The 60,200-nt window shown below is 41.0% G+C and overlaps 6 protein-coding genes across 10 annotated transcripts; 5 read left to right on the top strand and 1 right to left on the bottom strand.

The window, feature by feature from the left end:
• Positions 1–755: 755 nt before the first annotated feature.
• On the bottom strand, positions 756–7,250 carry LOC306780770 (monocarboxylate transporter 2-like). Of its 2 annotated transcripts, none has more exons than XM_079273250.1 (5): positions 7,137–7,250; positions 4,224–4,454; positions 3,918–4,061; positions 1,819–2,676; positions 756–1,709 (listed from the first exon to the last, which is right to left on the bottom strand). In XM_079273250.1, exons 2-5 carry the CDS (start codon positions 4,438–4,440, stop codon positions 1,483–1,485), a joined length of 1,446 nt encoding a protein of 481 aa, XP_079129376.1. In that variant the 5' UTR covers positions 4,441–4,454; positions 7,137–7,250; the 3' UTR covers positions 756–1,482. The 2 variants fall into 2 exon arrangements, with proteins under 2 accessions (XP_079129376.1, XP_079129377.1); XM_079273251.1 differs by having other exon boundaries at positions 7,159–7,216.
• A 1,875-nt stretch (positions 7,251–9,125) lies between these two features.
• LOC306780911 (calcium-independent phospholipase A2-gamma-like) lies at positions 9,126–19,176 on the top strand. 4 transcript variants are annotated; one of them, XM_079273444.1, is made up of 9 exons: positions 9,126–9,245; positions 14,069–15,597; positions 15,908–16,060; positions 16,141–16,298; positions 16,617–16,711; positions 16,833–17,004; positions 17,122–17,179; positions 17,418–17,612; positions 18,190–19,176. In XM_079273444.1, the coding sequence occupies exons 2-9, from the start codon at positions 14,161–14,163 to the stop codon at positions 18,646–18,648; spliced, it is 2,727 nt and encodes a 908-aa protein (XP_079129570.1). In that variant the 5' UTR covers positions 9,126–9,245; positions 14,069–14,160; the 3' UTR covers positions 18,649–19,176. The 4 variants fall into 4 exon arrangements, with proteins under 4 accessions (XP_079129570.1, XP_079129572.1, XP_079129571.1 ...); XM_079273446.1 differs by lacking the exon at positions 9,126–9,245 and adding an exon at positions 13,111–13,245 and having other exon boundaries at positions 15,971–16,060; XM_079273445.1 differs by lacking the exon at positions 9,126–9,245 and adding an exon at positions 13,111–13,245 and having other exon boundaries at positions 16,878–17,004.
• Positions 19,177–22,405: 3,229 nt separating this feature from the next.
• On the top strand, positions 22,406–32,772 carry nfascb (neurofascin homolog (chicken) b). Its single transcript, XM_079272996.1, has 26 exons — positions 22,406–22,532; positions 23,038–23,159; positions 23,257–23,362; positions 23,474–23,664; positions 24,634–24,756; positions 24,903–25,121; positions 26,283–26,394; positions 26,563–26,750; positions 26,832–26,963; positions 27,039–27,182; positions 27,458–27,569; positions 27,660–27,823; positions 27,916–28,063; positions 28,162–28,286; positions 28,371–28,472; positions 28,586–28,783; positions 29,112–29,182; positions 29,288–29,510; positions 29,733–29,848; positions 30,317–30,527; positions 30,613–30,735; positions 31,079–31,252; positions 31,360–31,491; positions 31,579–31,648; positions 32,127–32,162; positions 32,283–32,772. The coding sequence occupies exons 2-26, from the start codon at positions 23,084–23,086 to the stop codon at positions 32,512–32,514; spliced, it is 3,528 nt and encodes a 1,175-aa protein (XP_079129122.1). The 5' UTR covers positions 22,406–22,532; positions 23,038–23,083; the 3' UTR covers positions 32,515–32,772.
• A 2,559-nt stretch (positions 32,773–35,331) lies between these two features.
• LOC306781172 (acidic mammalian chitinase-like) lies at positions 35,332–38,772 on the top strand (the record flags this gene model as incomplete). The annotated part of the gene is made up of 11 exons (XM_079273916.1): positions 35,332–35,356; positions 35,437–35,466; positions 35,574–35,778; positions 35,904–35,960; positions 36,076–36,241; positions 36,408–36,532; positions 36,623–36,746; positions 37,230–37,412; positions 37,578–37,694; positions 38,243–38,375; positions 38,483–38,772. The coding sequence occupies 11 exons, from the start codon at positions 35,332–35,334 to the stop codon at positions 38,770–38,772; spliced, it is 1,455 nt and encodes a 484-aa protein (XP_079130042.1).
• An 840-nt stretch (positions 38,773–39,612) lies between these two features.
• Positions 39,613–43,063, top strand: LOC306781145 (acidic mammalian chitinase-like; the record flags this gene model as incomplete). The annotated part of the gene is made up of 11 exons (XM_079273861.1): positions 39,613–39,667; positions 39,748–39,774; positions 39,891–40,095; positions 40,184–40,240; positions 40,332–40,497; positions 40,584–40,708; positions 40,796–40,919; positions 41,217–41,399; positions 42,314–42,430; positions 42,539–42,671; positions 42,813–43,063. The coding sequence occupies 11 exons, from the start codon at positions 39,613–39,615 to the stop codon at positions 43,061–43,063; spliced, it is 1,443 nt and encodes a 480-aa protein (XP_079129987.1).
• Positions 43,064–51,999: 8,936 nt separating this feature from the next.
• On the top strand, positions 52,000–55,967 carry LOC306780734 (acidic mammalian chitinase-like; the record flags this gene model as incomplete). The annotated part of the gene is made up of 9 exons (XM_079273169.1): positions 52,000–52,024; positions 52,619–52,823; positions 54,214–54,364; positions 54,485–54,609; positions 54,693–54,816; positions 54,903–55,085; positions 55,227–55,358; positions 55,479–55,611; positions 55,915–55,967. The coding sequence occupies 9 exons, from the start codon at positions 52,000–52,002 to the stop codon at positions 55,965–55,967; spliced, it is 1,131 nt and encodes a 376-aa protein (XP_079129295.1).
• Positions 55,968–60,200: the final 4,233 nt, after the last annotated feature.

The raw sequence follows: 60,200 nt of genomic DNA, 5'->3' as shown, positions 1-60,200 counted from the left end.
CTTCACCTACACATGTAAATGAAGGCTTTTTATTAAATGCACATAGGTTTCCAAAGACTTATTTAAAAGTTTGACGCTGAAACATTTCCATAACCTCATACTGAATTTTGATGACTACTAAAGTGAAGCCGCAGTACAGATCCCCATGGCATTGAAAATGCATTTTAATGTAGACTAAAACTTGAAGAGTGAATAAAGATTTTTTTTCGGGAAGAGTTGGAGTTAAACTTATAGACAGCAGGAGGGAATTTCAGGAATGGTATTTTAAGATGTGGTGGAGACAGACATTTAATTCTCTCATATTCTAATTGCTTCGCCCTTGACAACACACTCCTAATATCTGCCAGGCATTGGGAGGGTGACGGTCACAACCCAGACTTTGGAAAGCAGTGACGTAAAGAACCAAACCACCAAATGAAGATGCCTTTAGATTAATTGCAGTTTAATAGGGGAGATGTGTTGCACCTTGAGGTATCACATTGTAGAGTCCAGTGCCATCCAGTGGTGAGACGATGGCAGTAGACAGGAGAAGAAGAAGAAGAAAAGAAGAAGACGAAGACGAAGAAGAAGAAGAAGAATGTGTTGCTGGGATTTCATTCATTTTATTTTATCAGTCCCTCAGGAAAATTACTTTTTATTCAGCCACTAGAGAAACAAAGAGGATCCATATTAAATGATGGTCATTATGATAAATGCATTGGGAACTGCAGCATTTCTGGATGATGTATGAAAGAAGAGTAGAGTAACAGTTGACACATGATGTAATAGTATTTTATTATTTTAAAAATACAGTCAAACAGCCAATAAAATACCAAATGTTGAATAGGTCCAAAGACTCCAACAACTTCATCGAAAGTCGAAAATAACTCACGGCCGACTGTATGTCCCATCTGTATATATTCAAGCCCCATTAATGCACATAACTCTGCTTCTTGCAGGCTCTTTGTGCTTTCTCGCCTCGCAGGTTTCCATGGATTGTTACACATGGACCGAGGCCGTGCCTCCTGGCTTGGCCCTGCCTGACACCTACTGCTACTGATATTATTACTGTTATTATTAGTCACATTTATATTGTTATTGCTACCATTAATGCTTTTATTACTGCTGCTGTTATTATTAGTAGTAATTATCATTATTCTGCTTACTACTCGTATAAATCATTTATGTCGTATGCATTGACTGTGTTGTAGTTCTATTATGTTGTTCATTCTGTACACATGACATCGACTGCACTTCTGGTCGTCCTCCCAGAGAGATCCCTTCTCTGTTGCTCTCCCTGAAGTTTCTTCCTTTTTTTCCCCCGTTTAAGTGTGTGGGGGGGGGGGGGGTACCTGTTCTGATGCGAGGGTCCTGGGACAGAGGATGTTGTAAAGCCCTCTGAGGCAAATGTGTGATTTTGGGCTATACAAATGGATTGAATTGAATTAAAGCTTGTGCAGTGTCATCTGTCTATCCATAAAAATAACATCATACTCAGCATGTTCATCCATCTGTTTCATGTGCTGTATTGCCATCCTGGCGGCCCGTTTTAAGTTTTACTGCCTCTTCACAAGTCCTCAACCCCACAGCCACACTCTGCCTCTGCTCCTCGTCCAGTTTCTTGTAGTTGAAGTAATGCATGATGAAGAAATATATGCCAGGCACCAGCATAAACACTCCGCACGCATAGTACATGGATTTGTATTCCCCGTAAATATCAACCAGAGCTCCTGAAAGAGAAGATGCAAACTTCATTGGTCACCATATGAATTCCCACAGTTTGTTTATGCACTTATAATCTGAAATAAACAAATCACAGTCTCATAAGTACACACAAACCTGAAAGTGGAGGTCCAAGAAGCACCGGTCCACACTCAATAATGGTGACAAGTCCAACTGCACTGGAGAAGCGATGAGCTCCAACAAGGTCCATCAGAACTTCAAAAAGCAGTGCACAAACCATCCCAAATGCCAAACCAAAGATGACAGCATACGCAACCAGACCCGCATATCCAGGTAACAGTGGGCATAAAAGGTGGCACACACCATTGAATGAAACTGCGAAACTGAAAAAGTATTGGATCCGTGGCCGAATCCACTTGCTGTTGCCAATGAAGCCAGTTAATGGTCTTATAAACATGTCCACCAGAGCAAAAATAGAGAGCAAGAAAGCTGCTGAATATTCATCAATCCCTTGATGTTTTGCATACGGAGCCATAAAAACCACAGGCGCGAAAAACCCAAAAAACATGACCACATTACCGATGAGATAAATGAGGAAGCCCCGGTGTTTGAAAAGTGAGAGATCTATGAACGTGCGCAAACAGCCCTGCCTCTTGCTCTCATCTTGGGTTTCTCCAGTCAGGAGGTCAGCAGACTGCTCACTGGTGTCTGAAGCAGCAGCTTCCACAGCGGATGCCTTGTTACGCTCTGGCGGTTCAGCCTTTGGTTGGGTATTTTTATCGACTGGTCTCATCAAAGCGCCAGCTACACAGCAGTTCAAAACGATGGATCCCAGGATGAGGAAGCTGCCTCTCCAGCCAAAAGAATCAAACAGAAACTGATTGAGAGGAGCCAGAGTGAATAGGATAACTGGACTTCCTGCCATGGCGAGCCCGTTCGCCATCGGCCTTTTGACCTTAAAGTAGGTCCCTATGATCGTCAGGGCCGGCTGTAGGTTGAGGGCGAGTCCAAAACCTGTTGAAAGAATAGAATGGTTCATTGATTTACCATTTACCAAACAATAACTTCTTCAAATGTTAATATTCAGTGTCACACGTTGTCCAGGGATTAATTCAGATTTTAAATACAAACTTAGAAAACTACACCATAAAAATGATAATATAATTATACAATAATGAATTGATGAATCGACAAATTAGTTATCTGCAGATGAATCGGTAATGAAAATAATTGTATGTTTTAGCCCCAATTACTATTTTTGACACATTTAATTTTATGGCCATTGGGGTCGAATACCTTTTAATTCCAAGAGAAAATCGGCCACTTCACCTCTGTACAGTAGGTGAAGCGCCTGCACGAGATTTAAGTTTTAAGTATTTGTTTACTTGGTGGTATTACTATGATCGTGTGTTCTGGAGTACATGCAAGCATGTGGGGATTTTCTAAATCGTCGGATTTAGTAAGAATAAGGTCATGAACACAAGTCCTCGTATTGTTCCAACAGCTAAATATTTACACATTACACAGAAGGTGGAAGTTAACCCCCCCACAGTGGCAGAAAACATCACTAGTGGACTGACTTTGATGATCAAGAAACTCCTGCATCCTCCCTTTGTCAGCTGGTCACAACCAGGCAAAAAAAAAAAACATTACAAAGAACAGCAGCAAACTTTGTAGTAAAATTCCTCAAAATCTAAATGAACTCCTGCTCATCGAACATGATTACGACTGAAAAAAACTAAAATTGTAATTTACCACCAATAACTCCAACGCAAAGATACAGATGCATGATAGTCCGGCCAAAAGAAGCAAGCACCATGCATCAGCGCTGACCACGAGCCCACCGACCATCACCACAGGTCTGCTGCCAAAGCAGTTGACCAGTGCGCTGCTCACAGCAGGTGGAGCGTCTAGACGAGATTTAAGTTTAAAGTCTTTGTTTACTTGGTGGTATTAGAATGATCGTGTGTTCTGGCGTACATGCAAGCATGCGGGGGTTTTTTAGAAAAATATTGACACACATTGCACGGAAGGTGGAAGTTAACCCCCCACAGAGGCACAAACGTCACGAGTGGACTGACTCTGATGATCAAAAAACTCCTTCATCCTCCCTTTGTCAGCTGGTCACAACCAGGCAACATAAAGCAAACATTACAAAGAACAGCAGCAAACGTAAACATAAGCTTAAGCAAACTACTAGCAAACACTTGCTTATCTATTGTGATTATTATTTAAAAAACGTAAATATTATTTACCACCAATAACTCCAACGCACAAATACAGATGCATGATAGTCTGGCCAAAAGAAGCAAGCACCATGCCAGCGCTGACCATGAGCCCACCGACCATGACCACAGGTCTGCTGCCAAAGCGGTTGACCAGTATGCTGCTCACAGGTCCTGCACAGAGAAGAGAAATATCTCATTTTCTTGGTACCTTCTTTCACTGAAGGTTTACAGCTGTTTTTGGTTCAATAAAAAGGACAACAAACGTATGATAGAATAACTTTGCTCATCCAAAATGTCGATGGGGAAACATGAAAAGGTATGATTGCCACTGACCTCCAGCATACATAGAAGCGAGCATGACTGAGGACAGCCAGGCAATCTCGCTGTAGGAGACGGAAAAATATTCCTGAATCTCCTTAAAGTAGATGGTGAGGGACTTGGGAAAGGCATAGGAGAATCCTATGGAGATGAAAGAGCCAAAGACAACAGCCCAGCCCCAGCCTCCATCTGGTGGTGTGTGGCCTACTTTGGTTGCTGCTGCAGGGGGCATGTTCGATCCACCGGCTGAAAGTAAGAACAGATAAAAGAAGTAAGCAGAGTAAAAAAAAGAAAGAAAACAAGTGTACATTTTCAAAGCTGTGGTAATTCTTACACGCTGCAGACCTTAATCACAAGAGCTCACCTCTGCACAATCCCTGAAACCGTAACGGTCACGCTATGAACCTTGTTGTTGTAAGAGGCTGTGGCTGCCTCACAACAGGAGGACCCTGCTTTAAGGCCTTTGATCTCATCACGTGTGCTTGCATGCCAAACACAAGTGACCATATAGAGTAACAGCTAGATTAAATAAATAATTAATAATAATAATAATAATAAATAATACACAAATAAATGCTCTTCTCATTTCAAGTACAATAAGGGCTGGATTAAAGAATAACTGACATAACAGAAAGCTTTTGAAGAATGTGCATCTTAAAATAAAGTAATTCATTTTAGAAAAATGTATTTCACTGAATTGTCCTGCAGCTTCAAATTCAGTTCATTCAGGTGTGATGTGATGTCAATCAAAAAGCCACAATATTATATTTTTGTCATCTAAAAAGAGAAATCAGTGAGCATGGACTTTATCTGTGGTTATTAACACTTGTTTCAGCTCTATTCTCTCTGGTAACATCATTGGTCAGTGAATTCATGTGTTAGGATTCTGATCATATTTCTTTTCTGTGTCTTCATTTAGATGTGAGTGGGTACGTTTGTTCAAAGGAGTTGTGCTTTGCCTCGTAGTGCGCTTCATTTGCCGCTTTTATCAATAGTTACGGTTTCTGAACATATGACACACTGCATGTGGGAAGAATTAACATAGAAGAGTCTGTTCATTCTTGCTTATAAATCATATATGCTTGTTGTCAAACTAGGCTAAGGCTACTCGTGTTAGCTGTATATGGCTGAGCTTTGGGGTGTTCATGTTTATAATCACATTTGCTTACCTGTCGTTCTTTGAACTCTTTAAAAAGTTGGGGGTGTCTGTCTGAAAGGTGCTAAAAGCTCCTGCATGTCTCCCCTGTGATCACTCTGTGAGTGCGCGCGCTGCCTGTTGCTGTGTGAGTGCTGGGCAGCCCCGCCCCCTTGCAGTCAATGCCTGCAGGCATCATGACAGGGAGCGGCGCAGCCAGTGCGCTCTGATCGCGCGCTATTTTAATAAAGTATCGATATTAAAAATATGCAACATCGTATCGGTTTTAACGTACAGGTACCGCGGTACCTTTTTAGTATCGATACATGGGATACACTATGAGAAATGGGTTATCCTTAAAAACTAGTGTTCCCCTTAATCCCACTGACATTTGGCTTATTTAAAAAAACAACAGAGTGGGACCTCTCGCAAGAATATCACTACTCTGGAGCTACACAGTCACCACGCCTCCTTCCGTCACGCTCTCCCGGTCAGCTGTTGCTGCTGCGACTAATTCATTGACACAGTTTGAATGAATTTAACTTTATTTGACTAAATAAGCGAACGCGAGGACGCTTTAGATGTTTTCTGTCGAGCGTTTGCGCTGAACACCAGTGACCACTGTTTGTGTTACTCAACCGCTTGTGTAACGCATGCAGTGTTGGCTGCTAACGTCAGTGCTAAAGTCAGTGCAGTAACCATCTGTGTAGCCAGTTAGCTGCCTGTTGAATCAGTAACTTTGCCGCTGTGGTTGGTTCAGTGTATATTTTATGTTTAGTCTCGGGTTTGACCAGATTGCCCGGATGTGTAACGTTGACGTCCAACTCAAAGGCGGCTATTGGAGTGGCTCCTGCCCTCTGCAGACAGCACCAGCATCGGACCTTCAGCTCGGAGTCTGTGGGTGTCAAGGTGAACTTCTCTGTGTGGTACTATAATACTGTGCATATAGGTGCATATGCTGGTGAAGGAGCCCAATAAAACAACAACGTAGTTTAGTTATTGTGGATTTTGACTTTTTTTACTGAGTTAGTTGATGTTCCTTAGGGTTTATTACTTATTTATAATACTTGTTTTGATCTTGTTTTACTCTGTCTCTTGTTTGCACTGTCCAATATACTGCTGTAGTAAATAACAATAAATGATGAGCTTATCTTATCTGAACTTCTTCATCGTCATTTGTATGATACTTTCCTCTGTAAGCTGCAGAATAATTGCCACAGAACGTTTGCTTTTATGCACAATGTTAAGTTTTTAGATCAGCGCTGGGACGGAGCCAATTAACATAAATTGGACAAAACTGATGCGACAGTTGACCGAATGGTGAACTTTATAATAATAATAACTTTATTTATATAGCACCTTTAAAAACAGAGTTTACAAAGTGCTTTGACAGACAAAGACGTTGCCTGCCAAGTGTTTGCACCTCTGGCTTGCACCACTTTCGGTCAAAGTGCTTGCTTAAAGAAAGACAACCACTCTGCCGCCTTGATAGCGGAAGATAAGAAAGATAAAATAAAAAGGGAGTGCATTGGCATTTTCTTTTCTTTTTTGATACAGCAAAAGGAAAACGGAGTTACGTCTGTCTCCGAGTAAACGCTCTAAAAGCACCGCGTGAACTCACGTTCATTTCTAAAGCGATATGTTCTCAAAGTTCTATGTGTAACAATGTTCAGAAAGTTAGCAGCTAACTCTTAGCTGGATCGCAGTCGAGTCCCGACCGACAGTGGAGGTCAGAGGATAAACAACAAGTTGTTTTTTCCCCCCATTTAACATAACTTTTAAACAAACATCACCTCAGTATCTGAAGCTTGTCACCTTTACGTCTCTGAATCTTGACCCCCGGAGCGCGTGGGACCGAGCAGCCTCGTGTACTGTCCCGTGATGCGATAATGGTAACTTCAGCTCAGCTGCAAAAGTGGAGACTGAAAATATCTTGCGAGCTACGTTTGGGGTCGTCAGATATCCTGAACCTGGCTTTAAATGTCAGGTGACGTTATTCGGAAAACACATTGCAGTATTCAATAATGCAAAAATAATGCAGCTTGAGATATGCAACTTAATATACTAAATCCAAAGTATGCCTTAAATGATCATTTTATTTAATTTTGACTTGTCTTTCGTTTTCAGGTCATACTTTTTCACTGACTGCGTTATGAGTTATTATGTTGTCCTTAGTTTTCATCTATGTTTTCATATGTTTTTCTGGTGGATATAGTTAAGATTACAGCCTTATTAAATGTGCATATTTCGAAGCCATCATTTGATGCAACATGTCTTTACGTGTAAGACCGTGAGTTTGATTCAAAGTTAAAGTAAAGAAAACAGGAACTAAAAATGATCCAAAAATGTAAGTGACAGTGATGGAGACGTTGAGGTCTTCCAGTCTACTGGAAATGGCAAGGTTATCAAAAAAGGATGTATTGTCGGAAAGAAATCATATAATCATTAACATCACCATCTTCTGGAGTCTCTTGAGTTCTGGACAAACATGACGTTGCAGAGAAAAAGCTTTACTGCAAACGACTGAGGGTAATGGTGTACAATGTACAACACTGTCGTACTGTGACAAATATACAGAATAGAGAGAAAACCGTGGTAGAAATGTTGCACGGCATTCAAAAGCAGACGGAGAACTAAACTGTCAGGAAGCTGCCAGTAGATGTCAGTGTAAGTCTAAAATAATCACCTTTTGAGTGAAATTGTTCCTCATGAACTGAGTGAATTGGCATGCTATTTGTAATTCAACTCTTTGTTCGTGATGCGTGTGTGCTGGTGGACAGAGCCTCTCGTAACGATTGCAATGCAAAACAGCGTGTGCTTGTCAAAGGTTATATCAGCTGTGACTGTCGGACAGCAATGTTGACAGAACATACTCTGTGATACAAGGAAAACACATTTTTGATTCACACACTTCTCGTATTTTGGTTTTCTTTTCTTTAGATTACAGCTTGCAAATTACTGAATAATAATTTATTGGCTATACGACAAAAGGTGAGCGAGTAAAGGACGGTTTGTGCACCTTGTGTTTAAGACTGATGCAGAAATAAATGAGTGTTTTATTAATTTAATTCTGAGGACCTTTTTGATAATAGTTATGGTTTTACTGAGTCATGACGCAGGAACAAATTAAATAAATGAAATACAAGTTTATATTGTTTTAAAATTATGATATATTTACAAAAAATGATCATACTAAATAGTGTCATATGTAAAAAAAAATTAGATTGTGAATAAATGCTCGACTGTAAAATAATGTTCCATTGTGACATTGTTCACACCCTTTTAACTGTATATTGTTAGTTACTCAGTCTATACTACCTTACACTATACATATAAATAGTTACACTGTAACTTGTAGGCTCTAATCTTAAGCATGACTGCATTCATTATTTATATTAAGCGCGACAAACTTAATTAGACGTAATTGTTTTGTATCACATGTCGTGCACGGTTTCTAAGAAGCCTTTTTTGTTTTCGAGGAAGGTGTTTGTGTTGCGCTGTGATGTAACCAGCAGCTATTTTCAGCTCACTGAGACCCTTGAATTGTCACACCCTCCCTCTCTAATATTAGCTTCCTGTCTGGCAGTCAGCAGTGACAACACATGACTTTAAACCTGCGTGGCCTCACAAAGCATTGGTTTATGCTTGTCCACCCCTCAGCCCAGAAAACAGACACTTGGTTGCAAATGAATTGTGAAGACAGAAGAACGACTGTAGGTGTTGTGTTTCAGGATAATCTTATGCGCATGTTTTTATCTGACGTGTTGTCATGGTTGGAGTAGCTATATGGTATTTTGGTTCCTGAGCTTCCCCCACAGCACACCCTGTAAGTACACACCTTCCGTCAAGAGTGACAATGTACCTGGACAACTACTGGATGGATTGTCATGCAACGTGGTCAGGTATTCATGTTCCCTCAGGATGAATTGTACATGCTGATTTTAGCATTAAGCTCAAAGCATCACTGTGCCAAAACAAGTAGAGTCTCACAGAGCTACATGGCTTTAGACTAGTTTGTTTTGTCTGTTTCTCTAGATTCCTGTTGAAAATGCTGCTATGTCCAAAGTCAAGAGTGACATTTGGACTTTGATTGCTGCTCACCACTTCAGGTCAACTTGTGTTCAAGTTCGGTGAACAAGACATTAAGATCACGCTGCAAAGTTAGGTACCTAATGAGCCTTCTCACAAAGTACCCTCGTCTGGCTACAGCAACAGTCGGCCTGGACTTCCACAGATATTACCTGCTATCTCCTCCTCATCTGTCCAGATTTACAAGAAAAGTTATCTTTTAACAATTTAAACTACAGTGACGCACGCTCTGCCTGTAACCGCTTCCTCAGCGATTATACCAAAGAGATTAATCATGTCCAGGTGGTGCATTTTTACTCGTCCTCCAATAGGGAAACATTCAAACCTGAAACTCTCAATGTGGATCTTTGAGGAGGCTCCGAATGGTTTTCTTTGGAGTTCACTGGGAGGACATCTTGGCCAGTCATTACATAGAATATCCAGACACATTAATATTTATTTCAAGAGAAAGGGTGTTCCTCTCGCTGAAAATGACGCCTTGTTGTCAGTCACAGAGAGTCAAAGTCAACCAGCAGCCAGAGAACAAACTGTATCAAAGGGCAGAGACACAACACAGACCTTGAAAAGCAAAGACAAACAGGAGAGCTCAGGAAAAAGGCCTTCAATACAGGATGACCCTGAACTGCAGTTATTTCACGTATCCTTTTTGGCAATATTTGGAGAGAGCTACAGTTCAATTGTTATTCACATTAACTTGGTCTTCTCTCGCGGTTTTGCACAAGTTCAAAGTTCGAAATCGGACAAAAGACGCGACAAAAACACACACATCCAATATTTGTTGTAACTTTTATTGAATCAAACACTGGATAACAACAGGAGTGTCACAGCATGAAATGAAAACAAGCGGTTCATTCAGCAACAAAAAACATTTTGTATTCAGTCAAAAGTTCAGTTGAAAAAGATATATTTGAAGGTTATATAAATAAATATAGGATTGAATTACAACTCCAAGAGAGAATTACTGTAAGGAGCAACCAATCAGAGAGCTTTAATAATTGAATAAACTATAACATTAGATGTTTGGCATTGCAGAGGCTGCTAGATGAATTCACGAATTTGATTCAATTCACTTTTGGATTGATTTTCGATCAATCCAGCAGCTGTAGTGAATTTTGTCTCTCATTACAGTAATACAACATTAACTTGTTACTTGTTTGTCAAAAGTTAGGAAAGATATAACAGTTCTGACCAAATAGAGCAAGATAGGAAAAGTCTTTAGTAAAAGGTCAAATCAGGGCTCCACTGTCTCACTAAACAAAGGCCTCTATAAAACTGGTCAAATGTCTCAGATCAAATAGCTCAGGATGATAGAAGACTAGAGGTGGTGGGTTTGATCCTTAAGAGGCTCCGTGAATTTTGAGGTCTAACATCCACTATGAAGGGTAAAATACACAAAGAGAATAGCGGAGTACTGGTGGCCTTGTTGGTTAGTTCCTGGTCTGGGAGGCCTCTGAGTTCAAACAGAAGACGGTGGACAACCTGAATAAAATTAAGAAACTCCGTTGTCCTGAGTTTTTCCGGACGTCTGCGCTCATCTGGGGAGAAAATGGCATATGACAAGGGGACATATAGTCATCGTGACGTCACCCATTGCTTTGTGGACTGCGTTGTTGCAGCTTCTTGTTTATTGTGCAACCGGTGAACGAAAGTTACAATATTTGGACTGTGGAGGAGTGACGTAACGACAAAATATCGCGATGTCATGTCTACGCTTGACGGACCCTTTGTAGTCATGACCGCAGCGCTCTTTACGAAAGGTTTATGGTCGTCTTCTTCTTGGGTCACAAGCGACACAAAGTAAACCTTTCACAAATCCATATAGACGTTACTCTTACAAAACCAATCAGACGTTCAAGTTAAACTTGAATCAAACACGTGTTGATAATTCTTAAAGTTTCAAAACTTCACAAACATGTAAACATGGTAGAAATAATGAGACAAGTGAGAGGTCCTCCTGCTCGGTGCAGCTTCGCTCTGCAGAGTGAATAAACAACGAGAGTCCGTGGGAGAAGCAAAGCGCCACCCTGCCTTCTGCTGGCCACTATGAAATACTCACTGTGTATTATAAAGAAGCGTTGAAGTCAAGGCAATAATTGACCACTTGAAAGGAATATTCTAATACGAGCCAAAGTGGTCAACCCCGTCCCACCCACCCAAGAAAACTTTTTTTTTGTGCGTATAGTAGAGATTGTGATATTGCAAGATACAAGCAAAGACAATGTTCTCCAGTCAACTGGAAATGGCCAGAATATCAAAAATGTATGTATAATGTTATGTTATCTTGCTTGTTTTGACTTATTAGTGGACAGTACACAGGCTACTGCGGGCCGTAGCCTGCACCAAAACAGCAGTGCTCACCGCTAAATGTTCTCTTAACAGGTTTGACAATCCTCACCCGGTAATAGAGTGACTCTCAACAGGCTAGCAGGACAACAATAACATCCCACCTCACTCTCTCTGCCAATCCCAGGTACGCTCCCTTGAGCCACCCACCCCCATAGGTCTCTATAGAATGATTGACAGGTTTAACAATGTCACAGGTCATGAGACCCTCGTTGACCTCCTGAACTCAATAAATGCAATAACCATTACTCTGGAACAACTTCTTCCTGTAAACACAATAACACTTATAACATAACAGGTTAACAGTACATGTCACTCAGTCCATTACAATATTAGCATCCAAAGAACTATGACTAAAAAGCATAGGCTGTTTCAAAAAGCATCTTAAAATCAGCACACTAACAACACAATTTTCTCAGTTTTGTGATCAATAATTCAAATTGTTATTCTCATCATCGAGAACTCTGTGTAAGTCAGTCTGATATGTTTCTTCTAACATGAACATTGGTAGTAGACGAATAAGCAGACAACAGAAAATTTGGATATTGAGGAAAATATTGACATAACATGATGAAAAAGCTCTGCTGCAAAACAGAGAGAGTAATGATGTACTGGATACAATACTGTCACATATCCTGTTGCATAAATGGAGGAAGCAAAATGCAAAAAAAATCAAATATCGTGTTGCACAGCATCGCAGATTTAAGTTCACTCAAAAGCAGATAGTGAACCAAACTCAAAGTCAGGAAGCTGCCACTAGATGTCCTTGTAAGTTTAAAATAATCACCCTTGAGTGAAATTGTTCCTCATGAACTGTGCTGTTTGGAAGTCATGATTATTTGCCAGATCATGACTGGGCTGTTCATTTATCTGTTATCAATTTTTTTCTTTTAATGACATTGCTGTTGTGAAAGGACTAATTAGTACCTTGTAATTATTCAGTATATACTAGTAAATAAAAATACCCTACTGCAACATAACTTGTAGGCTGGAATCTTAAGCATTACTGCATTTAATTGTATTCATTATTAAGCACGACAGACTTTATAAGACGTAATTGTTTTTCATCACATGTTGCACTCAGTTTCTTAGAAGCCTTTTTGTTTTCGAGGACGGTGTACTTTGTGTTGCACTGTGACTGTAAGCAGCAGCTAACTTCAGCTCACTGAGACCCTTGAATAGTCTCCCCCCTCTCTAATTTTAGCTTCCTGTCTGGCAGTCAACAGTGACAACACATGACTTTAAGCATGTGTGGTCTCACAAAGGATTGGTTTATGCTTGTCCGCCCCTCAGCCCAGCTCAACCAATAAGAGTTAAGTACTGCATGAGAGAAAGGTTGAATTAAGTATCAAAACACTGAAGAAATAGTACCCCTGACAGTTTGTTAAAAGTGGTGTACTGGATTTCAAAATACAAAGACCTGGTTGAAGAAGAATTGTGAAGACAGAAGAACTAGGTGTTGTGTTTGAGGTAAATCCTGAGTGTATGTTATTATCTGGCATTTCCTGTCAAGGTTGGAGTAGCTATAAGCTACGTTGGTTCATGACCTTCCCTCACTCAAGAGGGAAACAACCTGTGGTTATTGTAAAGTCAAGCTGTTTGTCTTTCTCTTTGTGAACGCAACACAGAAAGTGTTCATGGATGCATTTTATTTAACATAGTAGAATAATAGAAAAATGCTCGAATGCTCGTAAAGATATCTATCTAACATTGCAGAAATAGCAGATCTATTGCCGGCATTAAGAATTATTTACAGGTCATGTACACAGACATATTTGCTCTGAGATTTCTTGAAAAGGTGGACGTGTTGTTGTGGAACATAATGTTTGTACACAATCAGCTCACGTTGCACACTATCTGTTAACAGTGACAATGTGCCTCTCTGAACAGAAGAGATATTGATTTTGATTGAGGCTTTGACACTTTTATTTGTATCTAAAGTTTGTACTTTTTTTGTTTTGGATAAATTGAAGATCGACGTTAGCATAATTTGCATCCACCTTATTGTAGAGGATGAATCCCAATGACTTTGGTGATCCCTTGACTTTTCTTCTAGTTTTTGACCAAACACCTCCAAATATTCCATTACCATCAGCCTCAACTGTACTTTGTTTTATGTAGCTAGCACATGCTGACATGCTTACACACGGAACTAAGATTCTGAACATGGCAAATATTATACTGCTAAACATCAACAAACTACACTGTCCTTCTGACCTTGTTAACATGCTAATATTAGCATTTAGCATCACTGTGCTAACACAGTCTCACAGAGCTGCTTCTATTTCCCTAGATCCCTCTTGAAAATGCTGCTCCGACCAAAATCGATGCAATCTCAAGCGTGACCTTTGGACTTTGATTGCTGCTCACCACTCCGGGTCGAACATGGGTCGCTACCTCAGCACCAACTTGTGTTCAAGTTCGGTGAACAAGACATTGAGATCATACTGCAAAGTTAGGTACCTAATGAGCCTTCTTAGAAAGTACCCTCGTCTGGCTAAAGCAACACTCGGCCTGGACCTCCACAGATATTACCTGCTATCACCTCCTCATCTGTCCAGATTTACAAGAAAAGGTATATTTAACAATTTAAACCACAGTGCTGCAGACTCTGCTTCTAACCACTTCCTCAGAGATTATACCAAAGAACTGAATCATCTCCAGGTGGTGCGTTTTTACTCATCCTCCAATAGGAATACATTCAAACCTGACGCTCCAATTGGGATTTACGAGGAGGCTCAGAATGGTTTCCTTTCGAGTTCACTGGGAGGACGTCTTGGTGAATCATTTAAAAAATTGTCCGGACACATTAATATGTACTTCCAGAGAAAGGATGTTTCTCTAGCTGTAAATGCCGGCCTTGTTGTCACAACTCCAGAATGGCTTGGAAGGTCACAGAGGCGTAGTCAGAGTCAAACTGCAGTCAAAGAACAAAATAAATCAGGCAAAGACACAACACAGACCTCGAAAAGCAAAGAAACACAGAATAGCGCGGGAATAAGTCCTTCAAAACAAGACAACTTTGGACTGCAACTATTTCACATCAGTTCTTTGGCGACAAGATTTGGAGAGAGCTACAGTTACGTTGCTGGTCACGTTAACTCAGTCTTCTCTCGCAGTTTTACGAAAGTTCAAATGCAGGACAATTTGGAAACCATGTCTTCCTCAAGAGGGAAAAACAGAAGGCTGAAGAAGAGACAAATGCAAAACACTTACATCATGAATTCTAAAGAAGCTGAAATGTCTGAAGTCAAATCAGGTGCCCGTCAGCCAACAGTGGAAACTAACAATATCTCCAGCAGCTGGGAGGAGGGCTACCTCCATTTTGCAAGACACATCAACAAATACTTTGGTGCCAAAGTTACCAAAGACGTTGATCAAGATCAAAATAGGAGAGAAGAACTTCCTGGAGAAAAGAATAGCATTTACAAAAAACACTTTTCAGCACAATCTACCTCACAAACCCAAGGTGCCATGCCACAACTGAAGCAGGACGAACCTATCGTCCATGAAACAGGAGGCCTTTTCCACAGCAGTAATACCACTAACTTCGGAGATAACTATTTGCAAACGGCCGGCCACATCAATAAGTATTTCAAGGGTCAAAGTGGATTGGATGAGGACACTGATGGAAATCTCTTAACAGAGATGGATCCTGGATCTGCTACCTCTGAGAGACTAAAGTCTGTGTCCTTTATGGACTGCCTTTACAACCCCACTAGCGCCATCCCTGACTTGCTGGGTGCTTATCTGAAACTGGGCCCCTTGACTCAGACTCGTAAGCCTGCTATGACTTCACCAGAGACCATGCTGAATAAAAAGGTGAGTTGAGGCTTCATGTTCAGTGATCAAGAACATGAGAAACTGAAAATATAAAAAGAAATTGATTGTTAGTCTTTAAAGCGACACAGTGTGTCCCTTATAACATGAGCTGGCACGTCCTATTATGTCAAATCTCATTCTCCTTTGTACAGCATTGCTAATTAAAATGTAATACGATTTCAATTTGAACTTGTGCTCAAGTCCCCTACAGTTTGCATAACCATTGGTGGTATCGTTACAAAAGCTAAACCACATGCATGCAAAGTTTTATCCAAATGTTTATTAGTAATCTTTGGTTGTGTGTTCTCAGCTGGTATTGAGTCGGAGGCAGGCAGAGGAAATGACACGAGTGTTGATTGGCACTCTGTCACAGGTTTCGCCTCCAGAAGCTCTGGCTCTCTGCGTGGAGGCACTCAATGAACACCTCATCCGTTACCCATCATGCAAAGCAATAATGTGGCAGGTTTGTTGGAAGTGAAACAACATTTTTTACAAACGTTTGATTTGACCTCAGTGAATTCTCAAAGACGTTTCTGTTTCCAGGAGAGAACTGCAGTCACATTGTTGAGAAAGCGACGGGCGTACAGAGATAACCAGGTGCTGCAGAGCGCCTTAAGAGAAAGCTTGGCTCTCATCGGCTACGTGGATCCAGTCAAAGGTTGTGGGATAAGAGTGCTCTCAATTGACGGTGGTGGCACAAGGTAACCGACTTCAAATTGCGTGTTTCATTCTACCAACAGTTCAAAACACAGAGAGAGAACTGACTAGAATATAACAAGACAAAGGAAAGTAGCAAAGAATTTTTGACAAGTATTAATCAATTATCAAAATAGTTGTTCATTGATTTTATGTCTATCCACTAACATATTTCTCAACTAATTGTTTCAGCTCAACCCTGTTTAAGATGGTCTCTGTACTGTGCTTTGTATATAACTACTTGACTTAATCAACTCATCTTAATATGTTTATTCTTCACTTAATATTCATGATATTCAATATTCTGTCCCTTTCTTTTCCAGAGGTGTGGTGCCTTTGCAGGTATTACAGCTACTGGAAGCTCAAACAGGCAAGAAGATCCATCAGCTGTTTGACTACATCTGTGGAGTGAGCACAGGTGACAAACAACAGACCGGAGAGTTACTAAGCCAATATTAACGATGTCATTCATGCCGAACAGCCTCTCGATGCTTCTGAGTCTGAATCTATCTGTCTTTCTCTGCATGTGTTGATTAAAGGTGCCGTTCTAGCCTTCATGCTGGGTCTTACCCATTTTTCTCTAGAGGAGTGTGCGGACATGTATCGTCGTTTTGGCTCTGAAGTGTTTCGGCAGAACCCGTTGGTCGGCACTATGAAGATGGGCTGGAGTCACTCTTACTATAACACTGAGACCTGGGAGAAAATACTACGGTATGCACAGAATGGATTCTAACACTATGTACTCCAGTCTATGTGGTATATTCTCCACATGTCAATAAGACAGCAACAATCTGGTCTGATGGAATTTTCTATTTTCATCCTGTTTAGAGAAAAGCTGGGAAGTAGAGTACTTATCAAAACAGCCGGAGATGAGTTGAGTCCCAAGGTAAGAATACTACAATTGCCGTGATGGTTGATTTCATGATTTTTGTGTCAATTCGCCATGAAGCTCACAGCACTGATAAAATAATGTTGGATTGTGAGGTTACAGCTTATTAGGTAGAGCCCGCTACTGTGAAACAGAATATAATCTGCACACATTATTTTATTTTCAGCATTAAAATTGCAGTTTGCACGTGGTTTTGTAAACATCTCACAGAGGGTTATTGTTGGTATCTGTTCAGGTTTCAGCAGTCAGCGCTGTGGTGAACTGGGGCACCAGTCCAAAGGCCTTCGTCTTCCGCAACTACAACCACAAACCAGGCTCTCTCAGCCGCTACGCAGGAGGCTCAGCTTGCCAGATGTGGCAGGCAGTGCGAGCATCATCAGCTGCCCCAGGATACTTCCAGGAGTTCCCCATAGAAAGCGACATTCACCAGGTAGGAAACTGCTATTCTGCATTTTCAGTGAGTTTGCTGCTGAATTGAACAAAACATGGCCCTCCCACCATCAATACCTTTTTTTCTCTTGACTAAGAGAGAAAAAGTAGTTTACCATTAATAGCTTGAAGTGCATACAGGATTTTAGATGGTGTAACCCAATTATGTTTTATTGGTATCATGATTTTAACTTAGCCACTAATTACTAAAATTATTGCAAGATTGTTGTCCACTGCATATGGCCAAACACACCTTTATGACTTGTAGTGCACACAACAGCCATGTTTTTAATGCAACTTAGATGAAAAAAGATCTGGGATGAGTAAACGTTTGAAGACCTTTGCCTGCTCTGCATTAAAACTATTTCTGCACCCCTCCCCGCCCACGAATCAAATTCATATAGAATTATGAAATTGCAGTTATTGCTAAAGATGTTGAGTTCCATCATCTATTTCAAGCTTCAATCAGCTTCGATCAGGATGTTAAAAGGGCTCTGCGTTTTGGCTCATTAATATAATGGTGTATATGTTAGAAAGGTCCTGTACATTTTTAGATGGATTTCTGTATGTGTTCGTAGGATGGAGGAATCATCTTGAACAATCCCTGTGCCTTGGCCGTCCATGAGAGCCGTCTACTGTGGCCCAACCAGCCCTTCCAGTGTGTGCTGTCCCTTGGCACTGGCCGCTATGACAATGCTAAGAGGGGACCTACCACCTCCACCAGCCTGAGGGCCAAAATCAGCAACCTGATCAGCAGTGCTACTGACACCGAAGGGGTCCACACACTTTTGGACGAACTGCTGGCTCCAGACGTGTACTTCCGCTTCAACCCCATGTTGAGCGCTTTGGTGTCCCTGGATGAGAGCCGGCCGCAGGCCCTGGACCAGCTGCAGAGAGACAACCAGATCTACCTCGAGAGAAACCGGCCCAAACTGGCAAGGCTCTGTTTGGTGCTTGGGGCGGAGCGCTCAGCTGCAAGCAGGACTAAGGACTGGATGAGTGAGAGGGCCTGGGAGATGAAGCAGAGATGGGTGTGAGTAGGTACAGTATGAGGCATGTGTACACAATAATGCATACCGAGTACACACCCAGTGGACAAAATAACAACCCTGATGTATGAATGCAATTTGGTTTGTTGTTGAGACCTCAAAAGTGTCGTTTCAACTCGGTTTATTTTAGCCACTCCAGCGCCATGGCTCTATGGATGGCAATGTCAATGTTTGTCCATCAGCCTTCAGAAGGGGTTCAGTAGAAGACAACAAAGAAAGATAGTTGCTGCTAAGCTTCATGAAATTCATCAAGGTTATTGTGTCATAATATGTTTCTGCTCTTTAGTCCACTTCATGTTATACATGCAGGCTACTTTAAGCCAAATCAATATGATGTTGTCAACAAGCCTCACTTATAGCACGTTCATGCACTTTATTAAAAAAATGTGTGCACATGTGACATAATGTCTGATTATTTATGTTAATGTTGCACTTCTCAGTTTGTTGAATGTGATATAAGCTATAAATTATTCTTTCATGTGACATCACAGATAAAGTCGTGTATTATTGTGCAATCGGGCATTGTATCATTGTTTGTTATGAATAAATTCATATTAATGAAGACTTTTGTTGTTGTCATGAAAGTTTATTTTTGATTCTGTACTGAACACATAAGACAAACACCATTTTTTGCCAACCCAGTAAATAAATCACCCTATGGTCAAACTTTATCAATGAGGGAAAAGTCATCCAATCATCTTAATGTGATGGGTTAAATCCCCCCCCCATGTGTGTGGAAGCTGTGTCCTCCCTGTCCACAATAGACTGACTTTGTTCCAAACAGAAACGCTTTGTGTGAGAGAGTGTGCGTTCGTGCCAGCCAGAGTGAAGATACAAGGTCAGTAACCCACTACGCATCTAACGCACTGCAAATCAACAGCACACGTGAAAAAATACAAAAAAAGATCTCTTAAGCAAGCTGCAGCTGATTGTTTGCTAGATAAGAGCTGAATGACACCTAAACCTAAACCTGAAACTAGTGTATGACATGTTACTTTATTTAACTATCTATTCGCTGTGGAGGTGACGGTATACTTATGTGAGGATTTCACAATGGATTTATTATTATAAGCTCTCAGGCCCCGTTTGCCAGGCGTGTGACCCAGACTCGGGTCTGTTGTCCTGCTTTTTACCTGCGTTGAGGTGATGGAGTGATAAATAACACAAGTATCAGATGCTGCTGGAAAAAAGTGAAGCTCACTGCGAAGAAGATGATGTGAATCTACTGTGACAGGAAGAAGAAAGGAGGGGTCCGCTTTCACTGCACCAAGGAGAAGGGGCCAAGGAGCAGAGAAAACACCTTAACACTCGAAGGTAGGACCACCAACAATCACCATTTAGTTTAGATCATTTGGAATATTAGCTTTTGGATATAAAGTACAAAGAATTGGAGCTCATCATGACACTTCAGAGTAGCATATAGTGTATCGTCATGTGAAGGAGTGCTTTAGTCCTTACAGCTGTTGGTCAAGACGGCTCTCAATGGAAGTCAAGGTTTTAATGATGTCATAGTCTGAGTTGAGAAGTGGGACGGGTCTACAACTGCATCAGCAGATTTGTATCTGTGAACACAAGAGTGTTCAGCTTTCACGCCTTTCAGATGACTGGCATGAATTTGCTTCACTTTTTATGTGGCGATGTTTCAGTGACAAGTGTGATGTGCATTTCACTTTATGAACTACGTATCTTACTGAATAATGTCGGGAAATTAACTTTGAGTTTCCCTTAAATGTTGCACATAGCACTAAATATCCCTTGGTCTTTATATTTTTTTGGGATTCAACAGCGTGGCTCTGTGAATGGCAATGTAATACATCTATATAACAGCAATTTAATGGATTGCCATGACAATTTCTACAGACATTCATGGTCCTCAGACGATGAATCCGAGTGAAATGTTTAAACAAATAGGGATAAAGTTCGGGATTCATTTTCCCCTCAAGATCAATTTTATTAACTTTGGTGATCCTCAACAGTTAAGTGCCACCATCACATCGTCCAATACTTTGTTTTATAACCAAATACTTCCAAAACTAAATACAAAAACTATATTAGTTAACATTACATAACATGTTAGCATGCTGAAATGAGCATTTAACTTCAAGTACCTCTGTACCTAAATACTGTCTCACAGAGCAGCATGGCTGTTGAATCTTATTCTTGTTACAGGATGCTCTTGAGAAAATATTCAGTTTCTGTGGATTACCGTTACCTCACTATAAAGTCAGAATCGCAGAGAACTCGAAGTTTGTGAGACAATAATGTTTTGACAGCACAGTGGTGACGACTCAATGCAGCTCAGTGTCCCGGAGTCTCTCTCTGGCCTTTTCTTGTGAGCCCCCTGATGCAGTGACGTCAAAGTGCAAATGAAAGGTGCTCCGAGTCTGAAAAGGCAACTTGTGCGGTCGAACATTCCCTCCCACAATGCCATCTGCTTTTACCCGAGCCCTGGGCACACGTGCCAAAGGAGACCCGCGAGCATAGAGACCTTCTTGTCGCCTCTGAGCTGGCTCTGTCCGTCCCTCTGCCTCTTCACTGTGTAATCTGGTGCATGGCACTGATCATTGCTCACTGCCAGGCCTGCTTTAGTCCAATGTATGGGGGGGGGGGGGGGGATGTCAGGTTGTGTCTACATCACAAGTGGTCTGATACTCTTTCCAACTATGAATGAAAATATGTCAAATCCTTTACGATGAGGACTATGTTTACACAAACTTTTCAATTTTAAGTTGGATTCATTATCAGACTTCCAGATACAAATCTTCATTCCAAGTTTAATTTCATCTGTAGGTAGAGCCACCTCATTTTATCCCCCCTCCTTCCTCACCACCAGGCTGTTGTTTGGCCCAGTCAGGGCTGGTTTGTATATGCAGCGCTGTGTGGATGCCTGAAAGCCTACACAGATCAGGACTCTGTCAACAGCCTTGAGATGTCTTTTGTTTTACACAAATACAGCTTTTCCTGCGACTTTGGCACTTTTTCGAGAAAAGAAAACTGCTGCTTCCCCCAATTGGATTTTCTCAGCTGAATGGTAATGACCTTTTCCTCCTCTGGGGATATGCATGTGAATAGCTGAGTGTAGAAAAAAAAAAGTTTTACAAAACAGAGGATAAGTTTAATGGGAAATCTGAAAATACAGGTGGTGTGAGAAGGGAGTTATTAAACATAAAGTATTTCACAGCAGAAGATCAACGGTACAAAGTAATAGCCACATTGTTAATGAAAAACATGGAAATGGTTATTTCCATCCTTTGTCAGAGCTATTGCGCTGGAGTCATGTGACTTGAGATTTGCCACATGCAAAATTCATATGAGAGAAACAAACATTGCTTTCATTCTCTCCAGTCAACAATAAAGCCCACATTTTGATGTCATCAAAACCAACAAGAATGCAAAAGCTTGTTTGCTTTGAGAAATAAAAAAAAACAGGCTCAAGAAAAATGTGACCTGCCTTTCTCAATCCAAATCATGTAAAAACTTCTGGTGTAATGAATCCAAACCTTAATTTAATTCCTGGAGAATATCCGCTTGTTTGTTGTGCACAAACTTTGATTTCATTGAGATGGATTGTTGAGAATCGTGAGAGCCTTGTCGGAACAGTGAAGTGATGTGGGTGAGGAGTGGGTGGTGTATGGCGCTCATTCATTATTCATGAGATGGGTGGGCAGAGTGTAAGTGGCAGTGACAGACAGAAACTTTATTACTGAAGTGTATCAACTCTTCTAGGGTTCTTGACCTGATATTTGAAGGACATAGGCTCTAATTAGTATACTGCACGAACAAGAATCATTTTGTTGAGAAAAATCGTTGGAATTATTGATGCGTTGGGGAAACCAGAGAGATGGGGAGGACAGAGCCCTGATTTGAGAGCGGTAGGTACTGACAACTTGTTGTTCGAGTCATACTAACATGACTTGTGGTTCATTGTATATTTACATTAATAATGTGGCAAACAAAGATTTGAACAGTCATCTAATAGAACTACATACTGACTCCACAGACATTCAGGGAGTTCATTATCATGACAGATTGAGACACAGTTGAATCACCTGTTCTTATATTTGTGTGATAAACTATTCTCTTAGAGAATGTGATACAGCGGTGTGATCTAAGTGCTGGAGATGTGAGTGGTGGGAATAACTAAGTACATTTATACTCAAGCATTGTACTCAAGTACAATTTTGAGGAATCGAGTATTTTCATTTGATGCCACTTAATGCTTCTACTCCACTGCATTTCAGAGAGACCTTTTTTTACTTTTGACTCCGCGGCGTTTACCGGCGTTTCATTTCCAGTAATTTGTGCTGGATTTTATCTGCATGACATGACTGTGTACAGTAGATATCCTGTATTTTTCTTAACTCAATTTGAGAACAGGAGAGCTGGTGAAGGAATACGTTGCTTGGTTCCATGTACTGTAAAGATGGGGACACTGGTCGAACCAGCGCTGCTGCTTCTTTTATGGCAGAGTCTTTGGGCTTTGGACATCCCTCTGGAAAGTGAGTCAGTCACTTAACGTGCATGTAATATATGATACGTATTGTCTTAAGCTATACGTCTCTCATAAACTAAGCTGATTTATTTCTCTGCCGGCAGTCAGACAGCCCCCGACCATCATAAAGCAGTCGATGAAGGAGCATATTATTGACCCCAAAGACACCATGGTCATAGAGTGTGAAGCCAAAGGAAACCCTCATCCCATGTAAGAGCTGATGTAGCCCTCTGAAGAGGTTTGTTTACACTCGTATAATCATCTGCAAACCACCTCACTGTTTTTTCTGTCTTCTTTTACACTTTTTGCTCAATAATGAAGTTTCTCATGGAGACGTAATGGGAAGTATTTCAACGTGGCACGTGACGCTCAAGCTTCGATGCGAAGGCGTTCAGGGACTCTGGACATCTATGCCTGGAACAATCCAGAACAGTATGAGGCAGAGTATCAGTGCATTGCCTCCAATGAGTATGGATCTGCATACTCCAACAAGATCAGACTACGGCTATACAGTAAGATCATTATTGGGACGGTTACAGATCAAACTATTTATTTGTAAATATAAAGAGGCCTCATTGTGTGTAGTGACACAATATGGACATCACTTTGGAATGAAATACAGCTAGCAAACTTTTTCAACTAAACACTGCAGATCTATGCAGCAGTATTTTTTCATATTTTCTATATAATATGTTGTGGACGTGCAAAGCATATGAATGTCAACTTATGTGATTTGTGATGATACTTTAATTTGACTTTCTTTGAGAATTCAGCTGCATTACTCTTTACTGTTGAGTGGATATTTTCTTAAAGTGCAAGAAGAATTATACCAAAAATCAACTACAAAAATACCTTGAAGATGAAAGGATAAGTCAAGCTTTATTCTGTATTGTGGCATAAACCCAAGACCAAAACTAACAATGTGTTAGTCTGTCCTGCAGTACTTTACGACATCCCTGTCTGTAGCACATAAAGCTTTAAAGACACAAAGTCACAAATATATACTTTTTCTTTATTTAAAAAGCTGTAGTGTAGTTATTTTTAGCAGACATTCGTCAAACAGGAGTATACAGTGTATTTGATAGGGACTATTTTCAGCTCCAGATTTGATGCGAGTGACGGCAGGACGGTTTAGGTGAGATTGACTCAAAATAAATAACGGTGAGGCTTACTGATGTCTATTAATAGTGTTTGGACAACAATGGAGCTCTATGGCACAGAAAATAAATAAACTGTATTAAGCTTAAGCTACAGAATCAATACATGATGGTAGGATGAATTCACTGCCTGTTTTTAACTTTTCATGAGATTCTGAGTACCAGACAAGTCCTACAATATACTATAACAACATCTGATAGTTGATTAGCTCAGTTATTAGTATGTTGCCGTTCAGATTTGTAATGTGTTCTGTACTGTTGTGACAATAACAAAACCCAACCTTGCTGCTCAGTGGAGACATGTAAGCCTCTGTGTTTGTGAAGGAGCTCCTGTTTGGCCAAGGGAGGTTCTGGAGCCTGTGGTGGTCAGCGCTGGCTTGCCTCTGGTCCTGTCCTGTGACCCGCCGGTAGGCCCGCCGAAACCTGAAACCTACTGGATGTCCAGCTGTAAGAGTCTCCCGAGAGTTACTTCTCTAAATGTTTGAATCAATAAGGCTCAACAAGGAGTCATTTTAATGATCTGCCAATCAAACAAGCTTTAAAAGAATTCTAGAAATTCCTGTGAACTGACTTTATTTTTCACACCATCTCAGGCTCATATGCGAGGCCTTTCAACTGGCCCGTTCAGACAGCTTTCCCCACCATGCAGCCTGTGCGGCCGGACCGCAGGGTATCTATGGGAGTAAACGGAGATCTGTATTTCTCCAACGTCCTGTTCAACGACTCTGCCGCCGATTACTGCTGCAATGCCCGCTTCCCCTACAGGAATGTCATCCAGCAGAAGATGCCTGTGGTCGTTAAAGTGCTTACAAGTGAGTATGATTGTGTGTTCACAGTGTCCATTTTTGGTTCGCAAAATATTACTTTACAGTTGTAATGTGCAGTGGTGGAAAGTAACTAAATAAGTGCAATTTGAGGTACTTGTACTTTATAATTCTTTATAATTATACTCACAAGCTACCAGTAGTTAATATAAAAATAAGACCCATCCTTACCAGCTGCAACATGAAAGTAATGTACACATAAATGCCTCAAACATTCATTCAATAATGCAATACCATGATAGACATTGTTCTGAAATGGGTCATTCTGCATAATAAGTACATTTTTATATTTTGATGGAAATTATTTTTTTTACTTTTGCTTGAGTAACATTTTGAATGCAGGATTTTTACTTGTAACAGAATATTTCTACACTGCGGTATTGCTACCTTTCACTTAAATAACTTTTACTTCAACTACTGGTAACCCGATATGGGCCGAACCTAAAAGCTCAGCAAATTACTAAATGCAATGGATGTAGTAGATGAAACAAATAAAACAGGTTGGACTTAGAGACCTGTGGGAGGAGGTTTGGCTTGATTCATGGCAGGGCTCTTTGGCCTGTTGTCGGTCAGGTGAAACAGTTTCTATTTGTACCCTGTGGTAATTGCAAAAGACCATTTGAAAATTAAAAAAAAAAACATGCACTCCATGCAGAACACGTTAGAAGATATTTAATTAGTTGTATTTCTTATTTTCTCATGAATTAATTTGTCGAAGACAGATCTGATCATATTTACATGTGTAGTTTTCCTGTTCATCTTCATACTGCATCTCTGTTTTCTGCCAAAAAAACACTCATTGGGAACTGATTCAAAGGTTTACAAACCCAAACTGTTCTGTTCATCTATAATACCTTGACGTTTTCAAACCAAACTGTTACACTCATAACAATATATTTCTTTCCCATGAACTCCTTGTGTTTTTTTGTGATTATTATACTTATAAAATGGACCGTTTTGTATTATGTCAGACTGTACCCTAAACAGACTCCTTGTTTGCTCCAACTAAACTTACTTACTGTGGTGAGTGTGTGCACAGCTTCAGCTGTGCTCTCTTATTTTCTGAGTCACATGTTTCATGGTCAGACAGGGTTTGTGAATGCGTGTGACTGGTGTGTTCTGGTTTGTTCCGGTTTGTCTCCTCTGCAGCTCGCACAGTAGCCGAGGCTGCCCCCACCTGGCTGTCTCCCACAGGCTCGTCCAGCTCCATACTGGTCCTGCAAGGGGAAGAACTTCTCCTGGAGTGTATTGCTGCAGGAGTGTAAGTGTCAACTCAAGATCACAAGATATTCTGCAACTGAAGGTCTTTTTTTAATAGAATATCAATGTTACAGTTTAAAAAAAAGCCACTTTGTCTATATTCTCTCTTTGGTATAATTTTGATTTCATGAGAGTGGTTCTGTGTAAAGCCTTGTTTCTCATCATCAAGGCCAACTCCTCGTATTACATGGACCAAGAATGGTGATGACCTGCTGGTATCGCCCCGCACGAAAGTAAAGAACTTCAACAAGATGATTCAAATCCCAAAGGCGTCTTTTGATGATGTGGGTGAATACACTTGCGCTGCTACGAATAAGATTGGATACATTGAGCGCACGATAACCGTCAGGATCAAAGGTGAGGGTCACTTTCAGATACGATTTGTCGTTATCTACCTCACAATAGTGTTGAAACAACGAGATGACTTGTATTTGACAGCGGCTCCCTTCTGGCTGGAGAAACCCACTGATCTGGTCTTGGCCCCGGAGGAAAATGGACGCCTGTTGTGTCGTTCTGATGGGGCTCCGCGTCCCACAGTCAGCTGGTTCATCAACGGGGAACCTATTGAAAGTACGATTTTGGAGTGCATGCGTACTGGCTGTCAAAGTGAATCGAAATAACTCTTGCCGTTTTTCTTTTTTCCAGCGGCTACACCTCAGCCTAACAGACAGGTGTCAGGAGACACGCTGACTTTACAGAGTGTGACCGCTGCAAACACTGCCGTCTATCAGTGCAATGTTTCCAATCAGTTTGGGTACATGATGGCCAACGCTTTTGTCAACGTGCTACGTAAGTCACCACACAATTATTTTGGAACTGTAATATATTAGGTGTCTTGGTGATTTGGTATATAACAATGAACAAAGTGCAAAGGTAACGTTAAAGTAGAGACACAGTATAAAAAGATAAATGTACATTAGAAAATAAAGGAAATACGTTAAAGATACATCTGTTTTTAAAGTGGGAGAGCTGTACAGTTTTGTGCAGGAATGTGTAAAATATTGACCCATGTGCAATTGTATAAAGAATAATTGTTATTATAAATGATCAATGTTTCTCTATAGATGCAACGCCGCGTATTGTTGGGCTCAGGAATGAACTCATCAAAGTGATAGAGGGCAGTCATTCCTTCCTAGACTGCCGCTACTTTGGTTCTCCGGTACCCGAGTTGCGATGGTGAGAAGACGCTGTTCGAGAATTTAATAGTGTTCAGACATTAGCTCACAGTTTGTGTGTGTGTGTGTGTTCTTGATTCTGGCCAAACAGGTCCAAATATGGACAGGGTACTCTTGAAGGAAATCGTTTTAAGACCCACAGTAACGGGACTCTGGAGATCAAACAAATACGGATCGAGGACCAGGGAACTTACCTGTGTGTAGTCAGCAACGTCGCAGGAAGAGATGAGAGTCAAGTCCGAATAGAGGTCAAAGGTGAGGGTCACACAGTTTTATACGAAACTTATTTTACTTTAAATTCTTTGATTGTGTGATCCATCATGTGTTTTTGCACCCACTCTTCTCAGAGCCCACTTTAATTGTCACAAGACCACAGAGCATGAAAGTCATCCGTGGAAGCGATGTGCGCTTTGAGTGCGGTGTACAAGCAGATGTAACTACTCCCGTCACAACCAGCTGGATAAAAGACAAAAAGCATGTCACTCTTGGCTGGAGGTACGTCATTTTATGAATGAATTATTTTCATTATTTTGTTTTAGTGTGGACCAATCAGCGTCTTGAGCTCACCAGTTAGTACTCTTTTGTATCCTCAGGATCAGTCTGGATGAATCAAATCTGGTCATCACTAATGTAAACAGAGGTGATGAGGGTAATTATACCTGTGTCATCAAGAGTGAGCTGGACCAGAAGTCTGCCTCAGCACGCCTAATGGTGATGGGTATGGCATGTTTAAAATAAATGACATTTCATCAAGCATACGGCATGTTTGGCTTTTTAATTGTTCATGCATGTTTGTGTGTAGACCGTCCAGATCCTCCCACTAAGTTGGAGTTGTCCGATCCATATGAACGCAGCGTAAGACTGAGTTGGGTAGCTGGATACAGCAACCACAACCCTATAACAGGTAAGAGCTATTCAACTGAATAAACTCACAGAAATAAGTCTTGTTTTGGGACATTATTGTTGTATTTATCATACATTTTCAGCTATATTTCTGCATGTATTGCTGTGTTACAGAGTACTTAGTGCAGTATGATGATGATGACTGGTTGCCTGGTAAGTGGAGAAACCTCTCAACGTACCCAGGGAACCTCAACTCTGTCATTCTGCATCTTACACCTTTCACCTACTATGAGTTTCGTGTAATCGCCATCAATGAAATCGGAATGAGTCGCCCCAGTCGTCCATCCTCGCGCTTCCAGAGCAGCGGTGCTCGTGGGTTTGATTTTTCTTAAATGCACTCTTGTTTGCAGACACATATTTTAAGATAGCACATTTTCAAGGAACAGTTCGATATTTTGTGAAATACTTTTCTTGCAAAGAGTTAGATAACAAGATCGATCCTACTCTCATGTCTTTACACAGACATTTATATGTTATGGTATGCTAACATCTCCTGCCCAGGGGTTTAGATTTATTTCAATACATAGTGGTATCAATCTTTTTATCTTACTTGCAAGAAATGTAATAAGTGTATTTCCTGTAGTGCTGGACTCTTTCTTTAAAGCTAACATCTTACCACTGCATTGGTTCTCCTGCACAGCCCCAGATATCATCCCAAAGAACGTAAAGGGTGTGGGTACATGGAGGAATAACATGGAGATCAGCTGGGAGGTAAAGAACCAAAACAAAAACACTTTCATATTCATCTTGACTGTTGACGATATTCATTTCGATAACAATGAAATCGAACTATGTCCCTGTTGACCATGCTTTCAGCCTCTGACCTACAGAGAGTGGAACGGGCCCCACCTGAAGTATCTGGTGTGGTGGAGAAGGAGAGAATCCCGAGAGGAGTGGAAGAATGCAACCACTAAATGGCTGAAGTACTACATCTACGATGCAGATACCTTCACTCCGTATGACATCAAAGTCCAGGCTGTCAATGACTTTGGGTTGGGTCCAGAGTCTCCTGTTGTCATCGGTTACTCTGGGGAGGACCGTAAGTGCCTAAATCCTCTGCATTATATAGATGAGGACCAAACACAGGAAAAACTAACTTCATGTGTCTTTTGGGGAGTCCGGTGTAGACAGCGGATATCCGGGCCAAGACGTCCTTTTTTTCCGTGCGCTGCTCATTGTTAACAGTCTGATCAGCAACTTGAGATGCGGGACTGGAGTTCGGAGTTGAGAGTTAAGACAACGCCATCTCTGTTTTCCTCAGGTCCCTTAACTGCACCCCTGAACCTGAGAGTGTCTGACATCGAGAACACTCAGGTGACTTTGCACTGGGATTCAGTGACACGCGGCTCAATGATGGGCGAACTGAAGGAATACAAGGTGTGTCTCTCGTACATTTTTTACTGGATAATGGCCTTTGAATAAAGCTTGCATTTATGATGATAGACAACAATAGAAATTGAGAACACACTGTATGTTTTGGGAGAGTCCACTGTCCACTTTTATAAAAGCCTTTCTGTTTCTTTTTTTCTGTGTTTATTTGTTTGTTAATTTGATTTGTTTCAACTGATTTTAACAAACAGTATATTAACAAACAGTATGTTATTTTAAGAATGTTTTGGTTTTTTTCACCAATCATTTTTGTGATAATTAGCTCAGGTGTTTGAGATGTGGCTCATGTTTTTGACTGGTTGTTACAGACCATGACTTTAGCATAGAGATGTTAACAAAGCATACATACAGTATGAATAACTGGATTTTTTTTTCTTGAAAAGTTGCTACCAAAAACAACAATACAGTGCTTTCAGCATCATCAAAATGCTGGGTTTGTTGCTTCCCATCTCTCAGGCCTACTATTGGAGGGACACCAGCCAGCTGAGGTGGCTGAGTGTCAATAGAGGGATGAAGTATAAAGCGTTTCCAGACAATGATTCAGAACCCTCTGGGGTCCTCACCGGGCTCATTCCCTACAGCAACTACAAGTTGTATATAGTCGTGGCAAACAATCGATATGAAGGGCCGCCCAGTAATAGTATCCACTTCTCAACGCCTGAGGGAGGTAAGAAAAAGTCACAAATTCCACAACCAAGGAACAAGAGAACAAAGCTTATGTGCGTCGTCTCCTGCTGTGTTTTTGTCTGTAGTACCATCTGCTCCCAGATCGTTCAGGATCCAACAGCGACATCTAGACAGTATTTATGTCGACTGGGACCTTCCAGCAGAACCCAACGGTGTCATTACTGGATATTCCCTCAAGTACCAGACAGGTACCCCAATCCAACATCTGAAACACTGTCAAATAACTCACAATTTAGTTTTCTGCACTGTGCCTGGGAGAAACAGCAAGGCTTTAATGATGGAAAAGAAAAACGCTCATTTTACTAATTCGACAAAGATTTCCACATGTCACTGAAGTCCACACCCCCGTAGCACACAATAGCACACTTAAATATGCACAAACTAATTACCACTGAAGTATGTTCTTGAGAGGGTAATGAACACTTGTGTGGGCACTCTCCGAGCAGGTACGCTACTCAATAGCTCAGTTGTGTGCACTCTACCGGCATCAAGGGTGCTCCTAACACACTGGAATGTCCACTCTCTCCACAGTGAATGCCACCAGGGGAGAGGAGTTGCGAGTTGAGGAGTTCACTCCAAATATTACAAGTTTCTCACTCCGGCGATACGACCGCTACACTCGTTACAGATTCTCCGTGGCGGCACAAACTCGGATCGGGATAGGGGAATGGCATACGGAGGAGTCGCCCCACTACACCACTGAAAGTACTTTACTGCTTCGTGCAACACATTTGGTGGTCTACCAAATAAACACTTTGAAGTGCTGAGTGGATGCTGACTTTGATGTGCGTGCACATATTTGTGTGTCTCAGCGTACGCTCAGGACCAGGTGGACATCACCACTCAGGGCTGGTTCATCGGGATTATGTGTGCTGTGGCTCTCATCGTGCTCATCCTACTCATAGTCTGCTTCATCAAGAGGAGCCGAGGGGGGAAATACCCAGGTACACATTGGTGATTCCCCTTACTATGCCATGCCCAATAGCGCCACACTGTAGCTCTTATTACAGTGTAGCTTGTTGTAATTTCAGTACGGGAAAAAAAAGATATTTCATTGGAGCCAGTGGATGACAAAGATCAGGAGGGATCATTTGACTACAGGTAAGCATTACAGTGGACAGAAAAAGATACTCATTTTTTAATTTAGCACTTCTTATTGTCAAGTTATTGGTCTGATCTACCGAATCTTTCCTGTTTCCAAGGTGTGCAACAGCATTATTATTATTTTATAATAGCGTGGTAATAATACTCATTATTTATCACCTTATTTATAACTCTTTGATCACACTTGAATTATTTTCTGTTTTTTTTCTATTTACTCTACCATTTCTATCTAAACCTTTATTCTCCCCGAACCTCAACCCTGTTCTTTCCCCACTGAACCACTCAAGGTCTCTTGAAAGGTATGAGAAGTCTAAATATTGACACATTGATACTTGTTTGGAGCTATAAATAAAATATTCATAACATAATATTGGAACTGTAACAAGCATTTTATGAGTGGATGATGAATGAAATGAGATAAAATCATCGATCCTGTCACACAAATGATCTCATACAAGCTCTCTTCATATTCTAGGATAGCACGTATCTCCACTCTGCCTTATCCCCGGCGGTATGTACATGACCATCTTAAATGTATTGATACATCAGGTTTAGTTGAACCCTTTATCATGTATTTCTTCTAGTGCTGACACAATGCACCAAGATTTCATTTGTTTGCCCTGTTTTGTAGAGAGGAGGAAAGGGGGCTTCAAAGAGGCCATCTGTCCAGGGAGGCAATGATGAAGCGGTCAGACAGTGACGACAGTCTGGTGGACTATGGTGAAGGAGGCGAGATGCCGTTCAACGAGGACGGCTCGTTCATCGGCCAGTACACAGGAACCAGGAGAGACGTCAGGGAGTTGGACTTTGGTGCAAGTCTGGAGCTCCACTCTCCAATGAAAACCATCTACTCCCTGGCGTAAAGCTCAAAATTCAAACTGCCTCCCTGTTTGTCATGTGACTTTACCGTGCTTGTACCCTCCACCTTGAATTAAGAACTTGTGGTGCTTGTGGTTTGTCTGCAGAAGGGAACAGCAACTTTCCTGCATTTAAAGAAAATGGCAAAATAGTTGGAACAATACTTGAGATGAGATGCTTGTTCATCTGATGAAAAGCAAGCTTTACCTTTTGTGTTTTGTATTGCATTTCCTGTAAATAAAAATGCTGTGTGTTTGTGCTTATGCATGAGTACATGTTCAGTTATCCTGTCAATGGAGAGACACTCGCTGCACATCAGAGGAGACAGAAGTGGATCAGTTTATCATGTTGATAAAAGCAGTTACAAGGACCAACTTTACTACTGTTTTTACATATTTTTCTTTCAGCTAATTTTAATAATCAGATTTGTGTTTTTTTACGTGTGTTGGCTGTTTAAAATAAGGGCGGCATACCATACTTTTACGATCAAGGGGGCCAGAATATACTCCCTGAACTTAGATCACATACTCTTTGTTTTATACGCCAGTGTTTATGGTGCAGTGTGAGAGCATAAAAGTGTTGTTGGTGATAGCTGGAGGATTATAAAATATCTCCAGGCACTAATGATTCATCTGCACGGTCAGTTTGCAAATTGTTCTCTGCTGGGAGGCAAGAGGTCAAACCTTTTAGGGAATCATAAAGCCGCCATAAACCAGCTGTAAAATCAGAAGTTGCTTGTGCTTCACTATGAACTTGACTTAACTGTATCCCCATTTTCCTCACGATGAAGATGGGTAGAAATCATTAATCTTGATGTAAGCTTTAGTTTATTTGACCCCTAACATTATCTGTGTATTACCACAGTTATGTCCTTAATGTAAATAAAGTGGAAATATTTATTTCTAGCATGTTTGTTGTGACTATGAATGTTGAATTCAGCTCCTTTGTTTCCTAATTTTAAAAGGGGTGATTTATTAGTCTTTGAATATAATTACTTTTGAACCTTTTGCAGGTATCTGTGTTCACATCCTCAGGACAATTTATCCAATGTACAGAATACCTGTGAGTGTAAGATAACTTTCACTTATGTACGCTTCCTATAAAGCTACAACCAGAAAACGGCTAACTTTGTTTAGCATAAAGACTAGAAACAGGGAAACAGCTATCTTAGCTCTGTTCAAAGCTAACAAAAACTACCTAGAGCACATGTACAATAATGACAATTCACTGTTTTACAGGGGGTTGCATGGTCCTGTTGTCCCCCTTTTCCAGTCGTTGTGCTAAGCTATGTTAGCTGGTTGCAGCTTCATATTTACCATGACAGTGGAATCAGACTTCACACCTTATTCTTGCAAGAAAGCGAATATGCGTATCACCCCAAGTGTTCTTTTAACTGTCGGCATCACTTGGTCTTTCAAACAGCTTAAAGCAAAACCTGAAAATATATTTCTATCTTATTGAACTCTGGCCATTTAGTTGGCATTCAAGATAACGCATAGTTACATCATCAAAGGATCATACATCTTAACGGAAAAAGACATCTTATCTATGACGTCAACATTTATCAGGCCTCTGATATGATACTGTGATCCCTGTCATTTTATTATTGCACCCCTCTGATTGTAGGAGGGAACAACCAAATCATAAAGTATCGATTAATATACCGGTACAAGGCTTTTCCTTTGTTGAGTTCTTAGTTAATGCATTATCAAGGGGTCATGACAAGTCCAGGGCAAACAAAAAAATAGCAACTCATAATGTATAAACTGTGCGTGATGTAATAACTGAGCACAATGTAATGATTCAAATGAATAATAATAATAATAATCAGTTCAATATCATCAATCTGTTGAAGTCTCTTGAACGTGTGACAAAATTAAGGACTACAAGAAATCCAGTGACCTGGACAAAAGAGAACCTTTACGGAGAATATGCTGATTTTAATAGAATGGGTGTTTCTTAGCATGTGAAATAATTGTTCCATGCATAAGCCTTCCAGTTATTTTAATATGAAGTTAAATTGGTCTGAAAACAGAAAACACACAAGTATCTGCAAGCGGAAAATCGTCCTCACGAGGAAGCACACAAGCTGTTCAAGACTAAGATGAGAAAAAATGCAAGAAACCAGTGTCTTTGCAAATGTCATGATCTGGAATTGTTTTTTTCAAGGATCAACCTGGATACATATCAATAGTTGTTCTGAAAATGAAAAGTTGGGTTGAGAAAGGTGTAAAAATGATCAGTAACAACTAGAGGCTACTAAAGTTGTCGTTACCATGGAAACCATTTCAATCCTAATGTCATATAAAATACAATGCATCACACCATGTGTTTATAGGTCATCTTATCTGCATCAATTGACGAGCTCCCTTGACCTGAGCGACTTTACAGAGGCAAGTTGATACAATTTAATGCACTCTGATCCAGTTTTATCTGGCAATAAAAATAGATACCATCTTCAATTCATGTCATCGTCATCCTCTCACTGTAGTGTAATGTGACCGATTTCACAGCGACAAGTATCTCCTCCTGAAGGATCCATTGCACCTCACTGCCGCCCTTTGTCCCTTTCTGATCATACCTATAAAAAGGACTCCCAGGTAGATCATTGGCACATCCAGCCAATCGCTGAGAACAGGTAAGCCTTAGCACTCAGGTTTCAGTAGCCTATATTTTATTATGTGTAGCATTACCTATAGTACAGCCTCTAGATGGTAAACTGGTTCCAGTCTACAAAAACTATATTGCAATCTCATAAAGATTCATAATCCTTTATTTTTTTTATTTTTAAGTTGCAGCTCTGAGGTAAAGACTGCCACAACATGGCTCGACTAACAATTTTGGCTGGTAAGTTACATTCTTTCAGTTGTTCATTGATTCACTATCTTGTGCAAATAAAAAAATGACAATTAAATGTTGTTTTTAAGGTCTGTCCGTTTTGATGTGTCTCCAGATGGGTATGCATTCATTATTTAACTTCTTTATATTACATTGTCATGTGCTTCTTCATCCCCATGACCTGAAATAGAAACTCAACTCGAATCATTTTGACCCTCTCCAAAAGTGTCTTCCACCAAACTGGTGTGCTACTTCACAAACTGGTCCCAGTATAGACCGGGTGCTGGCAAATATCTGCCTGCCAATGTAGATCCCAACCTCTGCACACACCTGATCTACGCCTTTTCAATAATGAACCATGCTAACGAGCTGTCGCCCTATGAGTGGAATGATGATGTCCTCTACAAATCCTTCAATGGCCTGAAGAACAGGTGAGTTGTTGTACTTGAAATGGAATATTCCTACATTGTGGGACTGCTACTTTTACAGTACCAATAAAGGATCTAACGTGTTCCTTCACTAATTCATTGCTAATCTACATGTTTATCCTGCACAGAAACCCCCAGCTGAAGACTCTGCTGGGTGTTGGGGGGTGGAACTTTGGAACAACACAGTGAGTCAACAAGGTTTTAACAGCAAGGCATCCTGAGGCCGTTAATTATAGTATGTCATATAAGAATGAGAACATCATCAACAGTGTAGCTATAACTTTTTTCACATGATTACAGATTTACCATCATGGTAACATCGGCTGCCAACCGCGAGAGATTCATCCAGTCTTCAATCAGATTCTTGAGGCTGCATGGCTTTGACGGGCTGGACCTGGACTGGGAGTATCCTGGAGCACGAGGAAGCCCACTGGAAGACAAGCAGAGATTCACAGGGCTCTGCCAGGTCAGTTTGTAAAATCTACACCTCCCTTATCCTGATCACCATTGACATCATCCCGCCGGATGCCGCACCAACACAGCATCCTTGTTTGAGATAATACAGCAATGTGATTATAAATATTCTCACACCGTACACATGATTAGCCTCAACTATTTCCTCTTGCATTTAGGAAATACTCGCTGCCTTCAAAAAAGAAGCCACTGAGACCAGAAAACCACGATTGCTGCTGACAGCTGCAGTGGCTGCAGGGAAAGGAAACATCGACAATGGTTATGAGATTGCTGAGGTCTCCAAGTGAGTTCCTGTGAAGTAGTCATTTAGTTTCAAAGTCGATTAAAAGAAATGACTTTCTCTCTATTTTGTGATATCATGCTTGTCTACCAGGTACCTAGACTTTATAAATGTCATGACCTATGACTTCCACGGAGCATGGGACCCATTCACTGGTCACAACAGCCCTCTGTACCGCAGCTCTTACGATCAAGGCGACAACATCTACTACAATGTGGTGAGTGAAATTCTCAACAAAATTCTATTATCATCCTCAGTACCTAACAGGTATTGTTTTTATAAGAGACAATGCGTAGGACTTTCCTTAAAAAAAATGCATAGCATTAATAATCCTTTAATTCCTTATAACCCACTAAAGTGTGTGGAGTGGTCTGTAGGGACCCTGCCCTCTGCCTATATTTTCTCTTTTACTTTCATTTTGCTGTGTTTCGAGCTGTTTCTGGACACCACCTCTATAAAATCATAGCGACCAGGTGCCAGACGATAAGCATGCATTCAAAAGTAAGCTATGAAAATGTCAAAAATGGTAAAAAGCCAAGCGGACAATGCTCGTTCCAAAACGAGTGATTCTGTAGTTGGCTTTCTCCTTAACCCACGTTGAGCTGGGGAGGAGGGGCCAACTCTCAATGTTGTGTTAACAAACCCTACAAATTGTTCCTTTAAGAAATGCTTGATTTTATTTTACATTTTCTTTTCACAGGACTTTGCAATGAAATATTGGAGAGACCATGGTGCTCCTCTTGAAAAGCTCATAATTGGATTTGCTACATATGGACGCACATTCCGCACATCAGCATCAGCTAACGGTGTTGGAGCATCAACCAGCGGACCAGCCTCTGCTGGGCCCTACACCCGTGAAGCTGGGTTTTGGTCCTACTATGAGGTCAGCGAAGGTTCAACACAAGAGCAACAATAAAACACAATGTAATACATAATTAATATGAACTTAGTGCAAATTCATTTAATACAAGGTCAACATAAATTGTTTCAAACTAAGACATCAGAAATGTTGAGGGTGTTTAAATATTATTTTCTTCTATTTTTACAGATTTGCACTTTCCTCAAAAGAGCCAGTCTCCACTGGATTGATGAACAAAGTGTGCCCTATGCCATAAAAGGAAATGAGTGGGTTGGGTTTGACAACAGGCAAAGCTATGAGATCAAGGTAATTAGTAACATAGCATTCTCCACATCCGCTTAGGAGATAATAAGAACAAAGTAAAAGTAGCATGTCGCTATCACTACTTGCCAGCTATCGGTATCTTTGTGTCCTAAATGAGTACGTGCAGGTACAGCTGATCACAATGAAGCTGCACAGACAGCACGAACACTTTTCAATACCTTGCAAACACAACCTGTCTGGAATATTTTCGCTGGGTCATTACAGTTGTTTTCTTTTGCATTTTTGCTTTGTCAAAATTGTTCATGTACACAACACAAAGATGAGCAAATATATACTTAACAGCAGTCACAAACACATTCACCACTCAGTTGGCTGAGTGCAATCTGCATGATAGAGAGTCAATCTACTTTCAGACTGAACCAATGAGAGCAGAGCTGGATAACCCTATCAGATACTCAACAAAACAAGCTTTTATAGGAAATAAAATATTCATTATACATGTATTCGATCCGTTATGTCATTGGATTATTATTAAAACAACAACACTTGCATTTTCAACTGAAGCACTTTCTCTAACGTATCTTCCATAGGCACAGTATTTGAAGGATAACAAATTTGGAGGAGCCTTCATCTGGTCTCTAGATCTGGATGATTTTTCTGGACAGTTCTGTGGCCAGGGAAAATATCCACTCATTAGTTATCTGCGCTCTCTTCTGGATGCAGGTAAATCTGACTTCAACACTGCACAAAAAAAAAAGTTGTATCATCTTCACCTAACAAATAAAATCTTCCACAATCTATTGAATTTAAATTAATTTTTGTCTTACTAGATTTTCCACCTCCACCGCTTATAACCACACCTGTACCAGAGATTACTACAAATTTCCCCGAGCCAGCCAACAGCACAACAACCACCGTTCCCCGAACAACTACCACTGCCAAACCAACTACCACAGGTGTCTCTGGAAGTAGTTTCTGTAGTGACAAGTCTGACGGCCTCTACGTAAATGACATGAACCGCAACTCCTTTTATCAGTGTGTTCATAGACACACTTATGTCCAGCTATGTCCAGCTAATCTTGTTTTCAGAAAAAGATGCAACTGCTGTGACTGGGCTTAAATAAATGTCTTCCTTCATGAAACAAAACTCTTTTATCTTTTTTTGTCTTTTATTTAAAAAATGTTCCATTTGATTTAATTGTATAGACTTTTTAAATAAATAAAACAGAATTACATGATTCTGACATGAAACTTCACAAAAAAGACTGCAGAACACAACAACAACATCAACTTGTTGCTTATGACCTTCACATTAGGGATTCCATTTGAAATGAATGATCTCCAAGTCGTATGGAAAACAATTTGTGGAGAAGATTGTGTTACTATATTAGTCTATTTTCTACTGTACTATACATCGAGACACACTCCTGGCTTCATACATCTGCCTGGCTTGCAGTTTGTAAAAAGAAGATTCACTTTCTAGCAGAACACTGACCCTGAACACACAGAGAAGCTTTTCCTGGTCTGCCTAAACAAGTGCTGTGAAGTCATCTGATATCAAAGCCACAAAACATCTGCAGGCGAAACATGCTTTTAAAATGCTGAAATACTATACATTGAAAGCTTTTAAAGAAATGGGTGAATTGATGCCAAAGTGTGAGTTGTAGATTAATACAAATGTCAGAGTCCAAACATTGAGAAATCATCTGCGACAGAATAATTTGGGTAAATAATTAAGTTATACTGATTTACTCAGAAATTGTTTATTTTGTCTGTGTGTGAAATGACTTTGACCAGTTTCTGTTATTTGGCTTTCTTGGAGGACGCAACAGCTGATGACGCAACAGCTTAAAGTCCAACACTTCAGGATGTATAGTTTGTCATTTTGTTCCAAGTTAATCATTATCATAGTTTGTGTATTTTTCATCAACAAAAAACTATTCAGTGATCTTTTCTTGACATGACAAGAGCTCAGCCAGCCACAACCAACATGTGCAAGTTAATTCTAATTGCAGGTAAGGCACAACGAAAATGTTATTGTTTTTACAAAACCTGTTTTACCTAATGTTTACGAACTATATCTGTAACTTTGAAGGTCTTTGTCTTTCCTTTGGCAGTTTGGGTGAGTTTACGAGTTAAATCAATAATTATTATTGAACAACCTTAGTAGCAACTGAACAAAATCATTCATTTATCCTCAAAGATTAATAAATAATATTTCTGCTACTCCTTGAACAGTGTCGTCCTCCAGACTGGTGTGTTATTTCACTAACTGGTCCCAATACCGACCTGGTAATGGGAAGTTTATGCCTCTAAACATTGATCCAAACCTGTGTACCCACCTGATCTATGCCTTTTCTGGTATTAATGAGGCAAATGAGTTGGTCACCATCGAATGGAATGATGATGAACTGTATAAATCCTTTATTGGACTCAAACAGAGGTCAGTCCAAAATCATTTTTTTGCTTTACTTTCTAAAATTGTTGTTCAAAATAGTGATTGGGGCAACTAAATGTATATATTCCCATAGGAATCCAAATCTTAAAACACTGTTGGCAGTCGGAGGCTGGAACTTTGGAACACAAAAGTAAGATATTTAGCACGAAACAATCAATTAAGATCAATGTTTTGTGAATATGTCTTCTTGAAAGCAATCTTTCCCCCCAAATTCGACACAGATTCACAACAATGGTGGCAACACAAGCCAATCGAAATACATTTATCCAGTCTTCTGTCAAACTACTGAGAAAATATGGTTTTGACGGACTTGATTTGGACTGGGAATACCCCGCTGCAAGAGGAAGTCCTGTGGAGGACAAGCAGAGATTCACGTTGTTATGCAAGGTCAGATGACAAATAACCGTTCTGGTGTTCAAATGATGTTAAACATGAACCATAAATTGACTTTACCATGTTTGTGTGGTGTACAGGAACTACTAGAGGCCTATCAGGCTGAGGGAACAGCAACTGGGCGGCCCAGATTGATGGTCTCTGCTGCTGTGGCGGCTGGGAAAGGAACCATTGATGCTGGTTATGAAATCGCAGAGATGGCAAAGTACACCACAATGTTACTCCCCACGGTATCCCCAATATTACATGTCATTGTGTTTTGGTGATCTTGATCTCACATCCATTTCATCAGGTACCTGGACTTTATTAATGTGATGACTTATGACTTTCATGGCACCTGGGAGAATGTGACAGGACATCACAGCCCTTTGTACAAGGGATCCCATGACACCGGGGACCATGCTTCCTTAAATACTGTGAGTACGGGATTCATTTTTTGCATTACTGTGAATATAATGGCATACACTCCTCTAATGTCAACACCCATCAATTGTTTTGCATTTTCTAAATCTGCGAAAAAAGAAAAAAAAAAGGAAATGCCAAACCCTCCAATAAAGTTGAAATATCGGAAAACTCAACATTCGTATAAAAGTAGAAGATAGAAAATGCATCAATTTGCATTTTCTCTAGCAGATTTCTGTATTTTATTTAAATGTTCAATACATTTGATTGTATACTTGGATTTTGTTTGTCTCTTTGTGTTCACATTTCAGGACTTTGCCATGAGATATTGGCGGAACAAGGGGACACCTGTAGAAAAGCTAAATATGGGCTTTGCGACATATGGGAGGGCATTTCGACTGTCTACTCAATCCAGTCAGGTTGGAGCACCAACCAGTGATCCTGCTGCTGCTGGTGTTTTTACAAAGGAAGCCGGCTTCTGGTCCTATTATGAGGTGAAACTGGCAACAACTCATTGACTTTAACTCTGTCGATGTTATATTTGTAACTCTATTTTACTGATAATATATAATGTTATTTTATTATGAAGTCGTCACACAGAATTTCAAAGATGCTAAACGCAAAATTCAGAGCATATCTATTGCGTCACCATGGCTCTCAACACGGCAATGGTTGCAAAAAGCATGATGTTCATTGAGTAAATTATGGTCCCATTTAAAGTAACATTTTAGAAATACATTCGGTTGTGGCTACCTTGTGATTGACAGGTTGTCTGGTCTGGGAGTTGTCCGTGTTTTCGTCATAGAACTTTCACCCTTTCACAATGTGTTTTCACTTTTGTAAAGTTAATTGTAACATTTTTGGTAATCTAAAAAGGTCTTATTCAACATTCCGTTGTACTTAGCTCCACCCTCTTTTGTCACTTCTGGTTGCAAAAAACTAAAATGCGTGCGGACAAAAACGAAGATGGTGAGAGGGCCAAAATGCCAAACTCAATGATTTATAACAGCAGTCCACACATCAATGGGTGAAGTCATGGTGACTATGTCCACTTACAGTCTATGGGGTGGGCGCTCATTCATGCTGTCGGTGGAGACGGCTTCATCAGCTGTAAATGCTGTATAAGAGCAGTGCAGTGTGGTGGCGATGAGCACGCGCACATGCATGAACATGTTATAAGTCACGTGCACCGGCCCGGCTATGTAAACAAAGCACAGTGAAGCCCAACTTATAACACACACAGACAAGGAGAGCGACTTCATTCTCTGCTCAGGTAGACATTACTCCACTATATCTTTACATAGCGAGTAGTTCTTCGCTGCTATATTAGTACTCTGAATATTGAATAGAGACATTTTCATATATTAGTTTAAAATTTGAAATTCAACCCTCTACCATTCCTTTTCAGATTTGCACTTTTCTTCAAGGGGCCAGTGTCCAGCTGATTGAGGATCACAAAGTTCCATATGCGGTCAAACAAAATGAGTGGGTTGGCTACGACAACAAAGACAGCTTTGAGACTAAGGTTGTGCTTCTACAAAACGTTGCTGATTTCTTTTGTCATACCAAAAGTTAAACACAAAGTCAAAGTGAGTGCATTGTTGCTGAAGTGTTTGTGTCGCTATTCATCCAGGCCCGTTACCTAAAGGACAACCGATTTGGAGGAGCTTTTGTCTGGGCTCTGGATCTGGATGACTTTAATGGACAGTTCTGTGGAGAGGGACACTACCCCCTCATCAGCTACCTGCGCTCTCTTATAGCCCAGGGTGAGTAGCAATATTTACTGCCGTATTTATTTATTCATGATCCACCCAGTAACTATCTATTGACACTTGTTAACTTTGACTGTACAGACTAGAGAAAATGTACTATTATTTCTACAGATCTTCCTCCCCTTCCCACAAAAGAAACCACTCCAGATCAAGTGACTCCGTCCACAAACACACTTCCACCTCACCCCACACCTCGTCCCAGACCAACAATCACCACTTCATCCAACACCCCAGACAATTTCTGTGCTACAAAGGCTAGTGGGATTTATGCCAAACCTGAAGCCCCGGGTTCCTTTTACAGTTGTGCCAATGGCATCACCTGGATCCTTAACTGCACAGCTAATTTGCTCTTTGACGATGGCTGCAAATGCTGTAATTGGCCCTAAATATTTGACAGGCTCTATCTGTTCAACAGTGACAAAAAGTGATGTATGAATTTTTTGTTTAGATAATTTAACAATGGGAATAAAGTACCTCTGAGACCATAAATTAATTATCTTACAATTTCTTGTGAATTAGTTGTTTTTCAAAAAAAACAATTAAAGCCTATTTAATGCATTACACACACAATAGTTATCCTTACGAAGTCATTGGCTTATGGCCTTCCTTTAGCTTTGCAACATAAAATATATACTGTTTTTAAATCCTCTGGAAATGTTTACCCTGTAAAAATCATCAACTTTATTGTTATGCCACCTTTCAAAACCAGAGTTACAAGGTGCTTCACAAAATAAAACACCAAACAATGTAGGTGTAAAGACAGTAGGTGAATCATAAAACAAAAAACACAAAAACATTTAAAAGAACATCCATGAAATTTGAACAGGGATTTCATGAAGTGGTCGAACACAGAGAGATAAAAAATGAAATGTAAAAAAACAACATACGAAAGGTTTACGAATATTATAAATGTCAGTCTCGAGCAGATTAAATGATATAATAATAATACTTATGAGAAACTGGTGTTTTTGACTCTCAAATAAAATTTGAAACTTTGTGAGATGAAATTTGATTCCCCACAATTAAAGGGAGAATGAGAGTTATTTTTACAGGCACCTGACAAGGTAGCACAACATGTAAACCAGACTTTGGTGTTTCATTTTTACCTCTTTACTTTTCTTGAACTTGTTTTTTTTTCTTTTTACAAAATGTACCAAAACACTGGCAATGAGAAAGATCTTGGGTAGATAATAACAATAATAAATATGAAAAAATGTAAATCATACCCTCTAAACTAAAAAGGCTATCTGGTTTGAATTGACATCAAACACATTATGTGGCACTGCTACTGCTGAGGACATCACTGGAGCTGGAGTTTATGGTGGAAGTGCACTGGATTTGGATTATATTGTGATTTGTTTCTAACATATATAATAATATCTATAATAAATAATAAATAGGTGTTTAGAAACATTCAATATAATGCATTCTATTATGACAACACCAGAAAGTACATTGTAAAAATATACCACAGACGTGATGTCCTGGTGGGCAACGTCCCCAGTTATGAAAAGAGACCTTCGTTGCATTTCTCCTCTCTGCTCTTATTTCTATAAAAAATATTTTTAAAAGTTCTACAGAATCGTTGCAGTGCTACTGTATTATATTGAGCAAGTATTTATATTTGTCTGCTCCCTTTACACAGACAAGGTTGTCTCTTACCAAGGCCCTTCTCCCCCGCTTGCTCAGTTTAGGTGGGCAGCCAGCTCTAGAAAAAGGCTGCAACATAAATGGGAAAAAAGTGAAATGGTCTGAATACTTTCTGAATGCACTATAAATATTGTGCAAATTAAGTAGAATTTTCTTAAACAGTTATGAGAATGGAGTCTAGGTGAGGACATACCATCTATTTATATAAATGATTCCTACGTTTCATGAGTTTGTGCGCACAAATTAGATCATGTAATAATTTCCGATGTTCTTGATGCCCATATGATTTAATTACGAGGCAGGGGTGCGGCAACATACACAAATGGCATATCTTAAGTCACACCCAGTGCACCGAGTGACTGAATTATGACACCTGAGAACAGAATGTTTGTCTGTGTCACCCCTGCTGCACCTTTGCCGTGCAAGCAACCCGTAAGCAACACATGCAAAATATAAATTTTCCTTTGATGTGCTAATTATAGAGGCTGACAAGGAAAGACAAATAAGTGAGACAGGGAAGCGAAAATTAATCCCTCAGATGTTTTACTTGGTAGTAAGTACTAAGTAATTAAGTCATTATCATTGTTGTTAGTCACAGGTGTAACTAATGTTGATGATTATGCCAATGATCGTGACTTCAATCAATTAAAGTTTCCAAGTAAGCTATGCTTAAGCCACTTTTCACAAAATAACACTGACACTAGGCTGGCTACGTGAAGTGGTTGGGGCTATGCTGTCATTAACTAAACTACACCTGTGCACTTCATGCCCTGACATTTCAACATTCTTGCCATTCATTGAGCAGCCTAAATTATATAATGATGACAGGGGTTGATTTATTTTCTGTTAACAAAATGTACCAAAACACTGGCACAGAGAAAGATCTTGGGTAGATAATAACAATAAGTAATATAAAAAACATTTAAATCATACCTTCTGAACAAAAAAGGCAATCTGGTTTGAATTGACGTCAAACACACTATTACTAAGTGCTAACTGCTACTCCTGAGGACATGACCGGAGCTGGAGTTTGTGGTGGTATTGCACTGGATTTGGATTATATTGTGAGGTGTTTCTAATACATATAATAAATAGGTGTTTCATTTAAATGTATGTATTGAGATAGACACAGACGTGATGTGATAGCCTTTGTTGCATTTCTTTTCTCTGCTCTTAATTCCAAAAAAAGCAAGGAAGCAAGAAACAAGCAAGAAGCAACCACAGAGATTTATAATATATATGTATATATTGACACTACTTGTTACGGAAAAGAGGAAAAGCCAATTTCCCTCACCACGATCTTGGCTTACTACCGAAAGTCTACATTGTCATGAAAAATACACATTATTTTAAATGTGTGCCCAGTAATCATCCCACAAATAAGATGTTAAGGGGGGGACGAAGAGCCGGTTCACGGCAAAAGTCAAACCAGCATGGTTATATCAGCAACACGATTCAGTGTTTTATTTAGATCCATCTGAGGACCACTGGAGTTTTATTTGGTTAGTAAGTACAAAGTGATTAAGTAATCGTCAACATTTATTAGACACAGGCGTGACTAATAATGATGATGATGATCATTATGACCTAATTATATTGGAGTTTACCAGTACGCTATGCTATCATGCCAATATTCACAAAATAACAATGAAACTGGGTTGGTTACATGGCCTGGCTGGGGCTATGTCTTTAAATAGACTGAAATGCTTGCTGTTCATTCTCATTTGTGTCAAAACAGGGAACTATATGGTGTAACTGATAACTAGAGACAATCTTGCAATGGCTCCCACGACAAATAGCCATGACAATTTAGCAATAACAAATTTAATTTATGAAAGCAAGTTTACAAATTAGAACGAGGCGTGGAAGTCAGACTCAGGAGAGTACGTAGGTGCATAGATGCAATGGATAATGTGAGGCGCATGTTGTCAGTGTAAAACCAAGTAAGTTAAAGCAACAAAGAAACAACAGGTTGGTGAAGAGGCAACGACACACTGGCGTCTGGGCAGGCGTGGTTAAATACATCAGGACCACTGGACAGATTTTCCCAATTAGGGTATTGGGGGTATTGGCGTCACACTCGCTAGAGCTTCAAATCCAAGTTTATCATCTCAAATGTGTTCAATATAGATTCTGGTTTCCAAAAACAAATGACATTGTTGATGTGTAGCTTTAGCCAACTTCCCTGAGGTGATTTGTGTTGCCTCCTTTCCTTTATTTTGCCCCCAGCTAAAACTGACGTAATCTTGACATCGGTCGTTAAAGGGACTATAAAGCGTGTAGCCAGAAACTTGGGAGAGATTTTTGACAGTGAACCTGACTAGTGGTGTAGAGTAGTTATGACGGAATGAATGAAAATGAAATTTTTGAATGAAAAAACGTAGTGAGCCAACTAATGCCAAATTACAGTCTGGATAGATATTCATTTCATAGGAAGAGCTGAAAAGTGTTGAAAGCGGAGAAAGGGACTTGTGAAATGCACTCCTAAGCCTGATATATATATCTGCACATGGCAATCAATAAGATTCAGCATATTTAAGATTTTACTGATTGTTTTTTAAAGCACAGAAAGGCCTTGCCCCTCGCTATATTGCTGACCTTTTAACTCTTTATGAGCCAGAACGCAGCCCATTTGTTCACGTGTATTTTTGCAGCTGGAAGGCATTACAGAACAAACAAAAACAGGACGTTCACGCAGGAGACCACTATTTGTGTCAGCTGATTTCTGATCAAAAAGTTCCATATGCCACCATAGAAAATCAGTGGATTGGATTTGACAACAGACACAGCCTTGATATTAAGGTAATGATCTGTTTAATTCAACTATGTTTGGTAATTTGTTTGAGAATGAATGGTTATACACAGATCTGGTGAAATATATATTTTGTCAGCATGATTTCAGGTGTAGTGTTTTGTTCCTGGTTCTCTCAGGTCAGTTACCTAAAAACAAACAACTTTGGAGGAGCCGTTGTCTGGTCTTTGGACCTGGATGACTTTGGTGGACAGTTCTGTAAACAAGGCAACTACCCCTTCATCAGCCACCTGCATGATATCCTGGTTCCAGGTAACCAAAATGCAAAAAATTTACGAGATACAAAAAGTGTACATCGTATTACATCCAGTGTATTGATTTATTGCATTTTAATATGCAGTGTGAAATGTGTAAACCTTCAGAGTTAAACTGGGATAAAGAGCAGTTCAATTAATATCTAGTTCATTCTTTTAGGTTTTCCAGGCCTAACTCCAACAAATCCTACGACCAAAACCACAAACACTCTAAGAAAGAAATGTACTAATCAGACTGCCCACTGCCATTACCGCTGCTACAACCACAACCTCTCAGACTACATCACCCACCCCCACTACCAAAATAACCCCCACTATGATTACCAGTCCAGCAACCACAACCACTCAGACAAATACTGCAAACCCCTGTGAAGGAAAGAATGATGGGTTCTACACCAACCCTGCTAACCCAATAACTTTTTACAATTGTACTAATCAGATTACCCGCATCGAAATGTGCCCCAGAAATTGGGTCTTCAAACAACACTGCCAAAGCTGTGGATATCCCACAGCTCCAACTACCACCATCATAAAAAACCCAACTACAACAACCGCTGCTACAACCACAACCTCTCAGACTATATCACCCACTCCCACAATTTATTTGACTACAACCACAACCTCCCCAACCACAAATAGTTCTTCAATTACCACCACCAAAACTGCCACAACAACCTCAACAACTCCCACTGCCACAACTCCCCCAACAACGATGCACACCAATGCCCACCACCACAACTCCCCCTACCACAACTACAACAATGCCGACTACCACAACTCCCCTTACAACGCCCACAACCCTCCCTACCACACCAATGCCGACCACCACAACTCCCCCTACCACAACTACAACAATGACCACAACTCCCCCTACCACAACTACAACAATGACCACAACTCCCCCTACCACAACTACAACAATGCCAGCTACCACAACTCCCCCTACAACGACCACAACTCCCCCAACAACGACCACAACAACTCCCCCTACCACAACCACAACAATGTCCACTACCACAACTCCCCTAACCACAACAATGCCCACTACCACAACTCCCCCTACCATAACAACAACAATTCCCACTACAACAACTCCCCCTACCACAACCACTGCGCCAGATACTGGAAACCCCTGTAAAGGAAAGAATGATGGGCTCTACACCAACCCTGCTAACCCAAGGACTTTTTACAATTGTACAAATCATATTGCCCGCATCCAAATGTGCCCCGGATATTGGGTTTTCAAACAACACTGCAAATGCTGTGGATATCCCACAACAGCTCCAACTACCACCATCAGAAAAACACCCACAGCCACCACCGCTGCTACAACTACAACCTCTCAGACTACATCACCCACTCCCACAACTTCTTTGACTACAACTGCAACCTCCCCAACCACAAATAGTTCTCCAACTACCACCAACACAACTGCCACAACGACCTCAACAACAACTCCCACTGCCACCACTCCAACAGTTTTTACTACAAAAACCACAAACACTCTCAGAAAGAAATGTCCTAATCAGACAACCAATACAACCACTCCGCCAGATACTGGCACATGTAATGGAAAGATTGATGGGCTCTACACCAACCCTGCTGACCCAAGAACCTTTTACAATTGTACTAATCAGATTGCCAGCAGCCAAATGTGCCCCGGAAACTGGGTTTTCAGACAACACTGCAAGTGCTGTGGATATCCCACAACACCTCCAACTACCACCATCAGAAAAACACCCACTGCCATTACCGCTGCTACAACCACAACCTCTCAGACTACATCACCCACCCCCACTACCAAAATAACCCCCACTATGATTACCAGTCCAGCAACCACAACCACTCAGACAAATACTGCAAACCCCTGTGAAGGAAAGAATGATGGGTTCTACACCAACCCTGCTAACCCAATAACTTTTTACAATTGTACTAATCAGATTACCCGCATTGAAATGTGCCCCAGAAATTGGGTCTTCAAACAACACTGCCAAAGCTGTGGATATCCCACAGCTCCAACTACCACCATCATAAAAAACCCAACTACAACAACCGCTGCTACAACCACAACCTCTCAGACTATATCACCCACTCCCACAACCACAATTTATTTGACTACAACCACAACCTCCCCAACCACAAATAGTTCTTCAATTACCACCACCAAAACTGCCACAACAACCTCAACAACTCCCACTGCCACAACTCCCCCAACAACGACCACACCAATGCCCACCACCACAACTCCCCCAACAACAACTACTCTGACACCTGAAAGGAAATGATTGTAATGGAAAGAGCAGTGGGCTATTTCCTGTCCCTGGAGAAAATCAATATTTTTTCAACTGCACTGGTACTGGTACAGGCACCAAGCAAAAGTGCCCAAACAATGGGTCCTTCGATAAAAGAATGAGCATGTGCAGTGCCCACTACCACACAACAATGCCCACTACCCCAACTCCCCCGACAACGACCACAACAACTCCCCCTACCACAACTACAACAATGCCGACCACAACAACTCCCCCAACAACAACAACTACTCTGACACCCAATACCCCAATTAATAATCAAGGAAATGATTGTAATGGAAAGAGCAATGGGCTATTTGCTGTCCCTAAAGAAAAGCAATATTTTTTCAACTGCACTGCTGGTACAGGCACCAAGCAAAAGTGCCCAAACAATGGGTTATTTGTTAAAAAAACGAGAATGTGCAGTGCCCACTACAACACAACAATGCCCACTACCACAACTCCCCTTACAATGACCACAACTCCCCCTTAGATATGCCCTAAAAAAATTGTAGTGTTTTATCAAGGTCACTGTAAAGGTGAGGATTTCAATCCCAATCTAGGATGCCCGTGTTTTACACTTTATTCATCCTCAGAGGGGCCGAAGGCACTTCTTGGCCGATCCATTTTATTTTATATTATCCCTGCTGGTATTGTTATTAACAATTATTTTTAATCTTTTTAGTTGCTTTTTTATTTTTTCTTACTTTCTGACTTCTTCTTACTTCCTTAAATAGGGCATCCAGTTTACACAAACACCAAACACAACTCACATTACAGCTCACACCAACCCCACTTTTTACCATACCTAAATACCTGTAATGGACAGAGCAATACCCCAACCCTGATGACACACATTATTTTTACAGTTGTGTTGGTGAAAGAGCCTACATCCAACGCCACCAACAAATTTGACTATCCCACAATATCTACCACAACCAACCTCACTACAACAACCACAACTCCCTCCACCAGAACAACCTGTGAATGAAAGATCAATGGGCCTCATGCCAACACTCCTGACACAAGAATGTTTGTGCCAATCAGCTAGCCCACATCCACAGCTGCTCATTGGAAGTGGGTGTGTTCTTGTTGGGGAATTTTTAATCACTGTGTAATTAGATGTGCATTACTCAGATATGCATTACTGTTACTCATTTCAACAAGGAAACTAGCCTTGTTCTTTCCATGTATTGTTACTTTGTCTCAATTATGTATGTATTTGACATACCGTACGTCACGTCATGATGTTATTTGCATATATGTGTTGATCTCAGGGAATCTATTAGCAACTGGCCAGGAACTACAGGTCATCATGCCAGAAAGATAACTCTGTTGTTATTGCATGTTTAAATGTGGTGTTTTCCCCCATATAGTTGAATGCAGCGAACATAGATTTAGATATGTTTGCTGTAGCCAGAGCTGTACCCAAGAATGTTTTGCAACTGTGCCACTCAGCTAGCCCACACCCACAGCCGCTCATTGGAATTTGGTGTGATGAGGGTGTGTTCTTGTTGGGGAATGTTTAATTACTGTGTAATTAGATGTGCTTTACAGGTTGTTCCGCATTTCAAAAAGGAAACTAGCCTTGTTCTGTTGTCACAGCCGGCTCAGAGACTGCAACAAACCAGAGAGACAAACGAGCTGGCTGCTAAGAAAAGCATTTTTATTTTTACACAAACATAAATTGAACAATAGAAATGGTAGGTATCAGTTGTCAGTCCTGAGGTGAATATTTGTAAGTATCCATTTTATTCTCATTTCATTAAACCACATCGGCACTCATTTCTTAGTTACTTTGTATATTGCTATACCTGCTCATTCTCTCTTACTTACTCGCTAGTTAAACTAAAAACCTCTTTATTTTGTCAGTTATCTGTAGATAGTGAATTCAAAGCTTGCTCTGTGAGCAGTTTTACATGGGTTACAACAGCCTCAGTCTTGCTGGGGGAATAACTTAAATGACACAATATAAAACACATCGTCATAAGGTACATTAATCAGAATGATCGTCGAACATGGGGTTTAAGTTGCAGTTTGAAATGGCAAGTCATATTCTGTAATGTCATTGAACTAAACTTTGGATGGCAACGAATTGTATTTTCTTATTAGAAAGAATAAATGCCAAGTACTAATTAATTCATGATTTAATTGATTAATTAATTGGTCGTTATGATAGAGTATATGTCTCCTAAGTTGTTGCAGATATGTTTTCACCACTCCAGAATTAATAAAATAGATCGAGAATAAATCCCTCCAACATACTGCTTAAAGATAATAAGACCTTTCTATTTCTGCTTATACACAGTGACAACATGGACAAGCTCACTCTAACTACAGGTAAGGCACACTGGTTGAGTAAATGCCGCCTAAATCACAAAAAATATATGTATATGTAAATATTTTCTCACTTACCTCTTATGGTATTTAGCCATGCAGATAGTCGGATTGTTTCTCAGATCACAGGTTCAATGCAATGGAATATGGTTTGTGGTGTTTATGACTGCCAACTCCTTCCAGAATCAGTAACCCTATATCTCTGGACAATCCACACAACACACCTGTGTTTATTGTCCAGATACACGTTGCTGTTGAATTTTTAAAACTAAATTCCATTTAACTCCAATGTATTGGGATGAAAAAGAAAATCCAAACCTAACTGTAATGCTAGAGACCAGTAGAAGTGAGTGATAAAATCATTTTTGGGTGTTTATTTGAAATGTGAGTGAAGAGTCATGTTAAGCTTTGTTTTTAACCTAATACTGACCAACTCTGTCACTTTGAAGGTCTCTGTTTAATCATCGCCAGCTTGGGTGAGTTTATAACTTGTATTAATCACAATAAACAGTCTTACTAGCAGATAAGTAATGCACCAAACAATTTGTTGGTAAACAAAGATTTTGATATAATTGATGATTTTCTTCCATGTCTCAGCTACTTCCTCCAGGCTGGTGTGTTACTATAACAGCTTGGCTGAAAATAGACCAGACTATGGACAGTTCTCGGTTTCAGATATCGATCCGAACCAGTGTACCCATCTGATCTATGCCTTTTCCGACATAAACAACACAAATGAGCTGGTCCCCAGCAGCGACACTCACATACAACAATATAAGTTGTTCAATGGACACAAAAAAAGGTCAGAGTTTTAGTCCTTACATATTGTGGAAATGATGTTGATTTTTGTGTTTCGTTAAACAGTCATGACTGAACTTTTATCAGAGAAATACAATGAGAGTAGAGCAGACATTGAACTGTTTGGCACGGTCATTTTACTGAGAAAATTATGATTGTTGTTGACTGTTATTGCGACAACTGTTACGGCTGTATATGTTCCCTTTGCCGTTGTCCCTTTATCCCTCTCTAGTAGCTCTGCCCAGGTGTACTGCATTACTCATAGAGGTGCACCTGGACTGGCAAGGAAGTGCTTCAATGCTCCTGTGCCAGGAGCAGAACAGGGAGGCCTCTGGCGAGGGGACTGCTTCTCTTGCTGCCTCTCAATTTAGCATTTTGTGTTGTCTTGTTTGTATGTTTTATGTTAATAAATCGCATGGTTTTGATTGTTTTGAAAAGGTGTCTTCTGTCGTGGATTTGGCTCAGTCGTGGAGTGTTGTTCGCCCGCGGGTGGGGCGTAACAACACATGTCAGATATCAACACACTTCACGCCCGTTGCTGGGCCTCTAAGCCGGAGATTAAGGCCAATTCATACTTTCCTTCTAACTTACTTCTAAAAAGGACAGACGGCATGGCGGGATTTCACGCACACACACTAGACACTGTTGATTTACACATCACGCCAGCATAAGTGAGTCCACGACTTGCCACAAGTCAGATAATACGGAAGTTAGCCCACTACAACCATATCTACAACGTTTGCCATGTCAGCCAATGTAACCATCCTGCTATGTTGATGAAGATGGGAATATCAGTTCTACTCTCATTCTATTTCTATGACTTTTATGATCCCACAGAAATCCACTGCTCAAAACCCTGTTGGCGGTTGGTGGCTTGATGTTTAACACACAAAAGTAAGTTACTTGCATGAACATTTAGGCTTTTTTTGTGAGTGCAGAGACAAGTTGACATTTTCCTGACCATGAAATGTTGACCTATCATACTGTATTTTTGTGATTTGTACAGCATGCATGGTACATGGTTTTTAGAACGCAAAATGTGGGATTCTGTTGTTTAATTGGCCTATATAATTAAGTTAATTACATGATTACATCAGCACATTCAAACTAAATATGTGATGTCAATTTATGGCAACAAAATGATAATGGAAATACAAACAGAAGTATTTTTACCCAATACCTTCATTATATTATGTGAAACCAAAAGCACGTTGCTGGAAAAGAATCACGCAAAATGTGCACATAAAAGTGCTAATTTTTTATCACTATTCATAATTACATGTGAAGAGCATGTAAGGTCATGTCTTTACATGACCTTGTGCTTTGCGTTGCTCTTTTTTCAGCGATTAAAACAGCACCCTTAAACACAGTATGTTTGTTCAAATGTTTACCAGATTCAGTACAATGGTGGCAGACCAACAAAACAGAACAAAGTTCATCAAGTCTGCAATCAAACTACTGAGAGAAAATGGTTTTGATGGGCTAAACCTGGACTGGAGGAACCCTGGGGGACAGGACAAGGAGAGATTCACACTGCTGTGCCAGGTCAGATTCTGAATATATCTTCTGGGACAAGACACTGTCAGAACTATGCCATAGTGCTATGCATTAAAATGTTATTTTAGACATTTAAAAGAAACTGAACCATGCTTCTGTGTTGTATAGGAGCTCAATGAGACCTTTGTGGATGAAGGAAACGCAACTAACTGTGACAGATTAATCGTCACTGCTAGTGTCTCTGCTGAGAAAGCAACCATCGATGCCAGTTATGAAGTCTCACAGATTGCCATGTAAAACTATTTTAATGTAATTATTTATACCAATAACGAGCTGTTGTCATGTTTTGTTTAACGTGATCTCTGCATTTTAACAGGTATCTGGATTTCATTAATGTGTTGACATTTGACTTTCACGGCCCCTGGGAAAATGTCACAGGACATCACAGCCCCTTGTACAACGGATCCCAAGACACTGGAGACAAAATCTACTTTAACACTGTAAGTACAGGTATTCAACTGCTTAAACACCTTCCTACTTAGAGATGTCCTTTTATCTTAATTGTTTAGTATTCTTCACATTGTAGGACTATGCTATGCGGTACTGGCGGGACCAGGGAGCACCTGCACACAAGCTAAACTTGGGGTTAGCGGCATATGGGCGTGCTTTTAACCTCTCCACTGAATCCAGTGATGTTGGTGCACCAACCAATGGTCCTGGTGAAGAAGGCTGCTACACCGGTGAAGTAGGATTCTGGGCCTCTTATGAGGTAAAACAGCAAGCTGTGAATTTATTAAATTATATGAATTGCTTTATTATAAGCTAACCGATTTTACTCTAATTGGTGTGACAAATATCTGTTTGAATGAATACATTGGATCTAAATATGATATTTGACCATTCTTTTCAGACTTGCCTTTATATTGAAGGGAATGCTACCCAGCTGATTGTTGATCAGAAAGTTCCATATGCCGTCACAGAAAATCAGTGGGTTGGATTTGACAACAAAGCCAGTCTTAATACTAAGGTAGTCATCTGTTCAGTTCACTGTTGTTCAATAATCCCTTCACAAATGACTGGTTGTACACAATCTGGTGAAATAAATACTGTATGTTGTCAACATGACGTCAGCTGTTGAAATGTGTTGTTCCTCATCTCTCAGGTCAGTTACCTAAAAACTAACAACTTTGGAGGAGCCTTTGTCTGGTCTCTGGACCTGGATGACACGACTGGAAAGTTCTGTGAAATGGGCAAATGTCCTTTCATCCGCCACCTGCATGATATCCTGGTTCCAGGTAACCAAAATACAAAACATTTACATCATATCCTGTCATGGCAGACTTGACATTAAGCTTTTTCAGCCACTTGACTCAAGGTATTTTACTTGCTGGTTATCTGAACTTACTTGTCCGAAATACAAAATAGAGGCAGTTTCTGGCCAATGACTACAGTTTACAAGATTACATTTGAACATATGATAATTAATTAGTAATTTACCCTCGCTTAATACAAATATTTACTGTTTCGAGCTTGAACGCACAATAATATATTTTTCAACTAATCCTTCATACATTCGCTGTTCACTCCTTTATAAGCAGAACTGCGCTACGGAGAGACCCTGAGCTGTCAGCAGAAAAGCCATTTACAGTGATTAGTTTGAGAACCAGCACGGGAATGATTTACAATAGAATAGGCCGATGTGTCTGAATAAGTTAGTAGTTCATAATGTTGCTATGCTGTTAGCTCCGTTATTTAGCCAGGCTGGACTGTGATGCCAAACAGCTGCTCAAAGCTGGCAAGAGGAGAGCTCCGTTAACGTTAAATAACGTGGCCAATTTCAATGAATTTGTTGTTCACAATGAAGCATTTTCAGAGATCGGTGAATAGAAAGCATTAATGGCGATCTCCTGATCGCTCATAAAGATCACATTTATTTTTCACATGCCCGATAGGACAACTGCATGACGCATTACAATGGCCTGAACGCAGAGTTTACATGCCCAGTGCAAGCGGTCAACTCTTAATGTTGAGCCTAGCATGTAGTTTGTAGTGTGTATTTGATTGAATCCTATCAGCATTCAGTAATTACATTAAAGATACTATTTTTATGAAGAAAGCAAATGTGTGGTCTTTCTATTAAGATATCTTCGCAGCCATGCTCAGGTATATACAAATATGTGATTAACAGAGTTTAAAAAGCATTTAAAACTGACTCTCATTCTTTTAGGTTTTCCTAGCCTCAGCACTACAACTCCCATCACCACAGCAACTACCACCACAACTCTCCTTACCACAACAATGCCGACAACCACAGCAACTCCCTCTACAATGACCACCACAATTTCCCTGACTACAACTACAATAATGCCGACGACCACAACTCCCCCTACAACAACTACAATCATTGCGACTACCATAACAACTCCCCATACAACAAACACAACAACTCCCCACACCAAAACTACAACAATGCCAACTACCACAACTCCCCTTGCAACGACCACAACAACTCCCCCTACCACAACCACAACAATGCCCACGACCACAACTCCCCTTACCACAACAATGCCCACTACCACAACAACTCCCCTTACCACAACAATGCCCACTACCACAACTCCCCCTACAACGACCACCACAACTCCTCCTACCACAACAATTCCCACTACCACAACTTCCCCAACAACGACCACACCAATGCCCACCACCACAACTCCCCCTACCACAACCACAACAATGCCGACTACCACAACTCCCCCAACAACAACTACTCTGACACCCAATACCCCAATTGACAGGAAAGGAAACAATTGTAATGGAAAGAGCAGTGGGCTATTTCCTGTCCCTGGAGAAAATCAATATTTTTTCAACTGTACTGGTACTGGTACAGGCACCAAGCAAAAGTGCCCAAACAATGGGTCCTTCGATAAAAGAATGAGCATGTGCAGTGCCCACGACCACACAACAATGCCCACCACCACAACTCCCCCTACAACGACCACAACAACTCCCCCTACCACAACGACAACAATGCCGACCACCACAACTCCCCCTACCACAACTACAACAATGCCGACCACAACAACTCCCCCTACCACAACCACAACAATGCCCACTACAACAACTCCCCTTACCACAACAATGCCCACCACAACAACTCCCCTTACCACAACAATGCCCACTACCACAACTCTCCCTACAATGACCACAACAACTCCCCTTACCACAACAATGCCCACTACCACAACTCCCCCAACAACGACCACACCAATGCCCACCACCACAACTCCCCCAACAACAACTACTCTGACACCCAATACCCCAATTGACAGGAAAGGAAATAATTGTAATGGAAAGAGCAGTGGGCTATTTCCTGTCCCTGGAGAAAATCAATATTTTTTCAACTGCACTGGTACTGGTACAGGCACCAAGCAAAAGTGCCCAAACAATGGGTCCTTCGACAAAAGAATGAGCATGTGCAGTGCCCACGACCACACAACAATGCCGACCACCACAACTCCACCAACGACCACAACAACTCCCCCTACCACAACCACAACAATGCCCACTACCACAACTCCCCTTACAACGCCCACAACTCCCCCTACCAGAACAACAACTATGCAGACTACCACAACTCCCCTTACAATGACCACAACTCCCCCTACCACAACTACAACAATGCCCAATACCACAACTCCCCCAACAACGACCACAACAACTCCCCCTACCACAACCACAACAATGCCCATGCCCACAACTCCCCAAACAACGACCACAACAACTCCCCCTACCACAACAATGCCCACTACCACAACAACTCCCCTTACCACAACAATACCCACTACCACAACTCCCTCGACAACGACCACAACAACGCCCCCTTCAATGACCACAACAACTCCTCCTATCACAACAACAACAATGCCGACTACCACAACTCCCCTTACAATGACCACAACTCCCCCTACCACAACCACAACAATGCCCACAACCACAACTCCCCCTACAACGACCACAACAACTCCCCCTACCACAACCACAACAATGCCCACTACCACAACTCCCCGTTCCACAACAATGCCCACTACCACAACTCCCCCTACCACAACCACAACAATGCCCACTACCACAACTCCCCAAACAACGACCACAACAACTCCCCCGACCACAACCACAACAATGCCCACAACCACAACAACTCGCCTTCCCACAACAATGCCCACTACCACAACTCCCCCTACAATGACCACACCAATGCCCACCACCACAACTCCCCCTACCACAACCACAACAATGCCCACTACCACAACTCCCCAAACAACGACCACAACAACTCCCCCGACCACAACCACAACAATGCCCACAACCACAACAATTCGCCTTCCCACAACAATGCCCACTACCACAACTCCCCCTACAATGACCACACCAATGCCCACCACCACAACTCCCCCTACCACAACCACAACAATGCCCACTACCACAACTCCCCTTACCACAACAATGCCCACGACCACAACTCCCCCTACCACAACCACAACAATGCCCACTACCACAACTCCCCAAACAACGACCACAACAACTCCCCCGAGCAGAACCACAACAATGCCCACAACAATGCCCACAACCACAACAACTCCCCTTCCCACAACAATGCCCACTACCACAACTCCCCCAACAATGACCACACCAATGCCCACCACCACAACTCCCCCTACCACAACCACAACAATGCCCACTACCACAACTCCCCTGACCACAACAATGCCCACGACCACAACTCCCCCTACCACAACTACAACAATGCCCACTACCACAACTCCCCCTACAACTCCCACAACAACTCCCCCTACCACAACCACAACAATGCCCACTACCACAACTCCCCATACCACAACAATGCCCACTACCACAACTCCCCCTACCACAACCACAACAATGCCCACTACCACAACTCTCCAAACAACGACCACAACAACTCCCCCGACCACAACAATGCCCACAACCACAACAACTCGCCTTCCCACAACAATGCCCACTACCACAACTCCCCCTACAATGACCACACCAATGCCCACCACCACAACTCCCCCTACCACAACCACAACAATGCCCACTACCACAACTCCCCTTACCACAACAATGCCCACCACCACAAATCCCCCTACCACAACCACAACAATGCCCACTACCACAACTCCCCAAACAACGACCACAACAACTCCCCCGACCACAACAATGCCCACAACAATGCCCACAACCACAACAACTCCCCTTCCCACAACAATGCCCACTACCACAACTCCCCCAACAATGACCACACCAATGCCCACCACCACAACTCCCCCTACCACAACCACAACAATGCCCACTACCACAACTCCCCTGACCACAACAATGCCCACGACCACAACTCCCCCTACCACAACTACAACAATGCCCACTACCACAACTCCCCCTACAACGACCACAACAACTCCCCCTACCACAACTACAACAATGCCGACCACCACAACTTCCCCTACAACGACCACAACAACTCCCCCAACAACGACCACAACAACTCCCCCTACCACAACCACAACAATGCCCACTACCACAACTCCCCTGACCACAACAATGCCCATGACCACAACTCCCCCTACCACAACTACAACAATGCCGACCACCACAACTTCCCCTACAACGACCACAACAACTCCCCCAACAACGACCACAACAACTCCCCCTACCACAACCACAACAATGCCCACTACCACAACTCCCCTGACCACAACAATGCCCATGACCACAACTCCCCCTACCACAACTACAACAATGCCGACCACCACAACTTCCCCTACAACGACCACAACAACTCCCCCAACAACGACCACAACAA

This window comes from Melanostigma gelatinosum (assembly GCF_949748355.1).
Source record: "Melanostigma gelatinosum genome assembly, chromosome: 8".
Lineage (NCBI taxonomy): Eukaryota > Metazoa > Chordata > Actinopteri > Perciformes > Zoarcidae > Melanostigma > Melanostigma gelatinosum.
This window is presented reverse-complemented; position numbering and strand designations above follow the sequence as displayed.

Coding starts and splice junctions, on each gene's coding strand:
- nfascb (XM_079272996.1), top strand. CDS start 23,084: ATGGGGACACTGGTCGAACCAGCGCTGCTGCTTCTTTTATGGCAGAGT. Junction 28,064..28,161: donor CATGTCACTCTTGGCTGGAG/GTACGTCATTTT, acceptor TTGTATCCTCAG/GATCAGTCTGGATGAATCAA. Junction 28,784..29,111: donor CTTCCAGAGCAGCGGTGCTC/GTGGGTTTGATT, acceptor TCTCCTGCACAG/CCCCAGATATCATCCCAAAG.
- LOC306780911 (XM_079273444.1), top strand. CDS start 14,161: ATGGGTCGCTACCTCAGCACCAACTTGTGTTCAAGTTCGGTGAACAAG. Junction 16,712..16,832: donor CATCTGTGGAGTGAGCACAG/GTGACAAACAAC, acceptor TGTTGATTAAAG/GTGCCGTTCTAGCCTTCATG. Junction 17,005..17,121: donor ACCTGGGAGAAAATACTACG/GTATGCACAGAA, acceptor CATCCTGTTTAG/AGAAAAGCTGGGAAGTAGAG.
- LOC306780770 (XM_079273250.1), bottom strand. CDS start 4,440: ATGCCCCCTGCAGCAGCAACCAAAGTAGGCCACACACCACCAGATGGA. Junction 4,062..4,223: donor CGCTTCTATGTATGCTGGAG/GTCAGTGGCAAT, acceptor TTCTCTGTGCAG/GACCTGTGAGCAGCATACTG. Junction 1,710..1,818: donor TCTTGGACCTCCACTTTCAG/GTTTGTGTGTAC, acceptor CTTCTCTTTCAG/GAGCTCTGGTTGATATTTAC.